The sequence below is a fragment of the Salmo salar genome, chromosome ssa09, assembly GCF_905237065.1.
Source record: "Salmo salar chromosome ssa09, Ssal_v3.1, whole genome shotgun sequence".
NCBI lineage: Eukaryota > Metazoa > Chordata > Actinopteri > Salmoniformes > Salmonidae > Salmo > Salmo salar.
The window spans coordinates 21,478,764-21,542,116 of record NC_059450.1 but is presented as its reverse complement, the minus strand read 5'-3'; the positions used below and the strand labels follow the sequence as shown (position 1 = coordinate 21,542,116).

Genomic DNA, 63,353 nt, shown 5'->3' with positions numbered 1-63,353 from the left:
ATGAGTCTCCAGCTTAAGTGGTTTTTGCAATTCATTCCAGTCATTGGCAGCAGAGAACTGGAAGGAAAGGCGGCCAAAGGAGGAATAGGCTTTGGCGACGAATATGAAGCGAGGGCCAGCCAACGAGCGCATACAGGTCGCAGTGGTGGGTAGTATATGGGGCTTTGTTGACAAAACGGATGGCACTGTGATAGACTGCATCCAAATGGCTGAGTAGAGTGTTGGAGGCTATTTTGTAAATGACATCGCCGAAGTCAAGGATCGGTAGGATAGTCAGTTTTACGAGGGTATGTTTGGCAGCGTGAGTGAAGGATGCTTTGTTGCAAAATAAGAAGCCGATTCTCGATTTAAATTTGGATTGGAGATGCTTAATGTGAGTCTGGAAGGAGAGCTTACAGTCTAACCAGACACCTAGGTATTTGTAGATGTCCACATATTCTAAGTCAGAACAGTCCAGAGTAGTGATGCTGGACGGGCGGGCAGGTGCTGGTAGCGATCGGTTGAAGGGAATGCATTTAGTTTTACTTGCATTTAAGACCAGTTGGAGGCCACAGAAGGAGAGTTGTATGGCATTGACGCTCGTCTGGAGGTTAGTTAACACAGTGTCCAAAGAAGGGCCAGAAGTATACAGAATGGTATCATCTGCGTAGAGGTGGATCAGAGACTCACCAGCAGCAAGAGCGACATCATTGATGTATACAGAGAAAAGAGTCGGCTTGAGAATTGAACCCTGTGGCACCGCCATAGAGACTGCCAGAGGTCCGGACAACAGGCCCTCCGATTTGACGCATTGAACTCTATCAGAGAAGTAGTTGGTGAACCAGGCCAGGCAATCATTTGAGAAACCAAGGCTATTGAGTCTGCCGATGAGGTTGTGGTGATTGACAGAGTCGAAAGCCTTGTCCAGGTTGATGAATACGGCTGCACAGTATTGTTTCTTATCGATGGCGGTTACGATATCGTTTAGGACCTTGAGCGTGGCTGAGGTGCACCCATGACCAGCTCTGAAACCAGATTGCATAGCGGAGAAGGTGCGGTGGGATTCGAAATGGTCGGTAATCTGTTTGTTGACTTGGCTTTCGAAGACCTTAGAAAGGCAGGGTAGGATAGATATAGGTCTGTAGCAGTTTGGATCAAGAGTATCCCCTCCTTTGAAGAGGGGGATGACAGCAGCTGCTTTCCAATCTTTGGGAATCTCAGACGACACGAAAGAGAGGTTGAACAGGCTAGTAATAGGGATAACAACAATTTCGGCAGATAATTTTAGAAAGAAAGGGTCCAGATTGTCTAGCCCGGTTGATTTGTAGGGGTCCAGATTTTGCAGCTCTTTCAGAACATCAGCTGACTGGATTTGGGAGAAGGAGAAATGGGGAAGGCTTGGGCGAGTAGCTGTAGGGGGTGCAGTGCTGTTGATCAGTGTAGGGGTAGCCAGTTGGAAAGCATGGCCAGCCATAGAAAAATGCTTATTGAAATTCTCAATTATAGTGGATTTATCGGAGGTGACAGAGTTTCCTATCCTCAGTGCAGTGGGCAGCTTGGAGGAGGCGTTCTTATTCTCCATGGACTTTACAGTGTACCAGAACTTTTTTGAGTTTGTGTTGCAGGAAGCAAATTTCTGCTTGAAAAAGCTAGCCTTGGTTTTTCTAACTGCCTGTTGGTTTCTACCTTCCCTGAAAAGTTGCATATCACGGGGCCTGTTCGATGCTAATGCAGAACGCCACAGGATGTTTTTGTGTTGGTTAAGGGCAGTCAGGTCTGGAGAGAACCAAGGGCTATATCTGTTCCTGGTTCTAAATTTCTTGAATGGGGCATGCTTATTTAAGATGGTGAGGAAGTCATTTAAAAAAAATAACCAGGCATCCTCTACTGACGGGATGAGGTCACTATCCTTCCAGGATACCCGGGCCAGGCTAACTCACTGAAATGTTTCAGGGAGCGTTTGACAGTGATATAGATTAATATATAGATTTGACGTTTAGATTTGACGTTTGACAGTGATATATATTCAATATAGATGAAGTCTCTTGGTAGATAGTGTGGTCTACAGCTTATCATAAGGTACTCTACCTCAGGCGAGCAACATCTCAAGATTTCTTTAATATTAGACATCGAGCACCAGTGATTATTGACAAATAGACACACACTCCCGCCCCTCATCTTACCAGACATAGCTGCTCTGTCCTGCCGATGCATGGAAAACCCAGCCAGCTCTATATTATCCGTGTCGTTGTTCAGCCACGACTTGGTGAAACATAAGATATTACAGTTTTTAATGTCCCGATGATAGGATTAATCGAAGATCGTCCAGTGTATTTTCCAATGATTGCACGTTGGCCAATAGTACGGATGGTAGTGGAGATTTACTCACTCTTCTCTGAATTCTCACAACGCAACACAACCCGATCTCCGTCCCCTTTTTCTCCATCTTTTCTTCACATGAATGACAGGGATTTGGGCCTGGTCTCGAGAAAGCTGTATATTCTTTGCATCGGACTCATTAAATAAAAAATCTTTGTCTAGTTCGAGGTGAGTAATTGCTGATCTGATGTCCAGAAGCTCTTTTCGGTCATGCGAGATGGTAGCAGCAACATTATGTACAAAATAAGTCACAAACGATGCAAAAAAAACCTAACAAAATAGCACAGTTGGTTAGGAGCCCATAAAACGGCAGCCATCCCCTCTGACACCATTACTACTAATCCTTGCCTTTTGGCAATCCTGACTAGTCTCCCAGTCCCTGCCGCTGAAAAACATCCCCAGAGCATGGTGCTGCCACCACCATGCTTCACCATAGGGATGGTGTCAGTTTTCCTCCAGACTTGATGCTGGCATTCAGGCCAAAGAGTTCAATCTTGGTTTCATCAGACCAGAGAATGTTGTTTCTCATGGTCTGAGAGTCTTTAGGTGCCTTTTGGCAAACTGCTAGCGGGCTGTCATGTGCTTTTTCCTAAAGAGTGGCTTCCGTCTGGCCACTCTGCCATAAAGGCCTCGTTGGTGGAGTGCTGTAGAGATGGTTGTCCTTCTGGAAGTTTCTCCCATCTCCACAGAGGAACTCTGGAGCTCTGTCAGAGTGACCATCGCATTCTTGGTCACCTCCCTGACCAAGTCCCTTCTCCCCCGATTGTTCAGTTTGGCCGGGTGGCCAGTTATAGGAAGAGTCTTGGTGGTTCTAAACTTCTTCCATTTAAGAATGATGGAAGCCACTATGTTCTTGGGGACCTTCAATGCTGCAGACATTTTTTGGTACCCTTCCCCAGATCTGTTCCTCGACACAATCCTGTCTGGGAGCTCTACGGACAATTCCTTTGACCACATGGCTTGGTTTTTGCTCTGACATGCATTGTGAAATGTGAAACCTTATATAGACAGGTGTGTGCCTTTCCAAATCATGTCCAATCAATTGAACTTACCACAGGTGGACTCCAATCAAGTTGTAGATACATCTCAAGGATGATCAATGGAAACAGGAGTAGAAAGTGTCTGAATACTTATTACATTTGCAAACATTGCTGAAAAACTGTTTTCGCTTTGTCATTATGGGGCATTGTGTGATTGATGAGGAAAACATTTATTTAATCAATTTTAGAATAAGACTGTAAGGTAACAAAATGTGGAAAAAGGGAAGGGGTCTGAATGCTTTCCGAATGCACTGTATATGGAGTACACAGTGCAATTAAATGCTTACTGGCATGTACCTATTGACAATGCAACAACAATAGAAAAAGTAAGTAGCTAAGTGAATAAAAAGAGTAATAAAAATAAAAGCTCAATGAATTAATTTCACCAATTGGTTAATGGGCATTTTTTTTTAAACAAATTTGTTGTGAGATAGCTATAAATCAGTCGTTCTGCCCCTGAACAAGGCAGTTAACCCACTGTTCCTAGGCCATCATTGTAAATAAGAATTTGTTCTTAACTGACTTGCCTAGTTAAATAAAGGTTAAATAAAATAAAATAAAAAAGATAGCCTGTATAGAAATAACAGACATGAGCTAAGCATGTTTACCTGTAGAATGGAATAGGTTATAAGACCTCTATGATTCATTTCATTTTGTCAGTTCTACCTCAACATTACTAATTTTAAACATGGTTAAATATGTTGTAGTAAAGTTCAGGTTCAGTCCACAGGTCGGCACTGTGTCACTGTCAGAAGATATGTGCTTCAGTCAGAAAAACATTCTCTCATCTCTTCTGTCTTAACTAGCTAGCCAGCCAGTAGCTACCAATGTGGATAGCCAGCCACACTAGCTACAGAAACTAAACCCATCAAATACACTTGCTGGAAATAAACCCTGTTCCTAATATCATGATTTATATCCAGTGGTGATTTCAGCATATAAATCTGGTGGGGCAAAAAATAATAATAAATGGAATGCATGCCAGCACAGCCACTACACAACACAACACTCAACAATACATGAATTGCACTACAACGGTGACAAATGGTGCCCACAAACTGTTAGGGCCGACATAAAGCTGTCCCAACATCTTACCACTGCTACACCTGGCTATCAGCGGAGCCTTGTCTGGCAGCAAAACAATTCCTTCAGCCTCATTAAAAAATATAGCTGATATAGCTGACTTGCTTAAACAAATGTGGTTCTACTGACAATTGAGATGTACAAACTATGGCATAAGGGGACGACAAGCAGATAAGAGGCAATCCGTAATTTCGATTAAGACAATGAGCGCGCTAGGACGGACGTAATGTTCGTCAATATAACTATTTGTTTAGCACTTTGGAAATGTACAGCAACATAATTCAAAACATGGGCCGTTGTTACAGTGCTCTCCCTGTACACCAAGTTAGAACTGTAGGCTAAACAAAGTGGGCATATAAGCAGACAATGAAAGCTCTTACAATATTTGATGATTACATTTATCTAAAATAGGTTATTGAGTGACAGAACACTGAGCCAATCACGACGCAACGCTCCATATTTTCTTCTGGCTTGCCCCACCACAACAGAAAGCACTGAGCTTGGCTGAAACACATGCATTACTCAAGAAAAAAAAGAGACCATGTTTGTATGCGACTTTATTAACTCAATGATATATATTATTTTGACATTGTTTGCAAACTGGTATGTGACACGTATTAATGCCAAAATAACATGCAAAACAGGCAAGCCTGTTTTTGCCAAAAAATTGGGGCTCTGCCCCACTTGCCCTGAATGACAAGTCACCACTGCTTATATCAACATCCTTAGCTTGCCCATTCACTAAATATACTGTTCATTAACTCTGACTGGCAGCCAATAGCTTAAGGATGCTGAGTACTAACGCTAGCTTATTATCATTAGCCAACCCTTATACTGAGGGAGACCAGCTAGTTAGCTACCACCAACCCTGCACAAACCTGTGGCTAACTCTGCTGCCTCTGCTGCACTTTGAATTTCTGCTGGTTTTGCCCTCTCCACCTCATTCACTGTTGCCTCAACCTGCTCGTCTTTTTGCCACTCCTTCGGAATACAATTTGAATATCCATAATTGCTCTGTGCTATGGTGCAGACTGATTGAGTGACAAACATTTTGCTGAGTGATGACATTGACATCTAACTGGTGCTGTAGGGGTGGGGGATCAAAAAACATGGCTTGATCAAAAACATCTGGGCTGAAGCCCTTCAAGCCCAGGCCTAATGACGCCACTGTAATCGTGTACAATGTTTGTTTGTTAATTCATTGTCATATTTAGCAAGAAACATGTTTGTAAGAAGCAATATGGGTCATTAAATGCAAATTATAATTTGTTCTCTCAGTCACGTCGCGTGCGGAAGTTTTCCTTGTCATTGGTTCAACTTCCATCAGGGTGGAGATAGCGTTTGGACATCACGTGGTGTTATAATAAGCCGATTGGAATTTCTCTCAGAGCAAAAGCACTATCACGGACCTATTCGGGACATTTTTATGTTATGAGAAACATAGGCTGTATGTATGATTCCCCATTTCAAGTTTTGGAACTTTGTATCATTATATAATAAGAGATGATATTTAACATTAGTCAACATTATACCCTGGTTTACTATTTGGCTTGCAGTTTTCTGCTTTTTAATAGCTAGTTAGAACATATTGCTCACCGAGCATTTTGACGTTGGTTGCACATTTAAAACGTTTAGATGTGTTGCGCGTTAGCCTACACTGCATGCTCATTTTGAATAATACATAGCCCTATGTGTTTAAGTTGCAGTTTCTGTAGACTAAACTTACAGTGCGCGCAGGTACCCAAGGGTACCCAAAAACTTTGTCATTATGGGCGACAACCCTGACTTTGATAACAAAGAAATGAAAGAGGAGAAAAATGGTCTGGATCTGAGGAAAACGAACCCTTCCAAATCCGTGGACTTGGAGGAACAAATTGAATGTACGAGCATCTCGAATGAGAACCAGGACAATAGGCCTTCAACTACCACGCGTTTATACAAAAGGAGATGGGTGATGATGTTCCTTTTCAGCTGTTACTCCCTGTGCAACGCATTTCAATGGATCCAATACGGAATAATCAACAATATCTTCATGAAATTCTACAATGTGGACTCTTTTACCATTGACTGGATGTCAATGGTCTATATGCTGACCTATATTCCCTTTATATGGCCTGTCTCCTGGCTTTTGGACAAAAAGGGACTGCGGCTCATAGCACTGATGGCCACCGCCATTAATTGTCTTGGGACATGGATCAAGGTGGCCAGCGTCAGGTCAAACTTATTTTGGGTGACGATGCTCGGACAGTTTGCAAGTTCCCTATCCCAGGTCTTCATCCTTGGGATGCCCTCCCGCCTGGCATCGGTTTGGTTTGGGTCCGAAGAGGTGTCGACCGCCTGTTCCATCGGCGTTTTTGGGAATCAGGTGAGTTTATCCCACCTCACGCAAAGGTACCCTATTAAGTTAAAAAGAGTTGCGATTGATTTTGTTTCTAATAGGCCTAAGATATTGATTGACTGATCAAAATAAAGAGTGCACATAAATGTGGTGTTTTGAAAAAGGTCGGTCTTAGAGCAGGAATAAGTTATTATTTGACATCTTAGATGATGAATGAATAATGAATAAGAACATTTCAATGTCTTAAACTGGACAGTTCATTGGCTCAGATGACATATAGGCCTACAGTATGGCATGTATGACCAATGGCCATCAAGAGAGTGTCCTTACTTTTTGTGGTATTTTAGATGGTAAAGTTGTTTAGAAGAATGATCATACATTGAAAGTGGTTAACATGTTATGATTTAGCCCAGAGCAATCCATATGCATTCACACATGGATCTAGGCTACTGTAATTCTGCAATGGACGCTTTGTTGAGCGTCGAGAGCATTTTGAGCATGCATCCTCTTTTAATATTAAAGTTCTGACACGGTGAACACAATCTGAAACGATCTACAACTTCTCTTACAGCGAGATTTGTCTTATTTCCTCCCTCAAAACACCCAATTAATCAAATTATAGATTGGGTAGTTGACCTCGAAATGCAGTAGGTAATATGTATAATTACACTTCTGCAATATGCCTGTTTTCAGTATCCAACTATGTTGAAGCCAAACCTTGAGCTGGAGGCCATTTGGGACTTACAATGCTGAGGCAAATGATGAAAGTCAAATCAATTTATTGGGGATTATGAAAGAATGTTCATAATACCTTTTGAGCTGCATATTATTCTCCTTTAGAGGTTAATATTGCTGGTCCTGTGGACTCACTAATCCAGGCTTATAGTGAGTTACATGCATAGTGACAAGCATGTCCTAAAAACTGATCTGAGATGATTTTCATAGGCAGCTTCACATCCACTGCTCCAATAAAGTAGCCTTCCAACCACCCACAGGCATTTTGTTCTTAGTGAGCCTCTTTGCTGGATTATCGCTTTTCAGAGCACACTTTTGTATGGATTTAAAAACAATGTCTGATTTAGCCTACTTTTATGACTAAATTAGCCCTGTGTTTAAGTGTTTGAGTTGATGGCAATGAAATACTAAACATGCTGTTTGAGCTTAGTTACCAGTATAGTTTTGTGCTGAAATAATAATATTAAATATGTATTTTTTTAGGTGTGTGTGTGTGTGTGTGTGTGTGTGTGTGTGTGTGTGTGTGTGTGTGTGTGTGTGTGTGTGTGTGTGTGTGTGTGTGTGTGTGTGTGTAATGTGCTGAGTAGGGTGGGGAGTTTTTCTCCTGCAAGTTCAACTCTACATCTTTCCAACCCCCTAGCTTCCTACCTATCCAATCAGTCTCCTTGGGATGTAGCCCTTTCTGTATGGATGATCGCTTTGAATATGTATACTTTATAAAAACAATTCAGCTCTCAGGTTTAAAATGTTTCAGACAGACACTGACATTACCGGTTATACCCTAATGCTAACCTGAAAATCGCAACATACAAATCTTGAAACTCCATGAGAAGACATCATGTCAAACCATTTCAACATTTTTCTGTGTAACCTTTTCTCAAATTGCAGCACATTTCAATATGTCATCACCATAACTGTCAAATACACAACATTGAGCATCTCTATAGCTGAATGATGGACAATCATTTTCAGAAGTATTTCTGTTATGTTTTCTAATACAACTCAATGGATCTTCCACGATTGGCTAGGTTTCTTGAGAATTCTGTAACTACAGCAATTTATGGAATTCAAAGAAAAAATGTAAAGGGAAATGACATGGTACAATTCCACCATCTTCTGCCAGTACAGTGTATGCAACTGTACAGTAGGCTACACTTAATCACACACTTAATGCATTAATGCAGCTACTTTTCTCCAGGTATGTTAAATCTTCGCTCTTTTAAAAATCCTTTATGTATGTCACGTCCTGACCATAGTAAGATGTTATTTTCTATGGTAGAGTAGGTCAGGGCGTGACAGGGGGTGTTTTGTGTTTTTCTATGTTTTGTAGTTCTATGTTTAGATTCTAGTTTTCTATTTCTATGTTGTTGTTTTTTGGGATGATCTCCAATTAGAGGCAGGTGGTCCTCGTTGTCTCTAATTGGAGATCATACTTAAGTAGGGTTTTTTTCCACCTGTGTTTGTGGGTAGTTGTCTTCTGTTTAGTTTTCTGTACCTGACAGAACTGTGCGCTTTCACTTTGTTATTTTTTCTTTAGTGTTCTGAGTTAAAATAAATATTCATCATGAGCAATCAACACGCTGCGCTTTGGTCCCCTCTCTACGACAGCCGTTACAGAACTACCCACCACGACTGGATCAAGCAGCGTGCCCGGGAGGAGATGGATTCCTGGTCTCTGGAGGAGTTGCGAGAGAGGATAGACTGGACTTGGGGGCAAGTATTGGAAAGATACAGAAGCCTGCCGGGGAAGCACGAGAGGCAGCCCCAAAATTTTTTTTGGGCGGAGTCAGGGTTGAGACCTGAGCCAACTCCCCGTGCTTATCGTGGTGAGCATGTGCCTGCTCCTCGCACTCTCTCTCCAGTGTGCCTCCACAGCCAAGTACGTCCTGTGCCTGTTCCTCGCACTCTCCCTCCAGTGCGCCTCCACGGCCCAGTATACCCTGTGCCAGCTCTGCGCACCCGGTCTCCAGTGCGTCTCCCTAGTCCGGTGAGACCTATTCCAGCTCCATGGCACGAAGCCTCCAGTGATGATCCATGGCACGAAGCCTCCAGTGACGATCCATGGCACGAAGCCTCCAGTGACGATCCATGGCACGAAGCCTCCAGTGACGATCCATGGCACGAAGCCTCCAGTGACGATCCATGGCACGAAGCCTCCAGTGACGATCCATGGCACGAAGCCTCCAGTGACGATCCATGGCACGAAGCCTCCAGTGACGATCCATGGCACGAAGCCTCCAGTGACGATCCATGGCACGAAGCCTCCAGTGACGATCCATGGCCCGGAGCCTGTAGGGATAATCCATGGTACAAAGCCTCCAGTGATGATCCATGGCGCGGGACCTGTAGTGATGATCCATGACACGGAGCCTCCAGCGACGCTCCCCGGCGGCACGGAGCCTCCAGCGACGCCTCCCAGTCTGGAGCCTCCTGAGATGGCTGTCTGCAGCCCGGAACCTCCGGCGGCGGTCTGCAGCACAGAGCCTCTGGCGATGATCTACAGTCCGGTTCCTCCTCCGACGGTCCGGGGGTACTGAAGCAGAGGGATCAGCGGGGGTTACGCCCCAAACTGGAGCCGCCGCCTCTGCTGGAGGATCCGCTGGAGGATAAGTTTATGTGGACTGCACTAGAGCCGCCATAGACAGGAGTTACCCACCCTACCCTCCCTTTTGTTTGTTTTTTGGGGGGGGTTGTTGTGTTTAGGTGCAGTCAGAGTCCGCACCTTTGGGGACTCTGACTTTGGGGACTCTGACTTACCATAGTAAGATGTTATTTTCTATGGTAGAGTAGGTCAGGGCGTGACGGGGGTGTTTTGTGTTTTTCTATGTCTTGTAGTTCTGTTTAGGTTCTAGTTTTCTATGTTTTTTTTTTGGGGGGGGGGATCTCCAATTAGAGGCAGCTGGTCCTCGTTGTCTCTAATTGGAGATCATACTTAAGTAGGGTTTTTGTCCACCTGTGTTTGTGGGTAGTTGTCTTTTTAGTTTATGTACCTGACAGAACTGTGTGCTTTCGTTTTCTCTTTGTTATTTTTTCTTTAGTGTTCTGAGTTAAAATAAATATTAATCATGAGCAATCAACATGCTGCGCTTTGGTCCCCTCTCTACGACAGCCGTTACAATGTAATGTATCCACCGTGTATTTACAAGGAAATCTATCAAATATTTTATGAAACTAATAGGCTAGCCTATTATTGCTAAAAACAAAAATTAGACACTTCATACACTCCAGCGGGTGGTGAAGACATTCCAGGACATCACTGGTACCGTGCTCCCTCCCATCTAGCTACTCGAAACAGTGCCCGAGGAAGGCCCGCATCATCAAGGACCCCACTCACTCCAGCCATGAGCTGTTCTCTCCCTTACTGTCGGGCAGACGACATCGGAGCTTGAGGTCTGATACCAACAAGCTCAGAGACAGTTTCTATCTACAAGCCATCAGACTGCTGAACACTTGAACTGGATTGACCACCTGCACAGACTCTCCGCAACTTAGCACACATGCACTCACTCACGTGCACACCCACAGATATGCACTCATCCATGCACGCACACATACACGCACTCATACATTCATGCTAAACACACATCACAACTTGTAACGATTGTCGTGTGTGGAGGACCAAGACGCAACAGGGAAGTGTATACTCATCTTCTCTTTTTAATATTTAAGGAGAAACAAAATAAACACATACAATTAACAGAAACGACACTAACAGTTCTGTCAGGTGACAGGCACAAAACAGAATACAACTACCCACAATACAAACACACCCCTAATTATAGGACCTTCAATCAGAGGCAACGATAGACAGCTGCCTCCAACTGAAGGCCCCAACACCAATTAACTAAACATAGAAATACAAATGACTAGACAGAACATAGAAATAAACTAACATAGAACAATAACCAAAACCCTGGACTAATAAATCAAATACCCCTCTCTACATGGACACATACACACAACCACCCTGAACCACATAAAACAAATACCCCCTGCCACGTCCTGACCAAACTAAACACTAACAAATAACACCTTTACAGGTCAGAATGCATTTTTTTTTGTCCATTACAATAACATCAAATTGATCAGAAATACAATGTAGACATTGTTAATGTTGTAAATGACTATTGTAGCTGGAAACGGCTGATTTTTAATGGAATATCTACATAGGCGTACAGAGGCCCATTATCAGCAACCATCACTCTTGTGTTCCAATGGCACGTTGTGTTAACTAATCCAAGTTTATAATTTTAAAAGGCTAATTGATCATTAGAAAACTCTTTTGCAATAATGTTAGTACAGCTGAAAACTGTTGTTCTGATTAAAGAAGAAATAAATCTGGCCTTCATTAGACTAGTTGAGTATCTGGAGCATCAGCATTTGTGGGTCCGATTACAGGTTAAAAATTGCCAGAAACAAAGAACTTTCTTCTGAAACTCGTCAGTCTATTCTTGTTCTGAGAAATGAAGGCTATTCCATGCGAGAAATTACCAAGAAACTTAAGATCTCGTACAACGCTGTGTACAATTCCCTTCACCGAACAGCGCAAACTGGCTCTAACCAGAATAGAAAGAGGAGTGGGAGGCCCCAGTGCACAACTGAGCAAGAGGACAAGTATATTAGAGTGTCTAGTTTGAGAAACAGACGCCTCACAAGTCCTCAACTAGCAGCTTCATTAAATAGTACCCGCAAAACACCAGTCTCAATATCAACAGTGAAGAGGCAACTCCGGGATGCTGGCCTTTCTAGGCAGAGTTGCAAAGAAAAAGCCATATCTCAGACTGGCCAATAAAAATAAAAGATTAAGATGGGCAAAAGAACACAGATACTGGATAGAGGAACTCTGCCTAGAAGGCCAGCATTCCGGAGTCGCCTCTTCACTGTTGACGTTGAGACCGAAATCTATCCTAATATTCAGCTATATTTCAAATGGCAGAAATGAAAAATGTTCTTTCTTTCCTTTATTGCATATGTGGATAAGCTTAATAGCAGGCTTACTTTTTAACGAACAATCTTTGCATGGCCTATTTGGAATGCATTTGTAGTTTTAGTCTCAGTTTACATAAAAAGGATGGTGTTGGTCGGGCTTCAAGCTTGCTGTGAAGTTGTTCCTTCTCCTTGTCCGTTAAAAGTTTATGATCAGCAGTTGTATAGGACATAGCAGAGACTGAAGGGGCAGTATACCATTGCAATTTTCCACTGTGCTCAATCCCATTAGAGCAATAGACAGATTTTCTTTTGACCTGAAAGAAATATGGACTGGGTCTGCGCCATACAGTCCTATAGACATAATCATAAGATGTGTCTTGTGTTTAGTTGAAAAATGTACACAAATAGACATATAACCCACAATAAGTAGAACACAACTTGTCGTTTTGTGATAGGCTACATTATATAGCAGTGGTGCCTGGAGATGTGGGCATACTCTAATTTTGCCCAACATTTCTCAAACAGCCCGCCCGGTGAAGGAAAGGTGCCCTGTGTCAAAAATTCTATGACAAACTCTGACATCCATTCTGAATGACCTAAAATGATCAAGCCCATATTGGTCTTTCACAGTCAGGCCAATCCAAGCTGTACTGTGCAAGTAGGCAAATAGTAGAACTACTATTGAAATAGATAAATGAGACTGTCAACTAAGTCTGAAATACACAGGTTTCTGATTTTTTTCTTTTTTTTCTTCAGGTTTTCACTTTCAAAGTCGCACTTTTCTAATAAAAAAAACAACAATTTTGGATGTTCTAAGTCCACAACAAAGCTTAAACCACATCTGGAGACCACTTTCAAAGTCTGGGAAAAAACTAAATTTAGATTTTTGAGTGTAGTTACCCTGTAATTCAACTGTGCATTCACCTAGCACTGTTGTTTGGTTAGCAGGGTGTCTGTAGCGCACATGATATGGAGTTTGCAAAATGGCCACTGGGTTGATGCCAGTAGTGGAAAAAGTACCCAATTGTCATACTTAAAAGTAAAGATACCTTAATAGAAAATTAAAGTCACCCAGTAAAATACTACTGGAGTAAAAGTCTAAAAGTATTTGGTTTTAAATATACTTCAGTATCAAAGGTAAATGTAATTGCTAAAATATACTTAAGGATCAAAAGTAAATAATTTCAAATTGCTTATATTAAGCAACGCAGATTTTCTTGGAGGCTTGAACAAGGAGAGCAACACCACACCCCATGTAGTAGTACATCCTCGCCATGTCGAGCACTCTGTAAATAGATTTTAGACTTGTGTAACCAACACACAGGGTGCTAACACTCCTGTGCTCCAGAAAAGCATTGGGCTGCTAAGCTGAAGCCTAGGCATTGACTCAGGGAGCCAAAACAACTCTTTAGGTCTCAGGCAAGGTTAGGCCTACTCATCAATAATGTGTGGTAACTGAACCACCTCAGTTACAATTCCCCATCCTTGGACCTCCTTTTCCTCACAGAAACCCATTTGAGCCACGGCACAAATATGAATGACAGGGTTTGAACAAGTGTCACATCAGAAAAGCACATTAGTTCGCAAAAACAAAGCCTATAGCCAATGTAACTCTTCAGGTATCAGACAAGGTTACTCAACATGAAAACAACTAACCAGGAAGAAGTGGTTTGGTGAACACGCACGTGATGAGTAACTTTGCCTAGTGTTGAGTAACTTTGCCTGAGACCAGAAAAATGTAATTAGCTTCTCAAGATAAATTGCCTATAGGCTTCGGCTTAGCAGGCTAAGATGTATTTCTGGTGTACAGAACACCAGGTTCGAATCCCTAGGCTACCTGGCTAAAATGCTTCCTCGCTAGCCTAACTCATGGGCAACGATGCGCCAGGCCAGCTAGTTAACATTAGCATACTACATCTAGCTACATGTTGAACTTCCATCCTCTCAGGCCAGGGGCACAATGTATGGATTTATGGTTGGATCAGAATCACTGTTATAATCATTGGCTAGAACAGAGAATTACGGAAAACCATATGTTCAAATCACAGCTGAGCTCATTCAGTTTAACTCAATGCTGATTGGCTATTCTAAAAAAATATATCAAGGGAGGCCAAATACTCGCTGGTTTCCTTGTATTCAATGCTACGGGCAGCAATAATGTCATACTCTTTTTGACTAGACTGCATCATAGATACGCTACACATACTGAGACAGAGGGGTGCTGTTTTGTTTGCTCGGATGCTTTCTCTGGTGAGATACATTCAGCCTCTTGTGAATTGAACGACCTTTATGAAACACAGAGAGACGAAAGATTTTTAAAAATATATATATTTTTTTTAATCATTTTTTATTGGTAAATTATTTGGGAAGACTTGGCATCCATGCCATTTTCTGTTTACCCTTTACCCTTTACCATTTACCCTTTACCCTTTACCCTTTACCATTTACCCTTTCTATTTACCCTTTACCATTTACCCTTTACCATTTATCCATTACCCTTTACCCTTTACCATTTACCCTTTACCATTTACCCTTTACCATTTACCCTTTACCCTTTACCCTTTACCATTTACCCATTACCCTTTACCCTTTACCATTTACCCTTTACCCTTTACCCTTTACCATTTACCCATTACCCTTTACCCTTTACCCTTTACCATTTACCCTTTACCATTTACCCTTTACCATTTACCCTTTACCATTTACCCTTTACCCTTTACCATTTACCCTTTACCATTTACCCTTTACCATTTACCCTTTACCCATTACCCTTTACCCTTTACCATTTACCATTTACCCTTTACCCTTTACCCTTTACCCTTTACCCTTTACCATTTACCCTTTACCATTTACCCTTTACCCTTTACCATTTACCATTTACCCTTTACCATTTACCCTTTACCCTTTAACATTTACCATTTACCCTTTACCATTTACCATTTTCATTTTGAATGTCTGTTTACAGTTTCCAATTCTCAGTTAATCAGTTTTTTATTTTATTTACATTTTCATTGTGGTATGATTCATTTACACGGATGTTTGTCCTGTATATTGTGCTCTTGGTGCTGTGTTATGTTGAGGATTATGTTGCCACATTGCCGCACAGGGGTTGTATGATGTCTTAGTTCAGGCATCTCTGGCAGTCTGTTTGATATCTATAAAACCCAGCAGTTAAGATGTTTTTAACTGGTGCTATGACTCAGTTCAGAGGGGATCCTCATTTCTGGTCTGTGAAAGACATTAGGATCCCATCCCGTGAACCGTATATTAATGACATTAACTTCTCAGAAATCAAATTGTATATGGAGGCTATTTGTTTACCTGAGGTCAAAACATTGCATTATTTTGAAACATGAGAGGAAACCTTTGTCATGATGCGTGGAGGTCTCTGAGTTTCTCTTTCTGCACTAGCAGGTGCTGTGACAGAAGTTCACAACCATTTTACTCATGCTGCCGAACTGGACATATGGAAGTCTCTTCAGGCCCATATCTCTGGCCATTCCTGAAAATAAACTACATTTAGTGACATTTTCACAAGTGACCTGACCGCATAACTTCTAGCATCATGTTTTCACTGGATCATGAAGTGACACTCACACTGCAGCATCCAATCCAATACAAAACAGGGTTTGGAACTGCTTTTGTTGTCAAGGTTTCATGGTCAACTTTATTATACATATTATTAGCCAATTTTGTCAGTACATGCTCTACCATTTGAGGTCAGGGTACCACGGAGTCATTGGCTGATAATAACAAAGATTGAAAATAAACTGGCTGAGGTTTGAGTTTATGCTCTGTTGAGGTAATGCTCAAGACAGATGTTGCAATGTGATCTGGCATTAGAAGACCCTATTTATGCCACGAACACTGAGGCTATGCCCAATAACTGATATCAAATAATTGTTTATTTGTCACATGCCCCGAATACAACAGGTGTAGACTTTGAGTTTATTTTATTTTTACAGGGACAGTGCACATTAATCAACGTTTCAGTAAAAGTGCTGGTTTTAGCCAGCCGGCTAACTTTCAGTCCCTGGGCAGGTTATTAAAAACAATTACAATAACAATACAGATAAATAATGAGCAGTGAGTGCCTCCCGAGTGGCGCAGCGGTCTAAGGCCCTGCATCGCAGTGCTAGAGGCTTCACTACAGGTCCGGATTTGATCCTGGGCTGTGTCGCATCAGGCCAAGACCGGGAGACCCATGAGCGGCGCACAATTGGCCCAGCGTCGTCCAGGTTAGGGGAGGGTTAGACCGGCCGGGATGTCCTTGTCCCATCGCGCCCTAGCGACTCCTGTGGTGGACCGGGCCGGGTGCTGACACGGTCGCCAGTTGGACTCTGTTTCCTCCGGCACATTGGTGTGGCTGGCTTCCAGGTTAAGCGAGCAGTGTGTCAAGAAGCAGTGCGGCTTGGCAGGGTCGTGTTTCAGAGGACGGATGGCTCTCGACCTTTGCCTCTCCCGAGTCAGTACGGGAGTTGTAGCGATTAGATAAGACTGTAACTACCAATTGGATATCATGAAAATGGGGAGAAAAAGGGGTAAAAATAAATAAATTAATAAATGGTACTATGATCAGTAAGCACATGCAGAGCAACATAGGACAAGCAACAAGTAGCACTCAGCAATCGCAACATAAGAAAATTCATAAAAGTATTTCCACACTTCAGAAGCTACAGACAACTTTATCGTGAAATGCTTACTTACAAGCCCTTTCCCAACAATGCAGAGTTAAAAAAATGTAAAAACAAATAGTATCACTATAAAATAACAATAACGAGGCACATTGACTCGGTACCGGTACAAGGAGTACCGGTACCGAGTCAATGTGCAGGGTACTCTGACCTAACTGCTGGATATCACAAGAAGGTCATATGAGGAGCAGGTGCATCTTTTCTTAAGGTCTATTGTAGAATATTTGGATCGTGTATGTTCATTCAACACTGGTGAGCTGGCTGGGCAGATCATGTGTGTTCCAAAACTGTGGGGCGCGCCCCCTAGGGGGAGCATGAGGGGTTGGCAGAAAAAAAAAAAAACGAACAAATTATTATTTATTTTTTCAAGGAACTTTAAACTTAAACTTACTCTTGAAAGTTGTAATAGTAGAATGCACAAGGTGACATTTAAAAATTGGGTAGTGCATCATCAGTTCCTCTTGTCATGTTAGTCATTGCATACCTTAGAGAGCTATTTATAACTTGTCAGAAATGTCCAGATCAACTAGCCCATGTCAGCTAATGTGTTTTTATTTAGTTTTTTTTGCCAATGGATATTGTTGTATTTTTTTCATTCAAATATCACATGGCAAAATGTTTAGAATTGCAAGAAAATGTGCTTTAAAATGGCAAAATCCTCTTTGCACCATATGACAAAAGGTGTAGAATTGCAGTAAATAAGCTTTAAACTTTCTAAATTCTCTCCACCAACAAGAGAGGTGTGAACAGTTTGTGTCATGAACAGTGCTTGTGCCTTTAGAAATAGACGTGTGCGTGGGGGGGGGGTCTAGTCTAAGCGTAGGGCACTGAGTCTCACATGGTCAAGAACGTAAATATAAGTTTGCATCATCTTCACTGTTGTTTAAGTCCAAGTCCCTGACATAAGAGCTTGAGTGTGACTTCAGCATGTGGCAGGGGGGTTATTAGTGATTTGTCTTTGACATTTGTATCATATAGTTATTGAGAAATAATTGATTGAAGTTGGAATATTTGTGACATTATAGCCTTACCCAAGCCTCCTTTAAGACTTCATGTTTCATCTGTAGGTACAAAGCAAAAGTTGGAGTCATATGAAGCTTTACCGCTCGCTCTGTAATATGAGTAGTATTTTGATTTCAATAACATGCATTAATTTATGAATATAGACAAATATAAACATACATATTGAAAATATTAATGTTTTGATGTGGCACATTTTTCTATATCTTGTTAAACATAATATACTCTATGGGCATATCAAAGTTCCTGAGTGGGATTTTTGCCAGTTTAACAATTATACAGAGAAATTGGCATAATAGGCAATGCACCCGAACACAGCCCTCTTTTTACTTGTATCATTGCACATCCTGCAGATTACCAGCAGAGGGCAACCATTTTGAATCAATTTTCACGTCAACTTTGTTGGAAATGCTTACAAATTGGATCATATCTTTAATAGTAGAAGAGATCCCACACTGGAACTTTGATATCTTTGATATATATTGAGTACATTTGCCAAATCTACAATTTTCTATATTAATGTTTATATTTTTCAATATTCATAAATGTATGATTATAATACTACTCATATTACAGAGCGAGCGGTAAAGCTTCATATGACTCCAACTTTTGCTTGGTACCTACAGATGAAACATTTTGGACTCTTAAAGGAGGCCTAAAGGAGGCGCTTTTCATTACAAGTAGAATCTCAAAGTAGCTTTAAAAATCAAATAAACCAAATACAATTTAACAAAACAAATGTAGGGATCTGGCAGTTTTTGGGCGATGGTCTTCCATAGCTTTAGGTGATAGGCATTTCGGAAGGGTAGTATCTTAAGAGGAGGGAGCATAGATGGTACAGTCAGTCAGGGAGGTAGAGACACCTAATAGATAGGCCCTGGAGCTCTTCACCGTGCACCTCGTCATCTTTTCAAAAGTCACAGCTGCTCCTCCATAGGTAGGCTGGATTGTCCACTACTGAAATGTAGCACCCACCAGGGTGATCCTTCGGCGACTGTCAAAGCGCCAGTAAGACCACCACAAATCAGCAGAGGTCTGCATCCCCTCACAACGCAGAACACTTCCCATGTGCAGGGGGCCAAAAAGCTGATGTTGTTGGTCTGGTGTTGCTCCATTATTCAAATAATATTACCTAGCTGGTTAGCTAGCTAGCCAAGCCAAATATAAACTGACTTGCCATAATCAAGGCCAAAATATCACAAATATTCCAGCTTCTATTAATTATTTCTCAATTATGCTTTAAAATACAAATGTCAAATATATGTCAACAATCCTTCCTCCAAAGCATGCTTCTATGGATTACATTTAGTGAGAAAAAAAAAGCATGGTCTTTTTTGGTTCTTGTTCTGTGTTTACAATAGCCCATGCATTTACTGACACTCTAACAACTGTCAATCAGTATGCCAATGTTGTTACCGGTTCATTAACATATACCGTTGAAATCAGAAGTTTATATACACTTAGGTTGGAGTCATTACAACTCTCTTTTCAACCACTCTACAAATTTCATGTTAACAAACTATAGTTTTGGCAAGTCGTTTAGGACATCTACTTTGTGCATGACACGAGTAATTTTTCCAACAATTGTTTACAGACAGATTATTTCACTTATAATTCACTGTATCACAATTCCAGTGGGTCAGAAGTGTACATACACTAAGTTGACTGTGCCTTTAAACAGCTTGGAAAATTCCAGAAAATGATGTCATGGCTTTAGAAGCTTCTGATAGGCTAATTGACATCATTTGAGTCAATTGGATGTGTACCTGTGGATGTATTTCAAGGCCTACCTTCAAACTCAGTGCCTCTTTGCTTGACATCATGGGAAAATCAAAAGAAATTAGCAAAGACCTCAGAAAGAAATTGTAGACCTCCACAAGTCTAGTTCATCCTTGGGAGCAATTTCCAAATGCCTGAAGGTACCACGTTCATCTGTACAAACAATAGTATGCAAGTATAAACACCATGGGACCAGGCAGCCATCATACCGCTCAGGAAGGAGACGTGTTCTGTCTCCTAGAGATGAACGTACTTTGGTGCGAAAAGTGCAAATCAATCCCAGAACAACAGCTTTGCTGAAGGAGGGACTAGTGCACTTCACAACTGCACATGGGGACAAAGATCGTACTTTTTGGAGGAATGTGCTCTGGTCTGATGAAACAAAAATAGAACTGTTTGGCCATAATGTCTATTGTTATGTTTGGAGGAAAAAGGGGTCGCTTGCAAGCTGAAGAACACCATCCCAACCGTGAAGCATGGGGGTGGCAACATCATGTTGTGGGGGTGCTTTGCTGCAGGAGGGACTAGTGCACTTCACAAAATAGATGGCATCATGAGGGAGTAAAATGATATGGATATATACAATTTACATTTTAGTCATTTAGCAGACGCTCTTATCCAGAGCGACTTACAGTAATGAGTGCATACATTTCGTACAATTTTTTTTTTCTCCCCGTACTGGTCCCCCGTGGGAATTGAACCCACAACCCTGCCGTTGCAAACACCATGCTCTGCCAACTGAGCCACACAGGAAGCAACATCCCAGGTCATCAGTCAGGAAGTTAAAGCTTGGTCACAAATGGGTCTTCCAAATGGACAATGACCCCAAGCATCCTTCCAAAGTTGTGGCAAAATGGCTTAAGGACAACAAAGTCAAGGTATTGGAGTGGCCATCACAAAGCCCTGACCGCAATCCTATAGAAGAACTGAAAAAACTGGGCAGAACTGAAAAGACGTGTGCGAGCAAGCAGGCCTACAAACCTGACTCAGTTACACTAGCTTTGTTAGGAGGAATGGGCCAAAATTCACCCAACTTATTGTGGGAAGCTTGTGGAAGGCTACCTGAAGCGTTTGACCCAAGTTAAACAATTTAAAGGCAATGCTACCAAATACTAATTGAGTGTATGTAAACTTCTGACCCACTGGGAATGTGATGAAAGAAATAAAAGCTGAAATAAATCATTCTCTCTACTATTATTCTGACATTTAACATTCATAAAATAAAGTGGTGATCCTAACTGACCTAAGACGGAATTTTTACTAGGATTAAATGTCAGAAATTGTGAAAAACTGAGTTTAAATGTATTTGGCTAAGGTGTATGTAAACTTCCGACTTCAACTGTATGACTGTTTAAACGCCTTACTTAACATTTTAGTGTGTATATTTGTTTTCGATATGCAAAGCAGGGAAGCACTGGAAGTTATTTTAAATTTGTCATGTGTTTTCTTTTATGCCTCAAATAAAAAATGTTGTGCCTTGGTTATGATCCCTTTTTCCAAGCTTTGTTTTATATGTCTGTAGGTGTGAGGGGAGGAGTCATTGAATGATCATGTATTTTTGTCTCCCTCACTCACAGTTGGGCATTGCCATTGGCTTCCTTGTGCCACCCATCCTCGTGCCAAATGTTGACAATATAGACGAGCTGGCGTACCACATCAGCATCATGTTCTACATCACTGCTGGAGTGGCCACCGTGATCTTCATCCTCGTGGTCTTCAGTAAGTCCTCAGGGGAAATGGCCAGTCTTATGCACAGTACATCCTGTGGCTAACACATAGAGTTGGCCACTAGAGTCACTCCTTCCTAAACTCATCCCAATTATAAAATATAACTCTTTCAGTCATTATGAGCCTTGAGGTGTTGAAATCATTATAATGCCAATATGAGGGGCCAGTATTACTTCTCCCCTACATTGTCGATGTCACAACAACTCATAGTTAACTCTTGGTAGAGGACAAATGGAGCCTCAGTTCATAACCTTGTGCCGAAGAGATTTGGTTTCCGACTTGCTTCATTGTACGATTATTTAAATGGGGACACATAGCTCTGCTATGGCAGTTTGAATACAACTACATTGCAGCATTGCATCTCTGGGGCTTACCATTGGGTCTGCAGTTCTGTAGTCTTCTGTCCTGGATATCTATTTGTCCCTGTCATGTTCTCCTGGCAGTGTTGGTGGATAGGTCAGCACTCTCAGGGATTAGTGTGTGTGTTGAGATGTGCTCTGAACAGACCACTTAACCTCTCTAGGGTATGTGGGACGAAATCGTCCCACCTACTCAACAGCCAGTGGAATCCCGTGGCGCGTTATTCAAATACCTTAGAAATGCTATTACTTCAATTTCTCCAACATATGACTATTTTACACCATTTTAAAGACAAGACTCTCGTTAATCTAACCACACTGTCCGATTTCAAAAAGGCTTTACAACGAAAGCAAAACATTAGATTATGTCAGCAGAGTACCCAGCCAGAAATAGACACCCATTTTTCAAGCTAGCATATAATGTCATATAAACCCAAACCACAGCTAAATGCAGCACTAACCTTTGATGATCTTCATCAGATGACAATCCTAGGACATTATGTTATACAATACATGCATGTTTTGTTCAATCAAGTTCATATTTATATCAAAAACCAGCTTTTTACATTAGCATGTGACGTTCAGAACTAGCATACCCACCGCAAACTTCCTGTGAATTTACTAAATTACTCACGATAAACGTTCACAAAAAACATAACAATTATTTTAAGAATTATAGATACAGAACTCCTTTATGCAATCGCTATGTCTGATTTTAAAATAGCTTTACGGCAAAAGCACATTTTGCAATATTCTGAGTAGATAGCCCAGCCATCACGGGCAAGCTAATTTGACACCCACCAAGTTTGGCCCTCACCAAACTAAGATTTACTATAAGAAAAATTGGATTACCTTTGCTGTTCTTCGTCAGAATGCACTCCCAGGACTTCTACTTCAATAACAAATGTTGGTTTGGTTCAAAATAATCCATAGTTATGTTCAAATATCCTCTGTTTTGTTCGTGCGTTCAAGACACTATCCGAAGGGTGATGAAGGGTGACGCGCCCGACGCGTTTCGTGACAAAACATTTCTAAATATTCCATTACCGTACTTCGAAGCATGTCAACCGCTGTTTAAAATCATTTTTTATGCGATTTTTCTCGTAAAAAAGCAATAATATTCCGACCGGGAAACCCTGTTTACGTTCTGATCGACCATTATCCAAATGCGCTACTGTTTTTCAGCCAGGGCCTGCAAAGACATCATTCAGCGTTTTTCCGCCTTCTGAGAGCCTATGGGAGCCGTAGGAAGTGTCACGTTACAACAGAGATCCTCAGTTTTCAATAAAGAGAGTGTAGAAGCCCAAGAAATGGTCAGAGAGGGCGCTTCCTGTAAGGAATCCTCTCAGGTTTTTGCCTGCCATATGAGTTCTGTTATACTCACAGACACCATTCAAACAGTTTTAGAAACTTTAGGGTGTTTTCTATCCAAAGCCAATAATTATATGCATATTCTAGTTTCTGGGCAGTAGTAATCTCCAGTTTAAATCGGGTACGTTTTTTATCCGGCCGTGCAAATACTGCCCCCTACCCTAGAGAGGTTAACGTCTCTTCACTCACTCGCTGTGGCAGGGCTGCAATCGCTGTAATTGGCCCGAGATCCCTTTAGATGTAATATTAAAACGGAGTAGGGACGTTGAGAGGTATTATATAGAATCATTCCTTTGCCCCCCTAGGCTCTGTTTAATGACTGTGACACTTTCTCAGAGTGATGACATGGTAGGATAGATAGAGAAGTATTCACATGAGTCACACAAACCAGGTCATCCCACTTCTGTTTTGGGGCCTCCCATGTTTTGTTGAAAGAGGCACATTGGGCAAGCTTAGACATGGAACCTGGCATTAGAAGAAGAACAGGGATTCACTGCCTGACCTTCCATCTTTTATCTTTTCTTGACTATTGGGAAATCAAACTCTCCTCCGGTGTCAGCAGACAGTATTGAGTAGCGACTTAACGAATTGATCAAACTGAACACTGGATAAGACAAGTCCCTTTCTATCTCCCCAGACTGCTCTGTGGGAAAACATAATCATGTTTACAGCCTGTAGGACTCACTGTTAGCTGGATGCTGTAAGATATCTGATACCTATTGAAGCCCTCTGTTAGCTGAGTGCTGTAAGATATCTGATACCTATTGAAGCCCTCTGTTAGCTGAGTGCTGTAAGATATCTGATACCTATTGAAGCCCCCTGTTAGCTGGGTGCTGTAAGATATCTGGTCCCTATTGAAGCCCCCTGTTAGCTGGGTGCGGTAAGATATCTGATACCTATTGAAGCCCTCTGTTAGCTGAGTGCTGTAAGATATGTGAAGCCTATTGAAGCACTCTGTTAGCCTGGTGCTGTAAGATATTTGAAGCCTATTGAAGCCCTCTGTTAGCCTGTTGCTGTAAGATATTTGAAGCCCTCTGTTAGCCTGGTGCTGTAAGATATTTGAAGCCCTCTATTAGGTGGGTGCTGTAAGATATTTGAAGCCTATTGAAGCCCTCTGTTAGCCTGTTGCTGTAAGATATTTGAAGCCTATTGAAGCCCTCTGTTAGCCTGGTGCTGTAAGATATTTGAAGCCTATTGAAGCCCTCTGTTAGCCTGGTGCTGTAAGATATTTGAAGCCTATTGGAGCCCTCTGTTAGCCTGGTGCTGTAAGATATTTGAAGCCCTCTGTTAGCTGGGTGCTGTAAGATATTTGAAGCCTATTGAAGCCCTCTGTTAGCCTGTTGCTGTAAGATATTTGAAGCCTATTGAAGCCCTCTGTTAGCCTGATGCTGTAAGATATTTGAAGCCTATTGAAGCCCTCTGTTAGCCTGGTGCTGTAAGATATTTGAAGCCCTCTGTTAGCTGGGTGCTGTAAGATATTTGAAGCCCTCTGTTAGCCTGGTGCTGTAAGATATTTGAAGCCCTCTGTTAGCTGGGTGCTGTAAGATATTTGAAGCCCTCTGTTAGCCTGGTGCTGTAAGATATTTGAAGCCCTCTGTTAGCTGGGTGCTGTAAGATATTTGAAGCCCTCTGTTAGCCTGGTGCTGTAAGATATTGGAAGCCTATTGAAGCCCTCTGTTAGCTGGATGCTGTAAGATATCTGATACCTATTGAAGCCCTCTGTTATCTGAGTGCTGTAAGATATTTGAAGCCTATTGAAGCCCTCTGTTAGCTGTACAGATAGGTGGAGTAGAGGCTAGTTGGTGTGTGGGTCCACTCTATGAACTCCTGCCCCAGTGAGCTGATCTCTCCTCCACTTCTCAGACTGAACGTTGGAGCTGGACTCTCCAGCGTGACTATTGTTGAATCACTGACTGACTGACTCACTGACGCACCAGGGGCATGGAGGAAGAGAGGGGGCCCTGATAGGGCCAACAGTTACTGGTGCATTTCATCTCTCCGGTCTTCAGGTGAATTCTCAGACACACATCTTTCTCTCTCTTTCTCTCTTGCTCTTTTAGAGATAGGCCTGGTTTGTTGCCTTGGCTGTGCTGTACTGAACTAGCTGGATGTAACTTTGGCCCCTCCTGTCCTATAGTCCCCCAAAGCTATTTGACTGCCCGTGACTGCCCTGACTCCTAGTGAGCTCAGGTGTCTGTGTTGATTGATAGAAGCACAGATGGAGGGATGTTAGAGGTCATGGGATGGCCATTGGCCTTTCACTCATTTGTTGCTATCACCAGCTTATTTGAGTGACTGCTGCTAGTTTTTCTTGGGAGGACAAACGAGGGGGAGGCTTGGCTTGTGGTTGGATCCAATTTTAACATTGTCTTTTAAAGGGCTCTGACAGTTGTGCAACTTCAGAATCTACATCCAACCCTTTTGTAATATATTTTGGGTGTGCCTAGATAATGTATGTTGAGAACACACATTTAGGTGTGTCTATGATTGGTGTTGTGAAATATTTGTATAGGAATGAATGGTGCAGTGTTACGGGAATTGCATACAAACTTCTACAGTATATCAGCATTATCACCTTATTATTATTACTGGTTCTGTATCTGTGTTCAACAGTGTTCCAAGAGAAGCCGGAAATCCCTCCCACCCTGGCTCAGGTCCAGGCCAGGAGCATCCCTCCAGAAGAGTACTCCTACATGGCTTCTATCCTGAGACTGCTGCGTAACCTACCCTTCATGCTCCTCGTCATCAGCTATGGTGGGTCGTATTCACTCTCAAACCACACCCGTGTCTACCGGCATGTTTGTACTCCTATTATTTGAGAAAACAAAAGTTACATAAGGCTGGCCAGATCAAAGCTTTCTTTCTTTTTAATTTGAATTTTTTACCCCTTTTTTCTCCCCAATTTCATGGTATCCAATTGGTAGTAGTTACAGTCTTGTCTCATCGCTGCAACTCCCGTACGGACTCGGGAGAGGCGAAGGTAGAGAGCCATGCGTCCTCCGAAACACAACCCAACCTAGCCGCACCAATGTGTCGGAGGAAACACATGAAAAAACGTAAATTAAACAGGAGTTGTTCAATTTGATAAACTCTTTGGTTAGTGTCGGTTGATCTCAAAAAGTATTTGTATAGTTAGACAACCTTACATTTAAAAATATGAAATGATACCTCTTCTATCTGGCGACCTGGTCAGCATGCACTGCGCCCGGCCTGCTACAGGAGTTGCTAGTGCGCGATGAGGCAAGGATATCCCTGCCGGCCAAACCCTCCCTAACCCGGACGACGCTGGGCCAATTGTGCGTCACCCCATGGACCTCCCGGTCGTGGCCGGCTGCGACAGAGCCTGGGCTCGAACCCAGAATCTCTGGTGGCACAGCTAGCACTGCGATGCAGTGCTTTAGACTACTGCACCACCCGGGAGGCCAGATCAAAGCTTGTTGTATTGGTGATGCCCCAGACCTCATCTCATAAACACACACACATGGCCTCACAGCAGAATTCCCCCTATTCGAAGTAAACTGTGCATTATCCTGCTGTCTCTACTGTGTGTCCCCTGAATGAGTTCAAGTAAGGTGAACTCACAAATGTAAATATGAACAACGTGGATGCTGTTGCATCATCACAGTGACAGGCGAATGAAAACATGTACACAACATCAGAATATAACCATCTGAAGATAACATCTGTTAGGGTCTTAAAGCCAGATCAATAGGTCATTATCAGTTTGTGCTTAGAGATGTGAATATCTCTCACTATGTTTTTGTATCCAGCACACTGTACATATGTACATCAAACTGTCTTTTTGAGGATTTTAGGTTTGTCAGATTCTTAGGGTTGAAAGGTCACAGTCCTTGTAGTTAATGGTTAACTTATTGAAGATTTGCAATGGTAGCGTTACTAGTCCATAAAAGTATTGCCTCGGGTCAGCTTAGCCTGATTAAATGTTCCCTGAATTATTGGCTGCCTTGGCTGTGCCATCTCAATATAAACAATGACATAAATGCTAGAGTTGAACTATTACATTTGTCATGCCCTTTAGCTGTTTGGAAATATGACGTTTTACTTTTTTAAATGTTATTTGATACTAACATTGTTTACCCTTTGATGTGGCAAATAAGGATTTTCAGGAACAAGACAACAAACCGTAATGGCAAAGCTGTCCAAACCAATTAAATATTGAGTGACACACCACCATTTATGTCAAAGTCAAATATTCTCTCCTTTGTAGTAGTAGACTGGCTAAGGGCCAGGTATGGGCTCCATTAGGACAGGGCCAGTGAAACCCAAATACAGCTTCCCATCTGGATCCCCCTGCTTTCCCTGCAGGCCTCAGACTAAATAAAGACCTGCTCCTCTGAAGACTACAGCTCCTGTAAAATACAGCTCTGTCTCAGAGTGCAGAAACAAAACTAACAGGTTTCCGTATGTTTTCTGCAGGGCTGAATGTCGGTTGTTTCTATGCTGTTTCCACTCTGCTGAACCGGATGATTATCGAGCATTATCCAGTAAGTCTCACCTGAATCTTATCACATCAAAACCAACCTGCATAAGTCCCTCTGTGGTCATGACCTTCAGTTATATCCTCACTTACTGTATTCAAGGAAGATCTTGAGATGTTACCTCCCCAATAATAAAACATTTAAATGTGCAGTCTATAATTAAGGGTATTTTCTAGACTAAAGACACAATTCTATAGCCCTGAAAATGATGACTGGAGTTTAAGAGAACTAGTATCAAGTTCTAGTAGCAAGTAGGCTCACTCCAGATAAGATAACTGAAAGGTGTGAGAGGGTCAGGATGTCCAATTTGACTGCAGAAAGACCAATTCAGTAATTTTAACCTCCACAGGGTGAAGAGGTGAATGCTGGGAGAATTGGCCTCACCATTGTCATTGCGGGGATGGTGGGGTCCCTCATATGTGGGATCTGGTTGGACAAGACCAAAACCTACAAGTAAGATACTCTTAGGAACACTTGAGAGTACATAATACTTTACTAAAAATACACATTATTGCATGCAGCATTATGCTCCTAGATACAATAGCTTTTTTGTGTGACTTTGATCACTGAGTGGCAAGTCTAGCCTAGCCTTTTGGGCCCTATGCAAGATTTTGTTGGGGGGCCCCACCTCGCTGGGAAAACATTTCTGTGCCCCCCCCAACAAAATCAATGTGGGCCGCCTGGAGGTCAGGGCCCCTGGCCACGTGCCCTGGTATAAGGCCATGATTAATAGATAGCTGGCAAGACAAACTTACCAATCAAATGATTTTCTCTGCTATGGCTATTGAGTGACTGACATAACAAGATAAAAACTGCTGATGCACAACCACATTTCGAAATTGCACTTTGTGTATTCTAGTAACAGTAAGTTGAGACCCTGACTGAGTTCCTAAACAAACGAAAACGATTTGGTTAGGGACCCTCTAGTGGCCGTGTGGCCCTAAGCGACCACTTATGCCCAGGGCTCAGTGGCCCTTCCTTAGTATTAAGTAACTAAATAAGGTTACATACGCAGTCCCCAACTTAGACACATACACATTGTAATAGTGCGGCTGTAGCTGGTTGCTGACAAGGCTACTGGCTAATCTTTTGTCTGATGACACCAGAAAATTCCCAGTAATTGGCTTTATAATCCTCTCAAGCTTTTTCGTCACGCTCTCTGATCAAGTCAGTCAAGCTCCGTGTTGGAAGAGGTCCAGTAACTGCTGATGAGTGAGTTAATAAGATAAGAGCTGTTAAGGTCTCACTGCTCATCTCTTTGAGAACCTTTGCCCTTTTTAATTAGTGATTAAAATGTGATTTGCCTTGCGTACAGATAACTATTGTGTACAGATAAAGACTAGTGCATACAGTAGCCAGATTCACTGTATCTACTTAATCTTACTCTAATCTAATATCTCAATCATATCCTTCAGTTAAAAAACGATCCATAGCATAGGTTGACAAGGTAACAATCAGTAATCTTGTTACACTCTTGAGCTCTGGGCTATGAAAACAGTAAACCAAATATGACCTTGGCTGGGCTCTTGCTTCTCTCATTAGCCACTCTAAAGGAGGCACTTTCTGCATTAATGTCTTTTAAAGCTCTCATTCAAAGGCAGGCGTCTAGGCAGATTAGGTTTTTTTGTTGGAAGTGGAAACCATTGAGGTTCTGGAGGAACTAAGCGTTGTATCTGATGCCTCTCCCTGCATATCCAAACTGACAAGTTTTATCTATGAATCCTCTCAGCTGAAGTACTGGCCTGTTGGAATTGAGGCTCCATAGAGAATGGTGCCTGAGAGTTAGTCTCTATCCTTTTAAAATCATCTATATACAGATGTATGCTCTTAAGGGAAAGGGGGATACGTAGTCAGTTGTACAACTGAATGCATTCAACTGAAATGTGTCTTCCGCATTTAACTGAATCAGAAAGGTGGGGGGGGGGGGCTGTCTTAATCGACATCCACGTCATCGGCACCCAGGGAACAGTGGCTGACATTTTAAAGTGGAAATTACAAACTTAGAAGCCTTTTTAAACCTTGAATACACTACAAGTTTACAATTCCTGCTGTGTAGGAAAATTCTCAGTAACAAAAGACTGATCAAATTAAGATGCTACATCTGTAGAGGTTATTAATGCAGTCATTCAGACATCTGCACAGACAATGTCCAATTCCGTTTAATCTCCTTTCTATTTGTTTTGGTCAAATAACACAGGCCATTGTTTCTCGCCACAGAGCAGCCATTCATCAAACACCTGAGCTGATCATGAACAAACAATGAATCAACTATGTAGTTCAATTGTAGGTGTTACACAACTCTACACATCAGGGAATGCTATAACAACAGCAGTGGCAGTACCAAGTGTTTACCTGCCAACCTAGCCCCCAAACTCCTGCTTCATCCCCAGCAGACAGTTATCTAATCGTAGGACTAATCGTGGCAAAACATGCTCAACATTTCATGTCGAACAAGATATTGTAGCCTGTAGCTTTTGAGACTCCAGGAGAAGAGGAATAGTGGAGAGGCTTGCGTAATTGTGCATCTGGAAAAGAGAGGCTATATGTAGCTGAAGAAGCTCATTCATATGAACTCATTTGTTGGCTAAATATTAGGCCTAATACTGCAGTACATGAATAATCACCAGCCAATGTGATCACACCATTGCACACTTTCTCTCCTTTCAAAATCCCCGCCAGTTATTTTGGCTGAAGACAGAAACTACAAATCGCTAGTAGGCTAAGTTAGAAACGTATGCAAATTAACCCATAATTTAGGAGCTAGATATAAGGGCTTTACAAATGTAGCTCTCAAAGTCAAGAAAAAAAGATGCAATGGCAGATACAATGTGTTTCCCCATGAATTTCTGTGACAATAGACAAGAACAGCTCAAGGACAGAACTACATACATTTACATGGAGAGAATACATGCATTAAAAGCATTTCTGTGAAGCTTTGATAAGCTTGATGTCTGACAACAATAGAATGTTCATTATTTAATGAGTTCAAAAGCTGCTAAGATAAAAGGCAACGTTTTATACTGGTGTTGGCGAGACTTAAGCATAATACCGCATTCATGACTACCTTGGTTGGTGGAAATAAAAGTACAGGCTTTGTTACTGCAATACCTTTCAAATATAAAGAAAAGGTGATAAAAGTTGACGGCATGGTAAAGTTGGCAACTTTTCATCTTAGTATGAAAGGGATTTATAACACATGTTATGAGGGTGAAAATTGTTTCCCCAAATTCTTCTCATGCCATTCGAATAAATCGAGCCAAAGCAGTCAACTCAGATTTCTGTTATTGATGCTCCCTTCCTCATACCTCCATGTGTGAGAGACAAAGGACTAAGTTGTATTAACAACAATAGCTGAGTGGAGCAATGTTTCATGCGTGGTTGTACAGGAAGAGCTTCACCATAGTGAGCCTGTTGGTGTAGGCCAGAATGTGCCAGTTTTAATAAGGGGGTCTTAGATGGTCAGGAATCTTGTTTTTCCCCTTGTAGAGGATGGGATTGGAGGTGTTGACAGTGAAGCCACAGCCAGCCTTACTGGAAAGTTCTGCATGCTCGTTCAGAACCAGGACTGGTTACTGGTGCTGTATGTAGGCCTACCACAGATTGTTGAGGACTGGAATTTTTCTGATGTGCTTTGTGAAACTTATGTAAAAGCAATATCCAGATAAGATGAATACATTGCAGACTCATTCAAATCCCATATGGGATATGCAGCAATGTTGACGTGTCTGTGAGCAATGCACCAAATCAAACTGCTTATGAAAATATAGTTAGTACATTTCTGTTTACACAAGCATACAGTACATTTCATACAGGCAAAATCCAGGAAAAACAAACATATATTATTTTCCTCTCTCCCCAGACAGACTACCCTGGCTGTATATCTTCTGTCCTTCGTGGGAATGGTGGTCTATGCCTTCACCCTCAGCTTAGGCCACCTATGGGTGGTGTTTGTAACATCGGGAGCTCTAGGGTAAGAGTGAACAAACACTGTGACCATACACAATGATGTTTGTGAATGATTTGCATTTGCTAGCTATTCCACCTTTAGCATGTCAGTTGTAATGTGGGGTGGACTAGGTTTCCTGCCCTGGTCACCCCGCAGGAACACTGCATGCTATTTACATTGTAAACTGCCTCCTTGCTCTTTAAACAGCCACTCTGTGGGAAGAGGCAGACAATATCTTAAAATGCTCAGCAGTTAAGACTGTTTAAGGTCAAGTGTAGTGGGAGACAAGCCCATGATTCTATGCAACATTAATTATTTTCTGCTGGAGTTGAATAAGTATTTTATTATTTGTTAACTGATGTATAAAGGAGATGAACAAGAGCTGAAGGTTTTAAAGGGTCTGCTAGAGTAATGCCCTCAGAGGAGATTTGGCTGTGGAGTAGATTTTTTTATTTCTCTCAGCAGGCATGAAATGTTAAGTGCTGCTCTTTAGTTTGAGTAAAAACAACACTGATAAACCTCATGTCTTCAGGTTCTTCATGACTGGGTACCTGCCGCTTGGCTTTGAGTTTGCTGTGGAGCTGACCTTCCCAGAGTGTGAGGGCACCTCCTCAGGCCTGCTCAACTGTTCAGCTCAGGTAACAGGGATCATACTTTGGGATCATATTCACCATTGAAATAGTACATCTAGGTTTGTTGTATGCATGAAGTCTATGTATGAACTTAATGCATTTTATGCACGCTTTGACAATAACATAGTCCCGGGTGTGAAGGCTGCCACCAACCCAGAAGATTGGGTGGTCTCGCTCTCCAAGGCCGACGTAAGTCCAGTCTGTAACCCACCTCAATGGGGCTGCAGTGGAGCAGATCGAGAACTTAAAGTGTCCAAATCACTAAACTTAAAATGGTCCACACACAGTTGTGAAGAAGGCGCGGCATGGGCCCTCAAATCCTCAAAGTTCTACCGCTGTACCATTGAGAGCATCTTGACTGGCTGTATCATAGCTTGGTATGGCAATAGCACTGCCCTTGATCGCATGGACAACCCAGTACATTACTGGGGCCGAGCTCCCTGCCATCTAGGACCTCTATATCAGGCTGTGTGAAAGGAAGGCCCGGAAAAAGGTTTGACTCCAACCACCCAAGCCATAGAATGTTCTTACTGCTTCTGCACAGCAAGCGGTACCGGTACATCAAGTCTAACACCAATAGGCTCCTGAACAGCTTCTATCCCCAAGTCATAAGACTGCTAAATAGATAACTAAATGGCTAACAAAATGGTTACACATAATATCTGAGTTGGCCTTCATATTTTATTCTTATTTTTGCACTCTCTATGCACACTCACAGGGTCCTACACACTATGCACACTGATACTCCAACACACACATACATATGCTCTCTCTCCATAATATGCACATACCTTTACATTTCATACCAACTCTACACACACACACTCATCATATATGCTGCTACTACTCAGTTTATCATATATCCTGATGCCTAGTCCCCTCACCTTAACCCTATACATATCTACCTCTATCCATCCAGTATCCCTGCACATTGTAAGTATGGTACTGGAACTGACTCTGTATATAGTATGCTTACTTGTGTTATTTTTATGTTCTACCTTGTTATTTTTAGTATTACATTGTTGGGGTTAGAGATTGCACGAAAGGCATTTCACTGTACTTGTGCATGTGACAAACTTGATTGTGTTTAGAGATGATCAACTCTCATGTTCACTCCCCTCATTCTTCCAGATATTTGGGATCATGTTCACCATCGGTCAAGGGAAGATCATAGAGCACTTTGGAACGTTCGCTGGGAACATCTTTCTCTGTGTCTTCCTCCTCATAGGCACTATTATGACAGGTAGTTTGCTTACCCCCTACACACATTATAGCTCTATTTTGCATTAACAGAACAGCTTTACGGTAGATTGAACATTGGACTCATCTGCCTGCAGTTGTTATAGTGCAGCACGGTGTCCTGTTATGTGATCCACATTATATGGGGCTGTAGGAACGCATGACTCCTCAAATCATTGCAGTCAGTTGCACAGATGTTGCGTAACAGCCTTATCTAGGATTCATCATGGAGTAATGATGCCCTCTAGTGGGTCATAGTGACCATGATTTCTCTTCACAGGGAAAAGTTAACAGATTTTCTACATACAGTAGCACATTTCCCACATTGTTTCAGAGGCTATACATTCCTGAATATTAATACTATATATGACCCATGCATTCCTGAATTTGTTTCTGAGTAGTGCCTTACCTCTCATCTATACGTCACAGCATTCATCAAGTCTGACCTCCGACGGCAAAAGGCCAACCATCTGGCTGAGACACAGGCGGCAAGTGTAAGTATATCTGTTTCTGCTATTTGGTGTCAGCGGTAGGATCTCTGCATTCCAGTTAAAAGAGATGTGATCTGTTGGATACTGCCACCATTTATTTAACTAGGCAAGTCAGTTAAGAACAAATTCGTATTTTACAATGACGGCCTACCCCGGCCAAACCCTCCCCTAACCCAGATGACGCTGGGCCAATTATGCATCGCCCTATGGGACTGCCGATCACGGCCGGTTGTGATACAGCCCGGGATTGGACCAGGGTCTGTAGTGACACCTCTAGCACTGAGATGCAGTGCCTTAGACCGCTGCGCCACTCGGGAGTATATTCATCATAAGTGTACAATAGGCTATAGTAAAAAATACATCACATTTACTTTTTCAATTACTCTCACTTGGCAGCAAAATAAATCATATACCAATGGCTTGCTCACGCAAGATAATGTAATTCTGTATTTTTTTTACTTTAATCATATAATAGATTCATAATAAACTTCAGGTTCAACTCACCATTGGCCAGTGATGTTCAGCTGTTGAAGATCAACTTTAAATCATTAACAAGACTATCATGCCTAACAAATCCTCTCTGCTCAGCGACTATTCTTTCTATTATGAGAATATCGCTATCACTTATTTTATCTCAATGCAGGATGGGAGCTTTACTCACTTCATCTATGGAATACTCCAATAATCCCATCAATACTTCTTAATATTTGAAACGAGTGCAGTAACAGTGCCAAGAGAATTCAATAATTTTCTCCATTTGTTATATTGGATGTTGAAAATGGAATGCTTGTTAGTCACAATAGGTAGCAGTGTATTAGTCAAATATAGTTTAGAACGTTTTTATAGCGTCTGAAGAGTCAAAAGACCATATTGCACAGTTGTACTGTTTAATCCATAATCCTTTACAATTCCATTCCAGCTTTATGTCATATCCTTTCCATCCCCAGAAGAGTCCTCATTAAGAAAAGGCTCTCTCTAGAGGCAGGTGGACTGCTGGAGTTAAAAGAAAGTGTTATGGGAGGGTCTGGAAAGGGCAGAGGGATTATGGTGATAGGGATGGTGGAGGAGTCCTCTTGCCCCTCTTGTGCGTGATTCCCTAACTGTTGTTCCAGGCTGCAGACTCCCCGTCTCGGGTACAGGACTACGGGGCCACAACACCCAGCAGACCACAGGAGCAGCAATCCTGACATTAACCTCACTAAAACCCAAACACACACCTGCCAAGGTAGGGGTATCAAGTCTTTGAGTCTTACATCACACATGCACAGTGCTGTACTGTACAACATGCAATCATAAAGAGCACTCCTATAGCGGATGTGTTGAGAATTCCAATGGAAAGATAGACATCAAACACTAAATTCACTCAATCTTTACACAACAAACATTTTCTAAACGCTGTAGCCTGTAACCCACTTCAGCAAGGTGAAAGGTATTAAATAAAGACATGGAACCTGCTCTTTCTGTGAAAAGAGCATTAACTTGGATTAAGAATGCCGTGTGCGACTTGCCAAAGCAGATGACAGGGATTGGTAAAGCATAAGGAGTCTCCAAGCAGATTTGGGAGTTAATATCTGGATAGGGTACTGTGCGTCAATTACAATAATCAGTAAGACACATTTTCTGTCAGCTAAGCAGTGACTGAGGAACTGAAGTTCTGTAAAATATTGTTGGAAATTAAGTCATCATGCCGACGCTTTGTTAAAGTATGCTACTTGCAGCTTGAGTGTAATATTAGTGTGCTTTTAACTATTTGTCCTTCTGTTGATCATCCTTCTCAAAGCAAAGCCCTACTATATGAGCTGGTTGAAAAACAAAAGGGTGATGATTTTATCTGTGGCACAGAGCTTTTAACTTCCTGTTTAAGTGTTAGCTAATAAACCCCTGAGGAAATGTTTTCGTACCTTACAAAAAGGGTCAGGGGAATCAGTTTTTTTCTGTCTTCCAGAGAAAGATAATCATAAGTGTATACATTACCTGTAAAATTTGGATTGATGTGTTTCTTGCATGAAACACATATTGCTTTGATAACATAAATACATTCTAGTGAAACCAAGTTACTTAAGTGCCTGTTTTTCTAATTTACACCATCAGCATACCACCCTGCATCCCACTGCTGGCTTGTCTCTGAAGCTAAGCAGGGTTGGTCCTGGTTGGTCTCTGGATGGTAGGCCAGATGCGACTGGAAGTGGTGTTGGAAGGCCAGTAGGAGGCACTTTTTCCTCTGGTCTAAAACAAATATATCCCAATCCCCCAGTGCAGTGATTGGGGACATTGCCCTGTATACGGTGACGCTTTTGGATGGGACATTAAACAGGTGTCCTGACTCTGTGGTCACTGTGGCACTTATCGTAATAGTAGGGGTGTTAATCCCGGTGTCCTGGATAAATTCCCAGTCTGGCCCTCATACCATCCCCAGCTTCCAATTGGCTTATTCCTCTCCCCAGTAACTGTTCCCCTGGTCGTTGCTGTAAATGAGAATGTGTTCTCAGTCAACTTACCTGGTAAAATAAGGGTTAAATAAAATATGCTTAGTTTATAAATATTGAGACCCAATAAGATGTTCCGTTGTTAGTAAGCTCCACCTCAATAGAAATAACACAATGTATAGTTTTAACGTAGTACGTGTAGTAATATATAATATTGGAAAATCTAATTTCTAATAGTAATGTTTTGATTTGACAGAAACAGGCAGGCATCTCACCGCCAGCTACAGTGAAGGAGGTCAAGGTATAACGAGGAGTTCCAGTTGGACAGGTGTGAGAAGACAGCCCAGCACACACTGAAATGTTTGAAAACTACCAAAGGATGTACACACACAAACAGGAACAGATACAGTACATACACTAAAAAGCATGCTGCTTTCCCTTTACAAATGTGTAGGTGAGCACATGCACAAGTGATGAATTTGGATGAACATGTAATTAATGTACTTAATTGAAACTATGACATGGAGGACGCCTCTGAGGAAGTCAGAGCCCAGGAATGTGCAGCTGAATGTACTGTAGGCTGGGGTATGGACACCCTGCTCTGGCTTTAGTTTCAGTGACTGCTATTTCTACTGCCCAGCACAACTGGCTCCCCAGATCTACTCAAACCATGCAGAGGAACTCACTTGGAACCTCACATGTTCTCCCTCTCTAGCAAATTACTCGACAGATAACGAGTTTGATTGTCAAGCACAACCAGAAGTATTTCAAGTTTAATGACCTGTTAATTCATATTTAAGTGTCACTTTTTGAGAGTACACTATGAATGGTTCATCTTTTCATTTTGTTTCTTTACCTTTGGAGACAGTCTAAATCAGGCTGTCTGTGCATTCCGATATGAGCAGTATTGTGCTTTTTGTTTCCTGACATTTGACCAATACTATACCGTAACCAAACTTAACATTGCTAAATGTATTAATGTAACTGTTCTATTTTTGGAATGTGTTAGTTAAAAGTAGACTAGACTCAGTGGTTTCAGTTGAATGGCAGTCTGTTTAGAGGTCCAGTCAAGCCAACTCACCTAGTGGTTTAACAGGATTTTGAGATTGCTATCTACCAAATAGGATTACACAGAGATACTTGTGAGTACTACTGATAATGGTGAATAGGGTTGATACTGTGCCTGTGTATGTCTCAGAAGGAATCAACCTGCTTTAACCATATTCTTAGAATAAGTCAGAAACTTTGGGACTATTGTATTTTAATGCTCTGCATTGACTTGTTTTAGAGCCTTAAACGCTATGATAACAATGTGAGCACAAAATCATTAGCGTGGCGAGACAGACTATCCAATGGACTGGTCATTTTGCACAAGGTAGGCTAGTGTTGTATTTTGTGTGATTCTTTTGGCCTGTATTTTTTACTGAGAACTCTTTCATGCCATACTTAATGTTAGTGAGATTTAAGAAGAAATTCCTTAGTGCAGTGTTTCATCAGCTTTTCTTTTTTTTAAGGATCATTTTATATACATCAAATGGTGATGTAATTTGTACTATTTATCATACTCAGTAATGAACAACATAATTATAGTTTTGTAAAAATGTTTGTAGATGTTGTTTGGACAAATTGTCAGTGTGAACAATTGTACATGGTAATCTGGTGAACTAAATGTAAAAAAAACGTTTTTTTTAAATGCTCTGTTATTTTTATCAATGGATGTGTTATACCACACACAAAATCCAGTAACATACAGAAAGCGCACCATCACTGAGCAGTTTAGAAATCAAGACAAAGGCCCAATGTTGAGAGAATCCATTCAAGTACTGTACATGGCACTCACCCAAACTGTTCATTTGCATAAAATAATTCCAAATCCAGTCAACCCTACCACACATTAATCAAACCATTATTCATATACATAAAATCATCACTGTACATTTATGTATCATTACTGTACATGAAACATTGATCAACAATCCCTGTTCAATTGTCCATGCAAGAGTGAAACAGCTGTAGCCAAACTATAGTATATTCTAGGACAGGTACAAATGACCTGCAAAATGAATTCCAGTTATTGTATACCCCCTCTTAAAAGTTTAAAGCTATTGGACTTGTCTTTGTGTACATACAGTATAGTAAATAGGCCACTCATTATTCAAGAGAAGAAGCAGACTATCCCACAGCTCTCTCTATTGCTGGGCTAAATGGCACAATGTATAACAACAGTTTTCTGCAGCTTGGAATCAGTTCCGCTTCTTATGCCGTGCAGCCACCTCCTCCTGAGGCTCTGGAACACACTGGAACCCAATCAGCATTCCCACGATAGAGAAACCTAGAGAGGTGAGAGGATGGAATGGGGTTTCCTCTGCAATAACAGACACCAGCAGCACAAGCTCTGAGAAAATGATATCAGATGAAAGATGTTGTTGAGCGATGCACATTCTGTACCTGGTAGTTTGATGATTTACTAACACTGTGTTGTTACTGGTTATAACAAAACAAGCTCACTATTTGATCAGATGGGATTATAGAGCTGCAGTACTTACTCGCCACAATGAGAGGTGCCATAATGCCAATGGTCAGAGGTGCCGTTTTGTAGATGAAGGCTTCAGACAGGAAGTGTACCAGAGCCAGCACAAATATCCACAGGGTGATGTGATAGAGCCTGTAGAAGAGGAGAAAGATAACTCCCATAGAACATGAATGATTGTTCATGCAGTAGTGAGTGCATAAACTGACACAACAGTGCAGGTATGGAGGAAATCTTACGTTTTGTTCTGAATGTCAATGGCGCATGTGCAGCGGATAACTGACGACAACAATGTCCAGATACCAAATGTTCTTGCTTGGAGGCAAAACCTAAATTAAGTTCCCCCAAATTCCTTGCACCATGGAGCAGCGTGGAGCATACTGCTATTGTGAAGCTCCTGTAATGTAGACAAATCAATGTGTAACCTAGTCTTATATACAGGCATAATGACATAAACCTACAGGATATTTGTGGGATTGTATGGATAGACTCTACAGTACCCCATTCATAGACACTAACTGCTTTTGCGCCTATTGATGATAGCATCTTCGGGTAGGGGGAGTTGTGTGTGTTATGGGAGGGTCTGACGCTCTGAAAGTTTAAAATGCATCGGTTTTGGAAACATAAGAAACCTATCTTTCACATCAGCTAGAAATCATTTTCAAAACAAACACACCTTAATAGAGTTAGTGTTCCCACACAGCCATATCTTGATGTTACAGCGCTTGTTTACGGAAGAGAAGACAGAGACAGCCACCTGTGCTAATTAGCAATCTAATGCGCGCCAAATACCTGTGTAAATTAACTGTGGAGGAAGTGTAGTTCGTCAACTGGAGGCACCAACCGTATGGACAGGTGCTAAAGTAAGTGTATATTTTTTATTTGAAAGATTATTTCTCGCTGCTATAAAAGATAAGGGCCAAATGTTTCGAAAACTGTTTAGAAAGCAATGATTATTGACATTTCTAAACGATAAAACACCGCGCCGAAATTGAAGTACACGCGCTGCCAACCGCTGAAAACCCTATAACGTTTTTTGAGCGCTAGACTAAAGCAGCAGATAGAAACCTTACCCTGTGAGGGCCGGTATGGGTGCAGGCTTTTGCCCTACCCAAGCAGCAACCGATTTGATTCGATTAATCAATTCCTTCACTGAATTATGATTTGATGTATCAGGTGTTTCTGCTTGGCTGGAGCAAAAGCCTGCACCCACACCGGCCCTTGCAGGGTAAGATCTGGCATGGCTTGCTTCAGAGAGAGCATTCCAATCATGAAGTGTAGAAACTACACACCAAACTCTGGTGTCCCCGTGTAGAGTTTCTCAGACAGGAAGCTGTGATCGCTGAAACTCTGGACGGTGTTTCCCATGGCAATGACAGACACCATTACCAACCAACTCCGCAGAACATTTAGAAAACGACTCATCCTTGCCTTCTGTGGGACGCACCTGCCAGACAAGTTGGCTGAGAATGAGGGACCGACAGCATAGCAGTGTGCAAAAGCTATCAAGAAAATAACAGCTTCATTCTGATTGCTATAGCCGGGATCAATGAACGCTACCTGACAGGTTGCAAGAACTAACCATGATCAAAGGATAGCTACTGTAGCTAGCTACTGTTTGTTGGCAACGACAACTATTGCTAGCTTCTAAGTGTATTTTATAGCTGGGGCATATCCAGATACGACAGTGATGGACGAGTCGAAATCAATTGGCATACAATGTTAACATGTGTGAAAACAATGATCATGTTTTTGATATTGAGAATACTGTGGGTGGGAAGCTAGCTAGCTACTGTCGTTCAATAACTACCTGATATGGACATTCAATTTGGCCAATTAGAGAGCTCAAAAGATGGCTTGGTCAAATTGTCCCATTAATCCTTATTTCGCTCATGCTCCTTCTTCTTCTTCTTCTGCAAACAAACTAAAGTGCATGCCGCCACCTACTGTGCTGGAATTCATGAACTCCCCAATTCTGAACTACCATGTAAATTAAAAACCAAATAAATCCTTAACTTCTACCACACCCTCCCTCCCCCCCAAAATCCTCCCAATGCCATTTAAACTTTATCATGCTGAAACACTCAGCATATCAACAACCATTTCAACAGTAACATATGTTACCCCCAATATCACTTTTGCCGTCTCCATAATAACCTTCAACCTGGCATTTCTGCTTTCCACAACCCAAGTCATATTGTTAACCTTACCAATAAAAGCTATAAAGTCAACTTTATTAATTATCAAAGTGTCCATCGACACCACACATTCATGAGCACAAGATTTCTGAACAGGTCTCGAAACCATGCCAGGACCATCCGAAGTACCAGCCTCGACAGTAGGTCCACTTACTACAGGTACCTCCATGTAAGCTTCATCAGCACTAAACCTTCACATTGCTTCTACATTCACCGTAATTATGTGCCCCTCAACAATTGGCATATCGTTTCTTTCCTTTACACTGAGCAGCTACATGTCCCATTCTTTGGCATTAAAACACTGCAGTGCATATGGGACAAATTCTTTAGCATTGAAGCTAAGGAATCCAAGCTGTACTTTTCCTGGCAAGACTTTCTCAAAGCTCAGCGTCACTGATAAGCTTCCACTTCTTTGACCCTCTTTCCTACTGATCAACCTTACATTTTCTTTAGTATTATCCGTGGACATAGATATTGGGACCACAGTGTCACGGATCCCCCGGTATTGCTGCTCATTCCGTTCACCAGCTCCGGAGGTCTACGTCACCGGCCTTCTAGGTGTCACTGAACTGGATTCATTACCACCAACCCCGGACTGTCTTGTCTCATTACGCACACCTGGTTCCCGTTCCCCCTGATTTGTATGTATGTTTGTGTGTGCCCTCTGTTCCCCATTGTCCTTGTCGGTTATTGTTACCATGTCCGTTGGTCTTGTGAGTACCTGTGCTGGTGTATTGGCTTCCATGCTACGTGTTATTGTGCATTTGTTTTACGGGTCTCATCCCGTGTATTGTTTAGACCTCGCTCTTTTGTTTGGGTGGAGAAATAAAAATCCAATTAGTATTCCTGCGCTTGTCTCCTATCATTATCCAGCGTGACAGAATAACCAACCTCCTAATGGAGACAGCAGGAAAGACCGAGCTGTAGAGACAGTCCAGCATCACGATGACTGTTTCTCCAGACTCGGCAGCACCATGGACAGCGTGCTGGCAACCATCCTGCGTATGGCGGGGAATGTGCAGTCCCTCCAGTCTCCAGCACCCTTTCTGGCACCAGCTCCCACACCACTACCTGCCTCCGTCCCATCTGAGCCGGTCCGCGGAATACCCCTGTCCCTCCCGGAGCGCTTTGACGGCGCTCCAGCGAGATGCAAGGGATTCCTTCTGCAATGCGACCTGTACCTCGCTCACTATGCCGAGGCTGTCTCCGGGAGAGACAGGGTTGCCACCGTCATCTCGGCACTGACCGGACGGGCCCTGGATTGGAGTGCCGCGTCCTGGGAAACGGGCGGACCCGAGGTTGAGTCCTACGAGCGCTTCACCCTCTTCTGCTCGGTGTTTGATCATCCTGTGGAGGGCCGAGAGGGGGGTGAGCGCCTACTCCAACTACGCCAGGAATCTAGGACTGCCTCGGAGTTCCGGATCATCGCGGCCTCCACCAGATGGAATGATTCGGCTCCGGTCACCGTGTTCCGCAGTGGACTGCGGGAGGAGGTACAGATGGACTTAGCCTTCCGTGATGACAACCTGTCACTCGACCAGCTCATCAGCATGGCGATTCGTTTGGACAACCTCCTGCGGTCCCGATGAAGACCTGCACGGAATCCGGAGCACGTTTGCCCGAGGCAGAGCTTAGAATGAATCAGGCCTCTGCTCCAATTGTGGAGAAAGGGGTCATTTTTCCCCGACCTGCCCTCTCTCCACTAATAGGTGAGGTGACAAGCTAGGGTATTCCCCTGCTCCAACCCAGGTCGGATGCAAGATCTCCCCTCCTTTTCTGCCAACTCAACCAGTGTGTTTTCCCATTAAATTCCCTGAATACCCTAGCCCCTCACTCCAGTTAGCTCTGATTGATTCTGGAGCTGCCTGGGAATCTTTTAGTTAGCGCACAGGCCACTGCATTACACATTCCTTTGGTTCCCCTACAGTCACCCATTCCGGTTCGAGCCCTGGATAATCGTCCAATAGGGACAGGGCTCATACATCACATCACTGTTCCCGTTTCTCTGCTAACCCATGACATTCATTTAGAACAGATCACTTTTTTGATTATAGACGCACCCCATTGTTTTAGGTCTCCCCTGGTTGAGTTGGCATAACCCTCTTATTTCCTGGTCTGAGAGGAGACTGCTGGGTTAGTCGCAGGTATGTCAGGGGAGGTGTCTCGTGGTGTCTGTCAACACCATTATGGTGGAAATCCGGACCACGCCCCTCAAGTGGAGTTACCGGAGGAATACCAGGATCTGCATCGGCTACACGCCTGCTTCATCATCGCCACTGGGATTGTGCCATTGACCTGCTGTCTGACACAGCCCTCCCGAGAGGACACGTCTATCCCCTCTCCTATGTGGAGACCTACGTACAGGAGAGCCTCCAGCAGGGTTTTATCCGCACCGCTACGTCACCAGCCTCCTCAAGCTTCCTTTTTGTTAAAAAGAAAAATGGGGGACTGCGCCCCTGCATTGATTATCAAACTCTGAATAAAGCCACCGTTAAGTTCAGCTATCCTTTACCCCTCATCCCAACCATCATCGAATAAATGCACGGGGCACAGTACTTCATGAAACTGGACTTGAGGAGCGCCTACAATCTGGTGCGCTTTCGTGCAGGCGACAAATGGAAAATGGGATTTTCCACGGCAGTGGGCCATGCCTTTTGGCCTGTCTAATGCTCCTTCAGTCTTCCAGGCCTTTATTAACAAACTATTTCGGGACATGCTGGGATGGGGCGTAGTGGTTTATTCTGCTGACTGCACCCAGCATGTCTCGTTAGTCAGGACTGTGCTGGGAAGATTGTTGGAGCATGATCTATGTTTTAAACAAGAGAAGTGTTTGTTTTTCCAGCTGTCCGTGTCCTTTTTGGCCTACCTCATATCCACAGAGTGAGTGGAGATGAAGGAGCAACGCGTCAGTGCAGTCAGGTCATGGCCCATCCCCCAACTCCGTGAACGCAGTCCAGCGACTCCTGGGGTTTTCCAACTATTTATGGAGGTTCATCCGGGGCTTCAGCACGGTAGTTGCGCCACTTACCTCCCTGCTGAGAGGAGGTCCCCAGCAGCTTCATTGGACGGCGGAGAGGGCATTCGAGACACTGAAGGCACGCTTCACCACTGCTCCCGTGCTGGCACATCCCGACCCCTCACTTCCCTTCATCGTCGAGGTGGATGCCTCCGAAGTCAGAGACGGGACAGTGCTGTCCCAGTGCACTGGAACCCCTCCAAAGCTGCAGCCCTGCGCCTTCTACTCCAAACTGCCCAGAGCAACTACGACGTAGGGGACTTGGAACTCTTGGCAGTCAAGAAGGCTCTGAAGGCTTGGAGGCACTGGCTGAGGGGTCCAAACACCCTTTCCAGCTGTGGACAGACCACCGCAACCTGGAGTACATCAGGGCAAGCAAAGAGGCTGAACCCGAGACAGACCAGGTGGGCTCTATTCTTCGCCAGGTTCCAATTCAAGCTTTCTTATAGGACATGCTCGAAGAACGTGAAGGCGGACGCCCGGTCTCGCCTCTATGACACAAAGGAGAGGAGACCCCCATCATCATCCCTCCGTCCCGTATCATTGTGACAGTGGTGTGGGACATGAACGCCGACATATGGCAGGCCCTGCACACGGAACCTGCACAGTGCCCGGAAAACCAAGCCTATGTGCCCACAGGTGTGCGGGACCGCCTCCTCACCTGGGTGCACACGGCGCCTGTGTCGGGTCATCCTGGGATAAGCCGTACCATCGCCTGCCTGACTGAGAAGTACTGGTGTCCAACCTTGGCTAGGGACACCTGGGTTTACGTCTCTTCCTGCTCCATCTGTGTCCAGTCAGACACCCAGACACCTCCCTTATGGAAAGCTCCTTCCCCTGCTGGTTACACAACGACCCTGGTGACTTTTTCACTGACTGTGTGTGTGCCCTCTGTTCCCCATTGTCCTTGTCGGTTATTGTTACCATGTCCGTTGGTCTTGTGAGTACCTGTGCTGTTGTATCGGCTTCTATGCTACGTGTTATTGTGCACTTGTTTTACGGGTCCTGTCCTGTGTATTGTTTAGAGGTTTACACCTCGCTCTTTTGTTTGGGTGGAGAAATAAATAACCCAATTACGTATGCGCTTGTCTCCTATCATTATCCAGCGTGACACAGATTGATGACCCTCCCTCAACCAAGCAAAAACACCAGGTGCATGACTTTTCATCTTCTTCCCATTTACGCTTTTCCATTTCCAGAATCTTCCCTTACTGAGCCTGGCTACCACAAAATATTAGAAATCTACCATTTCCAGTTAACCGGGCTAATTTAACCTATCTCTCTCGCTCTACAGCATTAGTTAGTCAGGTACGGTGTAAATGAGGCCCTATGGTCTCATCAATCACAACTTTCCACTCCGACACATTATTGCTCTTGCTTCCTACCTTTACCCTATTTTTGCTTTCTACACTAGACGCTCACCTGCTTTCAGTATCATGATCTCTCTTCTTATGTCTTTCCTCTACAGACCATTCAGATCCTTGCCCCTCATCCTCCCACTCCATATCATCAGAACGGTCACCCATAATGATCGTACTCCAGCACAGCTATTGCTTCTCTAACATTTTCACAATTTCTTCTGTTTCTTTCGCTCATTCCACCAATCATTACAACCCAAACCACAATTGCGACTGGGCGTGTTCGATTTAGCTCTCCTGGTGCACCGGGCCCGACTAGATGGAGACTTCGCTTCATTTAGTCCAGTGACTGGCTGGTGATTAAGACGTGTGTGTATGTATGTGTGTGTGTGTATATATATATATATATATATATATATATATATATATATATATATATATATATATATATACACTGCTCAAAAAAATAAAGGGAACACTTAAACAACACAATGTAACTCCAAGTCAATCACACTTCTGTGAAATCAAACTGTCCACTTAGGAAGCAACACTGATTGACAATACATTTCACATGCTGTTGTGCAAATGGAATAGACAACAGGTGGAAATTATAGGCAATTAGCAAGACACCCCCAATAAAGGAGTGGTTCTGCAGGTGGGGACCACAGACAACTTCTCAGTTCCTATGCTTCCTGGCTGATGTTTTGGTCACTTTTGAATGCTGGCGGTGCTTTCACTCTAGTGGTAGCATGAGACGGAGTCTACAACCCACACAAGTGGCTCAGGTAGTGCAGCTCATCCAGGATGGCACATCAATGCGAGCTGTGGCAAGAAGGTTTGCTGTGTCTGTCAGCGTAGTGTCCAGAGCATGGAGGCGCTACCAGGAGACAGGCCAGTACATCAGGAGACGTGGAGGAGGCCGTAGGAGGGCAACAATCCAGCAGCAGGACCGCTACCTCCGCCTTTGTGCAAGGAGGAGCAGGAGAAGCACTGCCAGAGCCCTGCAAAATGACCTCCAGCAGGCCACAAATGTGCATGTGTCTGTTCAAACGGTCAGAAACAGACTCCATGAGGGTGGTATGAGGGCCCGACGTCCACAGCCCCACACCGTGCAGGACGTTTGGCATTTGCAGAGAACACCAAGATTGGCAAATTCACCACTGGCGCCCTGTGCTCTTCACAGATGAAAGCAGGTTCACACTGAGCACATGTGGCAGACGTGACAGTCTGGAGACACCGTGGAGAACGTTCTGCTGCTTGCAACATCCTCCAGCATGACCGGTTTGGCGGTGGGTCAGTCATGGTGTGGGGTGGCATTTCTTTGGTGGGCCGCACAGCCCTCCATGTGCTCACCAGAGGTAGCCTGACTGCCATTAGGTACCGAAATGAGATCCTCAGACCCCTTGTGAGACCATATGCTGGTGCGGTTGGCCCTGGGTTCCTCCTAATGCAAGACAATGCTAGACCTCATGTGGCTGGAGTGTGTCAGCAGTTCCTGCAAGAGGAAGGCATTGATGCTATGGACTGGCCCGCCCGTTCCCCAGACCTGAGTCCAATTGAGCACATCTGGGACATCATGTCTCGCTCCATCCACCAACATCACGTTGCACCACAGACTGTCCAGGTGTTGGCGGATGCTTTAGTCCAGGTCTGGGAGGAGATCCCTCAGGAGACCATCCGCCACCTCATCAGGAGCATGCCCAGGCGTTGTAGGGAGGTCATACAGGCACGTGGAGGCCACACACACTACTGAGCCTCATTTTGACTTGTTTTAAGGACATTACATCAAAGTTGGATCAGCCTGTAGTGTGGTTTTCCACTTTAATTTTGAGTGTGACTCCAAATCCAGACCTCCATGGGTTGATAAATTGGATTTCCATTGATTATTATTGTGTGATTTTGTTGTCAGCACATTCAACTATGTAAAGAAAAAAGTATTTAATAAGATTACTTATTTCATTCAGATCTAGGATGTGTTGTTTAAGTGTTCCCTTTATTTTTTTGAGCAGTATATATATACATATATACTATAAAAACACCATACATATATGGATACTTTATCAATTGTTTTAATACTATGATAGACAATGTAATTAGGCCTATCTATGAATATTTCATAGAATGAATTCTACGTGTGAAATTCTCTGACCATATGTACCAATTCAGTACAGTAACTTGAAAACGTTGGAATGCACATGCAGGTCTGTTTTTGGATTTGTAGAAATCCATCACGAATGGGGGCTGAATCCCGAATCCCCCCCTTCCCCTTGGCTCTCCATTTGCACGTTTACAAGCACCTCCGCCATTTGCACAAGTGTCCCAAAGCTGAGGGAGTGAACATTATCGAGGGTGTGGGGGTTAATTAGACCCTCAGATAACCAATTATACTGAGCTAGCAAGGCTTCAGAGTGAAGTGCTATACCGAGTGTCAGCAATATGTTTTGGCAATTTCATACAAAAGAGGCGTGCCTAATTATATGTCACTTGCATTTGTTTGTCTGATTTCGAGACTTGACACATAACAGATGAAATACCTCCAAAATTAAATGTTTATCTGTTACTGAGGTTTATATACTGTAAAACTACAGGGGGAATTTGTTCACTTGAATTTCATGTTCGTTTTGTTCTTAAAAAGTGGAACATGAATTGCGTCATTCAAGTCAGGAGTGTGTCCAGAAATTGATGGGTTTATTAATCCCTTTACCATTCTCTGGAGGTCAGTCCCCCTAGGAGTTTCATCAGCAACGTGACAACAGAGGGCCCTCTGAGCCAGTTGGTAGCCGTTCTTATTATACCAGTGGTTGGTTGGTAGGTGCGAGGGTGTGGTTTGGGATCAGTGTGTGGGATTCACAGTGTAAATTGTGGTGTCAAAAACGTCACGTGCTTGAGGACAGTGTGGATGCTCCCTCCATTGGTTGCCAGTCAGTTGTTGTAGTTACAAATAGGCTACAGGACGACTTTTAATGAAGGCTGGCTAGCTAGCTAGCTACTGTAACTAAATGTGATTCTTTGATTACATAAGTTTATCCTATGCTGGGAAGAGTTGGGTATGTTTATATGGTAGTTTTACGGCTGTCATGATTTATAACCTGAATGATAGTTTGCTCTCCCAATGAAAAACGTCCTTTTAGTAGTGGTTTCTTTACAGCAATTTGACCATGAAGGCCTGATTCACACAGTCTCCTCTGAACATTTGATGTTGAGATCTGTTGATGTCTGTTACTTGAACTCTGTGAAGCATTTATTTGGGCTGCAATTTCTGAGGCTGGTAACTCTAATGAACTTATCCTCTGCAACAGAGGTAACTCTGGGTCTTCCATTCCTGTGGCGGTCCTCATGAGGACATCATAGCGCTTGTTTCATGTTTCATCATAGCGCTTGATGGTTTTTGCGACTGCACTGAAATGTTCCGTATTGACTGACCTTCATGTCTTAAAGTAATGATGGACTGTCATTTCTCAATGCAGATAGCCCGGTTAGCCAATGTGCGGGAGCACTGGTTGGTCGGCCCAATTGAGGTAGTATGTACATGAATGTATAGTTAAAGTGACTATGCATATATGATAAACAGAGAGTAGCAGCAGCGTAAAAAGAGGGGTTTGGGGGGGGCACCCAATGCAAATAGTCCGGGTAGCCATTTGATTACCTGTTCAGGAGTCTTATGGCTTGAGGGTAAAAACTGTTGAAGCCTTTTTGTCCTAGACTTGGCACTCTGGCACCGCTTGCCATGCGGTAGTAGAGAGAACAGTTTGTTGCTGGGCAGTGCTGATATGGACAAACTCATAATTTATGCATGAACATTATTTATATAATATGGCTCCTCTCAATTGCAGACAATGTATTATTCAGTATTAGTAATATGCTATGTTTTAACTAGACTGATATTTCAACAGTAGACGGTGAGAACTGGAGATGACCACAGTCATAACCCCAGATACCTGACTCAAAGCAGATTTAATCAGGAGGTACTTCCCTCTTCACTGTAGTGGAAATGCCAGCAGTGATCTGGGATAAAGAGGATTCAGAGTCCTCCTCAAGAGGACGAGCAAGAGTAAGTGGCTGTTCTGATTGGGTTGCTATTGGGTTGGTTACATGTCCTTCTACTTGTAGAAAGCAACATTACTGGGATAAGTAATACATATATGTCAATGTTTAAACTCGATCGTAATGGAAACCGCAGAGATCCTATTCAATTCTAAGAGTTCTAATTTGTAATTCTATGCAACGGTCATAAACACTGTAACACTGCCTTATTATGCTTAATGAAGAACAGTTTTAGCTACGTGTCGATCTCTGTATGATCTAAATATACTGTGTAAAGCATCAATATGTGGGTAAACTTAGTTCACTGGAGCTTACAGTGCAATCTAAATTAAGCCTGGTTTATTTGGTGTATTTAAATGTGATGAATTTGGCACTTAAATAGCCTGGCACTTCCAGTAGTCTTTAAATAGACCATGTACTTCCACAGTAGATTAGGCCAAGAAGTGCACGGTCTAGTCTTAATCTATTCCTGAATTCAAATTTCATTAGAGGACTAAACTCTTCGGCAACAAATTAGAATGCACTTTCAGTGTACCTTAGATCATTTGCATGTAGCTGTAATGGAATCTGTGAAGAAACCAGTCTGAAGACCTGGTGATCAGACTAAAATGTATTATTGATTTCAAGCATCTTTAGTGCCAGACAAATCTCCCCAAGACATTCAATAGGCCTACATTATTAAGCACTGCATGCTTAATATTGGAATGAGTTTGACCTCTGTGTGAGTCTTGAGCCTATGTTAGGTAGATACTGGGTTATTACTGGTGATGATGCTACCACGGCACTAGCCTAACTTACAACTATGACACGTGCTTCTACATCTGCATTGCTTGCTGTTTGGGGTTTTAGGCTGGGTTTCATTGGCTGATGTAAAAAGGGCTTTCTAAATAAACTAGATTTATTAAAGCTCACTTCTCTGTAGTGACACATGAGGTCTAGCAGCACAGCTACTGTAAATGTATCATGGCAGTCCAGGGCTCAACATACAGTTCATTCGGAAAGTACTCAGATCCCGTCACTTTTTCCACGTTTTGTTACGTTATAGCCTTATTCTTAAATGGATTAAATAAAAATGTTTCCTCATCAATCTACACACAATACCCCTTAATAACAAAGCAAAAACAGGTTTTTAGACATTTTTGCAAATTTGATAAAAATAAAAAACAGAAATACCATATTTGCATAAGTATTCAGACCCTTTGCCATGAGACTCGAAATTGAGCTCAGGTGCATCCTGTTTCCATTGATCATCCTTGAGTTGTTTCTACAACTTGATTGGAGTCTACCTGTGGTAAATTAATTTGGACATGATATGGAAAGGCACACACCTGTCTATATAAGGTCCCAAAGTTGACAGTGCATGTCAGAAACCAAGCTATGAGATCGAAGGAATTGTCCGTAGAGCTCAGAGATTGTGTTGAGGCACAATCTGGGGAAGGGTACCAAAAAATGTCTGCAGTATTGAAGGTCCGCAAGAATACAGTGGCCTCCATCATTCTTAAATGGAAGAAGTTTGGAACCACCAAGACTCTTCCTAGAGCTGGCCCCCGGCCAAACTGAGCAATTGGAGGAGAAGGGCCTTGGTCAGGAAGGTGACCAAGAACCCGATGGTCACTCTGACAGAGCTCCAGAGTTACTCTGTGGAGTTGGGAGAACCTTCAAGAAGGACAACCATCTCTGCAGCACTCTAAGGCCACTCTACCATGGCCTTTATGGTAGAGTGGCCAGACAGAAGCCACTCCTCAGTAAAAACACATGACAACCTGCTTGGAACTTTCCAAAAGGCACCTAAAGGACTCTTAGACCATGAGAAACAAGATTCTGATGTAACCAATATTGAACTCTTTGGCCTGAATGCCAAGCATCACATCTGGAGGAAACCTGGCACCATCCCTACTGTGAAGCATGGTGGTGGCAGCATCATGCTGTGGGGAAGTTTTTCAGAAGGCAGGGACTGGGAGACTAGTCAGGATCGAGGGGAAAGATGAACGGAGCAAAGTACAAAGAGATCCTTGATGAAAATCTGCTCCAGAGCACTCAGGACCTCGGACTGGGGTGAAGGTTCACCTTCCAACAGGACAACAACCCTAAGCACACAGCCAAGACAACGCAGGAGTGGCTTTGGGACATCAAACATCTCTGGAGAGACCTGAAAATAGCTGTGCAGCAATGCTCCCCATCCAACCTGACAGAGCTTGAGAGGATCTGTAGAGAAGAATGGGATAAACTCCCCAAATACAGGTGTGCCAAGCTTGTAGTGTCAAACCTAAGACTCAAGGCTGGAATCGCTACCAAAGTTTCTTCAACAAAGTACTGAGTAAAGGGTCTGAGTGCTTATGTAAATGTGATATTTCAGTTTTTATTTTTATAAATTTGCAAACATTTCTAAAAACCTGTTTTTGCTTTGTCATTATGGAGTATTGTGTGTAGATTGATGAGGGGAAAATCTATTTAATCCATTTTAGAATAAGGCTAAAGTACAGGGCTGCCCGGGGAGGCCTGCTTCGGCCAGTGAAGAAAAATATTGTAATAATGCTATTTTCAATGGAGGCTATATTATTGATGAAAAAAACTACAGATTTCCAAAGCTGTTAGTTCGTTATGTGGAAAACTAAATTTGGCAAAAAACGAAATGGTTTTGATTGGGCCCTACAACTGTAGCCTTCTGACTGTTCAGAATCACTAATAATAACACACTTTTTGAGATTGCATTACTCCTGTTAGAGACTAACACTCCAAAGAATCAGTGTAAATATTTATGCTCGCTTCGAGGCAAGCGACAGTGAAGCATGCATGAGAGCACTAGCCGTTCTGGACGACTTTGTGATTACGCTCTCCATAGCCGTTGTGAGCAAGACCTTTAAACAAATCAACAGTCACAAAGCCGCGGGCCAGACGGATTACCAGGACGTGTACTCAAAGCATGTGCGGGCCAACTGGCAAGTGTCTACACTGACATTTTCAACCTTTCCCTGAACGTGTCTGTAATACCTACTTGTTTCAAGCAGACCACCATTGTCCCTGTGCCCAAGAAAGCGAAGGTAACCTACCTAAATGATTACCGCCCCATAGTGCTCACGTCAGTAGCCATGAAGTGCTTTGAAAGACTGGTCATGGCTCACGTCAGCACCATCATCCCGGAAACCCTAGACCCACTCCAATTCGCATACCACCCCAACAGATCCACAGATGACGCAAACTCAATCGCACTCCACACTGCCCTTTCCCACCTGGATAAAAGGAACGCCTATGTGAGAATGCTGTTCAATGACTACAGCTCAGCGTTCAACACCATAGTGTCCACGAAGCTCATCACTAAGCTAAGGTCCCTGGGACTAGACTTCCTGATGGGCCGCCCCTAGGTGGTAAGGGTAGGCAACAACACATCTGCCACGCTGATCCTCAACACTGGGACCCCTCAGGGATGCGTGCTCAGTCCCCTCCTGTGTGGCCAAACATGATTCCAACACCATTAAGTTTGCTGACGACACAACAGTGATAGGCCTGATCACCGACAACGATGAGACGGCCTATAGGAAGGAGGTCAGAGACCTGGCAGTGTGGTGCCAGGACAACAAACTCTCCCTCAATGTGAGCAAGACAAAGGAGCTGATCGTGGACTACAGGAAAAGGCGGGCCAAAGAGGCCCCATTAACATCGACAGGGCTGTAGTGGAGCGGGTCGAGAGCTTCAAGTTCCTTAGTGTCCACATCATTTATGAGCTATCAACGTCCAAACACACTGAGACAGTCATGAAGAGGGGACGACAACACCTTTTTCCCCTCAGGAGACTGAAAAGATTTGGCATGTGTCCCCAGATCCGTCATTTGACCGTAAGACGCTACTGAGGGTACTGCGTACGGCCCAGTACATCACTGGGGCCAAGCTTCCTGCCATCCAGGACCTATATACTAGGCGGTGTCAGAGGAAGGCCCCAAAAATGGTCAAACACTCTAGTCACCCAAGTCATAGACTGTTCTCTCCACTACCTTATGGCAAGTGATACCGGAGCTCCAAGTCCAGGACCAAAAGGCTCCTTAACAGTTTCTACCCCCAAGACAAGACTGTTGAACAATTAATCATATGGCCACCCGGACTATTTACACTGCTGCTACTCGCTGTTTATTATCTATGCATAGTCACTTTACCCCTGCCTACATGTAAAATTACCATGACTAACCTGGTACACGTTACATTGACTCGGGACCTGTACCCCCTGTATATAGCCTCATTATTGTTATTTTTTATTTGATTAAACTTTATTTAGTAAATATTTTCTTAACTCTATTTCTTGAACTGCATTGTTGGTTAAGGGCTAAGGGCTTGTAACTAAGCATTTCACGGTAAGGTCTACACCTGTTCTATTCAGCGCATGTGACAAATAACATTAAATTTGATTTTAAATATGATATTGTCAAGTTAAAGTTAGGCTACTTGCTCAGCCCGCAAATGAAAGATAAAATCACCTGCTATTGAAATTATGTCGTGGAGCTTTGATTTGGCATTGGCCTAGTGTGCCACTGACAAATTTACATGAATATCAAGCTCTGTAATCCATATGTTTATTACCGATACATTACCATAGCTTGCAAGATCTTTAACAAGCCTTTTCCAAGAGCCCAGTATTACTAGACTAGAGCTTGTGTTGAGTGACTTGAAAATACTCTGGAACTTTAGATATCATATTAGATGGGAGCTTTGTTTTGGCTGACATTTTTGGATAACTGAGCCAGGAGCAGGTATTATTTACATACCACACCCATCCTTGGTCACGTCTGATAGAGTTCTTCTCCATCAGCATGCCATCTTATCTCCACCATAGCCACAGACATGCTGGCTGTGTCTGGTACTATCATATATTTTCAGTGCAATGTTACCAGGGTGTTTGTTAGTTGACAGGTATGTTATTTTGCGGTACCTATGAGACTGTTTGAGGCCCCGACCTTTCTCTGGTGTGGTAGAGTAAACACCTTGTCAGATTGCATTCCAACACCCTGAGGTAAGCTAAGGGTAGCATCATTTTAGATTTTAAACTCAACATTTTCAGACAGGTTTTACAGCTTTAGGTTAAGGGTACAGATGTAGGATCTTAATTTGAGCCAATTTTCTGCAGCAGGAAAATAATCCTGCAGCAACAGGAAATGTGAATTATTATGTGGATTTTAATGAATATATATTTTTTGTAGGGGTTGATACATGTTTCGTTGGGCAAATCAAGTCGGATATTTGAAAGTGGAAATTACAAACTTTAGAACCTTTTTAAACCTTGAATACATGACAAGTTTGTGTTCCTGCTGTGCAGGAAAATTCTCAGCAACAAAAGAGTGATCAAATTAAGATCCTACATCTGTATGCCCTGTCTGAGAGGCTTTTCTCTTATTTTCATGGTGGTTTTATGCCTGTTTTCTCACCCATTTATCTTATTTTGGGCCTTTGGCTCTATGAGATTGAGTGAAAATAGAATAAACTACTAATGTGTTGCTTGACCCTACATGAGCCTCTCAATGTAAGAATAAGAAAAATACTTTATTGATACGTTTCTGTCTCATCCTTGCATTGCCTGGAGTGACCTCAGCAGGAAGGTCCCAGTCCTGGTGTTCTTTGCTGAAGCCATCGTCTGTAAGGATGAAAACATCTGTTCTGTTGGAGGTACTGGGGTCCACAAGAAACATTCTAAAGATATATGAGAGTATAGAATTCTGTTGTTATTCTGTCCTATTCCTTAATTCCTGTTGAATGATAATGTTATGTTCCTATTTTGTCTTTACAACGGTACAACCTTGCCTTCAAGATTGTGCACACGGAGAGCCGGCTGGTGCGTGGCATGCTATATGCTATATGAAATGTTCAAAGAATGTCTCATTCTGATTCACTAGCACATATTGTGCTGTAAGGGGATGAGAGGGCTGATGTTTGACTGACACTGCCTATCTCAAAGCACGGGAATGCACCCACGGACAAAAAGTTGGCCCACCATAGCATTAATCCTGTTTCACAAGGGAGCCCACTCCCCATTATCGCTCCATCCAAGCACTTACTATTAAGTCAATTTTTATTTCACTTCAATGCCTCTTGACTCCCACTAAACCCATCATCAAAGGCAGGCTAGTGTCTGCCACATCATCCCTAGAGCCAAAGTTTAATAACCCTCTATTGCAAACATCTGGCTTTCTCATAGAAGTGCAGGCCCATGCCAAACCTGACTCTTCACAAAGGAGCACAGAAGGGTAGGAATAAAACAAAACAGATATAAAGTAATATGATGGTGATGAATATAGCTGGTGAGCTGGCCTCCCTTTGAGAGGATTTGAAGTTAGAGGCCTATATTTCAGCAGATTAGCGGCTGAGTATCAGATCTGAGCCTCAGATCCATCCTTATCAAGCTGTCAGATGTGATGTGGTGGTTATCCACTGTGTAAACCTCATGTTTGCACCAAGGCTATATTTTTCCTGTTATGATGTCCTTGAACTGGTGTCCATTTTTTAAACATTTTTTTACGATTTCCCCTGCCATTGCATATAGTGTGGTCTTACAGTGAGTAGTGCCTTTCAGTAGTCTGACGTACATACCATTAGATCTGAGCTTGACTGGAAGGTCCTATTTTGAGATCCAATTAAACAGTAATGACTTCAACCTCATGTGGACGTGGTATCACCTCAAGCCTTACCTCCTACGTCGCCTTCAAGACTTCCAGAAGGTCAACCACTTCCCTAGGTACCACAGTGTCTCCAACTGTACATAGAACTATGTCCAATTGGCTTGCTACACTTCCTGATGTAAAGGTTCACACTGCTTAGCATTTTAAGCCCCTTCAAATCGGGCTTGTGTTTATTGGCTTCCACAGTAAAGTACATTTTGTTTGGACCAGTGCCTTTCTAAAACATGAAATGAATCAAACTGTCATGCAGGAGTCTTGTTGCCATTGTGTTTGTACAAGGTCTTATTTCTCTCAGCGTCCAAGCTGTGGAGAACTCAAGCATTTCGAGCTGAAAGGTCAATGGCCCTGTTCATTTCCAGGTCATATGAACTGACGCGCAAAGACCGGCTGTATAAAAACATCCAGCGGATGCAGCAGGCTCACGGCTTTAAAAACTTCCACATCGTCCCTTAGACCTTTTGTGCTTCCCTCAGAGTACTAGGAGTTCTGCAGTCTTGCTTGTCTGTTAACTTACTTACTGTAAATGTAAACACAATAAGCCACCATGATTCTCCTCAAGTCTTTCTCACAGCACGCCACACATCCCTGTCCTCTCTCTGCCTCACCCTCAGGTTCTTTCATCAAGGACAAGGGCCCTTGGATCATTAAGCCAGTAGCATCTTCTTGAGGACGAGGTATCTACCTGGTCAGCAATGTAAGGGATATGCCATAGGAAGAATACTGTACTGTTGAAGTGTTACTGTGTTATAGATACTCACCTTAAGTCTCGGATAAAGACCTGAGTGAACTTGTTGTAAATGAAACAATATGGCCAGTTGTGTGTGTGTGTGGGGGGGGTGGGGGGGTCTGCTGAAAAAAAGTATAAAACAGTATGTGTCATAGACATTAAGCATTGTTGAGTAAATCACACACTTCAAGGCATTGGCTTTGGAAAAGCTCCACAAGGTTCTCTGACTTGGACAAGCAATAAACACTTTTTCTTTTGAGGTATTTTTATGAAACAGTGGAAAGAATGTCAGGGTGATATTTGGAAAGAAGAATGTTCATTTGTTTTTTTCCCTCTGAACTGTAGCCAGCCCTGAGGTTCGCAGCTCTCCACCTCCCCCACCCCCCATCCCTCCTCAGCTTCAACACCTGCAACACATTTTAGCCTCATAAATGACCCCACTCCTACCCACTGATAGGGTTCTGATAGACTGCTCTACAGGAAGGGTTTTCTCTTTGATTGGCCGATGTCATGTGTCTGATTTGATCATACTGTACCTGGTGCATTGTGTTTTATAACACATATAATGCACCAGGTACATATATCTGATCCTCACCCTACAAAGCCTAACCAGATTCCAATGGAGGAGAACATCTTAGTGTCTCGCTACATCAATAATTCCTCACTGATTGATGGTGGGTTTTTGCCCATCAAGTGTTGTCAAATCAGTTACTCATGTAGATGAAGACAGTAGTCAGAAAAGCAGAAATGTTGATCTATGTTTTAATAAATTGTTTCCAGACTTGAAGTTTGATGTGCGGTTGTATGTGCTGGTGACATCGTATGATCCACTCACTATCTATCTCCATGAGGAGAGCCTGGCCAGGCGAGCTGTGTACCGGATCTTTCCTTTTACAAATAATGGCCAGTGGTTCTATATGGGCTATCAAGTCTGTATTTGCCAGGTCATAGAATTGTATAGTGGGTCAAGAGGTCTGTCTTGGATAATGGCTTTGCAATTACTTTCTGTCCTCATGAAAGTTGTGAAGAAAGGTACTGTAGCAACTGTAGTCAGGAACTTACAAGGCAATGACCAGTAGAGGGCAGTCTCAACGTTTCTGTCTGCCACTGATGAGTGGTAAGACTTGGTGGCGCTTTCAAACAAAGCTCTCCATTGTCTCAATGGTCAAACGGTCACCAGGAGATGACAGGTTTATTACACATTGTAATGATATTTTGCTGTAATAATCTTATGAGTCTCAGATTTATAAATCTGCAGTGAGTGTGTCACAGCGACAATGCTATTTGCAAGATGTTTAGTTATTTTCTTCTCATATTAGATCGATGGAGGCATTTCACAATATATCATTTAACTGTATCTTTGCCTGGAGCCAGCTGTATTACTATATTCTTAAGGATGACTCATTAAGATAGTCAGGATTCCGGTGGTGGTTGGGTGCAGAGATGGGTGGATGATGGATTAAATGGCTCATCTCTGCTTGGCTTGACAGATATACGTGCTGCACAGAGTGACACACACACACACACACACACACACACACACACACACACACACACACACACACACACACACACACACACACACACACCTGTTCATCGCACAACGTGCTTGATTATTAACTGAGGGTAATAAATCCAGGCTGAGTTGCAAATACCACTTTTTTCTTTGACTTTCCAATATGTTTGATGGTATTCAGGTACTCACTGTATGCCAAGGAATCCTCATTATTCCACATGTGGTGTCCAGTCCTCTTTAATACAGTACAATAGGGGAAACATATCTATGTTCTACTAATTGACCCTCTAAGGCTGTCAAAGATCAATCATATGAATTACTGTATTTATTGTAAATAAGTAATTTGTTTTTGGAAATTGAATATTACAGCAAAACACTGCCTACAGGTTTTCCACAGTGAAGTACGACCGTGGCACAAAGAACATCAAGAACCAGTTCATGCATCTCACTAACTACAGCGTAAACTGGGATCTGCAGTCAACAGCCACTTCTCCATTCTCCTTAAGGAATCTCTAAATTAATATGTAGCTAATTGAGGGAGCATGGAATTGGGAAAACAGAGCAAATCATACAACTTTGTGTCTTGGGCATTTGAATGGTATGTATTTGATTGTAATGGGAATTTTATTGTTTGTGCTTTTCTTATAACTCATTTCTGTGTTCTATTCATGTGCTGTTCTATAAACCAATTTCTGTGTTCATGTAAGTGGCTGACTGAACAAATCCTCACTCTCAGTAGCTGCAATTTGGCAGTGCGCCCAGACCTTGTTTTGAGAACGAATGAAAGATATCTCAGTTTCAAGGTCTCAGCTTAGAGAGGAGAAGCCTCGTGGGGTATTGGTCTGTCACTTGTTATGAACCAGTATTGGTCTGTCACATGAATGAAACAAAACAGTAATGATGAATGAATTATGCTAAATCATGGAAATATAACTTCTCTGTGTATAGCTGTATGTAAGACTGCTGGGGCTGCCCTGATTGACATGTGTACTATGGTGAATTGAGTTGGCTGGAACCTCTCCAGCGTGCTGACAATAAACAATGAATCATTTAAGATTTGACTTTGAGTGTCCCTGTGTAGTATTTTCCACAACAAGATAATAGACAACCACTCCAGTTTCCCAATGACCATATTTTCAACACTGTTGCGTGGACTTCATTCACAAGGCTGTTTTGGAAAAAGCCAGACATTGTTTGTCTTGTTTTTTTTCAGTTGCAATGACCCTGAAGTGGAGGATTATAGGAACAAATGGAGCAGGAGTGCAATGCTCTGGTATTTACAGCAGGAGGGAAAGGACACCACATGTGAGTAGCCTAAACTCTTCACTCTCTCTTGAACCTTCCCCCACCCTCTCCTGGCTCAGAACGTCCATGCTATTGTCCATGCACAGTCAAAGAAAGGAGTCTGTATTGTCAAGATGTTGCTGTAGTTCATCCGGATTCAATCTTACACCCAGATCCTCACCCTTCTCTTCTCTGTCGAAATACTCAGCAGAGCTGAATATATATGGCAACCTGTAACCACAGATTGTATCCCAGATGTTGTGATACTCTAGGCACTTTGTGTCTTGTGTAAAGTGGACATAGTAACCCATGCCATGTCTCAGACTGAATGTCACCTTGCTGTCTATGTTCCTGTGTGTTCCAGTGTTGATAAGTCAGGTGAAGGACCTTGTGATTAAGGCTGTTCTGAGTGCTGAGCTGCAGATGGCCACTGCCTGCAAGATGTTTGTGCCCCATAGGAACAACTGCTTCGTTAAGACTGTCTGCTACATTCTATCAGTCTGTTTCCCTGGTTGCACCTTTCTTGTCCTCTCTACGTCTTTGAATTCCATACTGTACATTTTTAGTTATTTCCTCCTTCGTTTCTTCAGTACAGACTACAGACAGTCATTCCCAAACACGTCCAGTTCCTGTGTCAGACGGTTTTGGAGTTCCTTTTGACTGAAGCAGGAATTTGCTTCAGTTTTTTCTGTTGCCATTCAGGTCTCTGATTTAGGCTGACTGTTTTCTTGGCTGCTCCTGTGTAGCACCAGGCTCGTGTGAACTCCATTTTGGAGCCATTACTGGTGTTAGTGTTGGAACTAAGTGTCTTCCCTGTCTCTGGCGTTCTCTCAGAGAGTTGGGGTTTGACTGCCGGCACGTCTGCTGAGCCTCCTCGAGTTTCTCGGCCCTCTCTGTCTCCTTTTCTTTCGTTCTTTCTTTCTCACTCTCTTTTTTTCCTCTGTCTCCCCCTCTACTATTCTCTTTTCCTGTTCTTGTCTGTAACTTTCTCGTCTCGCTCTCTGCTCTGTGCTCTCACTGGTTAGAAAAGTAGAGATCCCTGGCTGCACTTTTCACTGTAGGCATAATGGGCCCCTGACCTGTGATTGTTTGGGCTGTAGGGCCAGTGTACCAGGGCAAAATCATGTAATCTGAGAGTCGCCCACATAGAGATATTATCTCTGCCCCGAGCGGCAGGCATCACCTCAGGGCTTAACAGCCAGATGGGCCCAGGGTGGGAAATGTACAGATGGTGTTTGTGGGATGAGGTGGGGCCGTGGGCGGTGTGCCCTAATCCAGCCCTCATGCATGTCTGATGGAAATTAATCAACTCAGGGAAAGATGACAGCAGAGATCCTCCATTCTTAGGAGTGAGAGTGAGAGAATGGGGCAGTAATTGATGTTGACACACAGATGAACTCACACACACCCACATGTACACATGCACTGCAATTAGGCCCATCTATCTTATTCTATACACAAATCCTGTTGACTATAATGAACATGCCCATTACCCTTTATGATATTAGTTTACCGTCTATTGTGGTGTAATTTTGTTGTCTTCAGATCGCCCCGAGCTAGTTAATTATAGCATTCACAGTGTGTCTGCTGGAGACAGTTTCCAAAGGAAGACAGTGACAGCTCTTTCCTGACAGTTCCAGAGGACCACCCTCGTCCTGCTGCCACTGTTCTTATCCTCCTCTCAAGGTGGGCCTGCTGCTGTTTAAATATGTGACATGAGTGCTGTTAGGCCAGGCCTGCCTCTGCATCAGGGAGTCCAGTATTACTGTGTACTTTATCTTCTCTCTTCAACCCAAACCACAGAGGGGCCGTGTTCTCCCAGATCCTGTTGGCCTCCTCCTCCTCTCTCTGTCTTCTTCTCCTCCTCCCCCAACCTCCCAAACTTGAACAAAATGTTAGTTCATGCTCTGAAATGGTCCCGAGCAGTGTTGCCATGCATCAATAAAAGGGAAAACATAAAAAGCTGTGCTATATCCTGATAAATAATTGTGGGTATGGAGGGAGGTGTATGCGTCCCTAAAACAGGGCCTATTGTTCGCAATTAAAATGCAATCTCTGCCACTTCTGGACCACAGGCAATAAGGCCACAAGGCACTAAAGAGAGTTGTAATCTTAATTTGCAGCAAATTATTCCAAGCCATTTTAGTGTTTTACATACAATGTTAGTTGTTTTCAAATCGGATTTGCTCTTTTTGCACAAATTGCTCTGCCTATCTAAAGGACCCTAGTGTAACAAAATCCTTTATTGCTCCCTCTCTCTGATGTGGGAAACTTTTTTTATTTTTTATTTTCTTTGGTAAGTTGTGTGTGTGTGCGTGAGAGAGGGTAGAATGCCACCCATGCTGCTCTCTTTACCACTATGCCTTAAGATTAATGGACAGGCTTTTTACTGAGAGATGCTGATTAGGACATGTTTTGACTGAGATCTAATTAGTCAAGCAAAAGGCCTATTTTATTACACACCAAACATTCCACCAACTGTTAATGTATTCCACTGAACATCTCTCTTATAGCCTACTACATATTGTGGAATCAGCAATAGCTTTTATACAAATGTAGGACTAATAAAAGTTGTTTAAGTTAAACACTTTCCTGTCCCAAAAATAGGGGGTATTACGATGAGGATGATATGGTTGCTATGAAATTCTTTGCAGACGATCACAGGATGTAGCCTATGTTTGGAGCCTACTCGTTTTTATCATCCAGTTTTTCCTCCTTTGTGTTATCCATGGAGATACAGCAGTCAATATTTTCCATGTTTTTTATTCCCTGCCTTTAGGGTGACTTTGCACATTTGGCATCAAACTTGTTGCTCTTCTCTGTAAATCCAGAGAAACAACCTCCACATTAGTGATTTATTTGAAAATGATGCAATAATCCAATTTGTGATAACTAACAACAAAACCCACTTCAGGAAGATGCTTTATGTTGTTGTTGTTATTGTGGGGCCCATGAACTACATGGCCAGGGTGGGGAGAACATTGTTTTGGCGCTGTCTCTTGTGATGGAGTATCCAACTGAGCCCACCCAATAGTAAAAAAAACCCACTCCTCTTGATCATCCCCTCTTCGTATCACTTCTTTATTTATTTTCCTCCAACATTTAATGGGTGTTGGGGATGTTCTCTCGTTCTTTTCTCTCGCTGTGTGATTGCTGTTGTGGCTTCTTTGTGGGTGCGTTAACAGCGCTCCCCGGGCAGCGGTCGAGCCACAGAACAGACACGTCTCAGAGCTCCCGGCTCTGCTGGCTCATGGGGCAGCAGAGGCGTCTGCTCCTAATTGGGGGGGAAATGCTCAGCGCACAGAGTCTGCTTGTCGGGGGCTGGAGAGGCTTTTTTTCCTCCTCTTTATCCCG

At 42.8% G+C, this 63,353-nt stretch overlaps 2 protein-coding genes across 2 annotated transcripts; one reads left to right on the top strand and one right to left on the bottom strand.

The window, feature by feature from the left end:
* The first annotated feature begins 5,861 nt into the window (after positions 1-5,861).
* LOC106611046 (feline leukemia virus subgroup C receptor-related protein 2) lies at positions 5,862-38,360 on the top strand. The gene is made up of 11 exons (XM_014210875.2): positions 5,862-6,846; positions 21,554-21,695; positions 26,048-26,188; positions 27,872-27,939; positions 28,283-28,386; positions 31,793-31,903; positions 32,412-32,517; positions 33,643-33,754; positions 34,180-34,244; positions 35,354-35,466; positions 36,924-38,360. Exons 1-10 carry the CDS (start codon positions 6,250-6,252, stop codon positions 35,426-35,428), a joined length of 1,521 nt encoding a protein of 506 aa, XP_014066350.1. The 5' UTR covers positions 5,862-6,249; the 3' UTR covers positions 35,429-35,466; positions 36,924-38,360.
* Positions 38,361-38,910: 550 nt separating this feature from the next.
* Positions 38,911-40,622, bottom strand: LOC106611097 (ergosterol biosynthetic protein 28 homolog). The gene is made up of 4 exons (XM_014210965.2): positions 40,486-40,622; positions 39,437-39,526; positions 39,214-39,332; positions 38,911-38,999 (listed from the first exon to the last, which is right to left on the bottom strand). Exons 1-4 carry the CDS (start codon positions 40,620-40,622, stop codon positions 38,911-38,913), a joined length of 435 nt encoding a protein of 144 aa, XP_014066440.2.
* Positions 40,623-63,353: the final 22,731 nt, after the last annotated feature.

Bases quoted from the DNA above. Each gene is read 5' to 3' on its own strand.
- LOC106611097 (XM_014210965.2), bottom strand. From the start codon at position 40,622: ATGAGTCGTTTTCTAAATGTTCTGCGGAGTTGGTTGGTAATGGTGTCT. The intron at 39,527-40,485 runs GTAGTTTCTACA...AACTTAATTTAG, and splicing joins GGGACACCAGAGTTTGGTGT to GTTTTGCCTCCAAGCAAGAA. The intron at 39,000-39,213 runs GTAAGTACTGCA...TCACCTCTCTAG, and splicing joins GGCACCTCTCATTGTGGCGA to GTTTCTCTATCGTGGGAATG.
- LOC106611046 (XM_014210875.2), top strand. From the start codon at position 6,250: ATGGGCGACAACCCTGACTTTGATAACAAAGAAATGAAAGAGGAGAAA. The intron at 21,696-26,047 runs GTAAGTCCTCAG...TGTGTTCAACAG, and splicing joins CTTCATCCTCGTGGTCTTCA to TGTTCCAAGAGAAGCCGGAA. The intron at 27,940-28,282 runs GTAAGTCTCACC...TAACCTCCACAG, and splicing joins TGATTATCGAGCATTATCCA to GGTGAAGAGGTGAATGCTGG.